The sequence below is a fragment of the Diadema antillarum genome, unplaced genomic scaffold (genome assembly GCF_040938485.1).
Source record: "Diadema antillarum isolate AM-2024a unplaced genomic scaffold, OU_Dant_1.0 scf00000110, whole genome shotgun sequence".
Taxonomy (NCBI): domain Eukaryota; kingdom Metazoa; phylum Echinodermata; class Echinoidea; order Diadematoida; family Diadematidae; genus Diadema; species Diadema antillarum.
The window spans coordinates 144,744-216,832 of NW_027270999.1; the positions used below are offsets into that span (position 1 = coordinate 144,744).

The window sequence follows — 72,089 nt, forward strand, 5'->3', positions numbered from 1 at the left end:
GAGCAGTATACAAAGTTTATACCTTAAGTCATCACCATCTGTATAATTCCTATTTCTTTTTAGATTTGTCACAAACACTGAAGTGACGTACAGGTCAGCGATAACTTTATCATGTTGAATACATTTGGAAGTCTACAGGGCACAAGGAATATAAAACATACGACACAAATAGATATTGCTTTTCTTAACCTACAGTACCTGGAGGTTTCTTGCAATGTCAAACTCTGCTCAGTTTATGAAGAAGTTCATTCCATACTATTATTCGACATTAACCCGTTGAGGACGAGTCCTTAGTATACTCTGGCAGGTGTCTATAATAATGGGAAATGCATGTTGTAGCAAAATCAAACCGTCCTCAATGGGTTAACTTATAGGATAGAGTAGAGTGATACAGGGATGAAATGAAGCAGGCAAAGAAACATCGGCATATCTTAATATAGTGCACAAAATAAAACTCATTATAAATGCATACATACAGGGTACACCCCAAACTCTAAACTTACACACAGTAATGTATATAGGGGCACCTACATGCCGGGTCTACATGCATGCAGTAATTCTCAAGAGGGGTGTAGCAAGTATTTGATATTCCCATGCTAAAACTTTGGTTCCATACCCTTAATCATGAAAGCTTGTCAATTCTCAGGATTTTACAGTACACTTGAAGAAGCATTGCTTTGGCCACACGGTGTAATCACATCTAAGAGACTTAGAGATATGAATATAAATACCTGAACATTAAAGCTATACTTACACAAATTTCAGCAAGATCAACAAATTGTAAATATTATTTCCCTTTCAACACAAATGACATAAACCTGACATTTCACATATTCCCAATGTTATCATATAAAACTTATTCTTAAAAATAAATGAATCATCGCTCCCATACCTAAAACAAAAGAATAGGAATGAATTCCACAGAACTCTTCTGTAAAGTTTTTGTTTGTTTGTTTATTTACTTGTTTGTTTGTTTGTTTGTTTATGAATGCAACTCTCCCGATCACATATAACTGTAAAACCTCAAATTGGTGGCAGTATGATTCAATTACTGTAACAATGTGGTGAAAATGCTTTGATGGTGTAGGGCACAAGCTCTATTTGATTGTACACGCAAAAGCATGGAGCACCATCTCCATCTCCAAACTACCATACATGTAGTTTTGTAGTTCTTAAAGGACAAGTCCACCTTCATATACATAGGGATTGAGAGAATGCAGCAATATTAGTAGAACACATCAGTGAAAGTTTGAGGAAAATTGGACAATCCGTTCAAAAGTTACGAATATTTTAAATATCTGCGCAGTCACTGCTGGAAGAGAAGACTACTACAGTGTATGATGTCATATGCGTACAACTATATAAGGAAAATAAAAAGAGAATTTCACAAAACTTGACTTTTTGAATAAAGTGCACATTTCTCCGACTTGCTACTGATGTATGTTACGGGAAATATTATTCCCCCTGCCTTCTGAAAGAGAGAAGTCGAGTGTTCTTTTGTTATGCAAGAAAAATGGAAATATGTTGAATTTTCTTTATTCTTTCTTTATATCGTTGTACTCATATGACATCACAAACTATAGTAGTCTTTTCATCATCCAGCCGTGACTGAGCAGAAACTTCAAAATTTCATAACTTTTTAATGGATTGTCCGATTTTGCTCAAACTCTCAGTTATGTGTTCTACTAATATTGCTGCATTCACTCAACCCACATGTCTATGAAGGTGAACTTGTCCTTTAAGTAAAGAAACAAATCATAAGCTCTGAAAAAAAAAAAATTGTATTGTGAAGAGACAATTTTTAAATCATGATAAAAAGGCAAAAATCATATGCAGTTACTGCATATAGGAATATGCTCTACCCATCCCTGCTGCATTATAGTGGAAGTGTACATGTGGACAACAGAAAGTGCTTGACCTCCAAGTGTTGCATGTGGGTGCTTAAGATCACCTCATTCATTGGCACGTAGCATAAGACCAGCGTAAGGACCTAACCTCTGGCGACAAAATGTTTACATTTATATGCAACGGGGAGAATTGAAGACATCTTCAGCTGTACACATTTTAGAATAATATCTAACATACAAATTAATACATTACACAGGAAACCAAATGAGATAGAATATGCATCATACTAGTATCACATTTTTTACACCACAACTATGGAAATGTGTTAAAAAATAAGTTGCCCCTAAAACAGTATAATTAAATACTTTTAATGATAAATGAAATAGCTCTATATCAAGATCTAAAGATGTAAAATAAATGTACCACAATGAGATAAAATAAAAAAAACAATGCCAAAACAACCACCCACTGCACAAAATGTAGTACTATAACCATGATAAATGTTGAAATAGCATTAAAAGGAAAACATACCAAACACATCTACTGTATAAACTGTCATTTTCACATACAGATATTTTCACGAATGAGGTCATGGACATTTTTGCAAAATGTTGTTTTCGTGAATTGACATGGAAGCTGTCCTAAGTGTACTATTACACCCAGCGCATGGTGATATTTTCGCATGTTGTTAAATTTGTGGACCAACAGTGATTCGTAGTTATCACGAAAATTAAACCCCCATGAAAAATTTACAGCTTTAATTCACGGTACCCACTCGGTACTCTATTCAAGAAGGAAGACATACGTGAATGACTTTTTATAAATGTAATACTGGTAATATTTCTATGGTTTAACAGTATTTCTAACTAGCTTATCTGTAGTACATCAAACTCCTGATTTCACCTGTATCACAAGTGTAATCAATCTAAATCGATAAACAGCAAAAGAATGGCAACATTGTCTTAAAAGAGATGTCATTCTAATAGGAAGACTTTCTTTGCATAAAGAAAACAGCTGCTGAAAATTCCTTACACTCACAGTAGTTTCTAGTATTAAGACAAATATACGTTTTATGAAACAGACAAACATTAAAAAAATTGTGTGCAGGACATTTTTGCTAAAGCACACACAAAATGAAATACATGTACAAACATTTGCAATATTATAGCACAAAATCAAAATGTGATATGCTAAAGTTGGCAAGTAATTTGGCAATTTATACCTGTGTAAGGCATCATCATTGCACAATATTTCAGCTTCTTAAATTTACATACACTCTTTGGAGTTGATAGAGTTAGACAGATATAGCATTCTTTTCATTATACACTCAGCACTTCTTCCAGTACATATTTTTCACACAGGATTTCGATGAAAACCATTGTCTCAAATACCATATTCAAGATTATCTAATTGGCTATCAACCTGGTAGGTTAATACAAAGAAAACCTTTATGCATGAGTGAACACATTCATTCTTGCACTCCTAAGGCACAAAAGTAAAAATTGCAGAAATTGACATTGCAATTGCCCTTAAAAGTAGCAATGATAACAAAAGACCAATTAAAAACAATGAGAGACATGAATGAATATCAAAATTAAAGTTTTCATTCCCTTATATCTTTTTATATCCTCAGACAAAAACAAAGAGGGAAACTTAAGTGGGAATATAAAAATTTTCTGTCAACTCAACTTCAAATTACGTCAGCAGTAAGCCGCAAAGGTGATGAAATGGACAGAATTCATGTTATTTAGTTCTTTCAATTTAGGAATTGAAGAATTAAGAATTAATAAGACAAATTCAAGAACTAAACATCATTTTCAAATTTCATAATCTGAAATATCATTTTAAATAGTTTTTTTTTATAACATTGCTTCTTCTCTAATGTCATTTGAATTTGGATTTGGCAGAAGACTTCATTTTCTTCCATTATTTTTTGCCTTTCTTTATCTTTGGGGGCTACAAAGACAATATAGAGATCATAGGTTGATTTTTGCAAGGTAAGTCATGTTTCGTATTGTGTTAAATTTGTCTTTTGTTCTCACTGTTATATGGAAGAACACATTCGCATGAATGACAACTTGTCCATTTTTGCAATTATTACTTTTGTGTCTTGGAAGAGAAAAACAAATGGGTTCAATCATGCGTAAAGTTTCCATTTTTATTGACCTACCATGTTCATAGCTAAGTAAGTTACTGTAAAAGTGAAAATTTTCACGGTGTTGAAATTTTCACGCATTTCGCGCAACCAGAAACTAGCGCGAAAATAAAAGCACACGAATATTTTTGCTTGCCGTGTGTTCCTGTGCGTGATGTCTTGATTCCGCGGAATTAAAAACACGCGAAACTCTTCTCACCCGACCAAGCGTGAAAAATTAGTTGCACGAAAATATCCACTTTTACAGTACCTTTAACATGGTATATGAAACACTAATATTCAGCCAAATATTCTATGAAAAATATGAACTTGAACAAATGCTTACTTTCTTTTCTTTTCTTTTTTTGCCAAGTGCACAAATCATGGACATGCTGAACAGGATTCATATTCAACATCACTTTGATAAAAGATGACATTTCATATAAAAACACAGCTGTTAATGCATAAAACATTATACAAGGGTCTCATAGCTAGAAACTTGACTTGCGATTACATACATGTACAAATTTTCTAGTAAAGGGGCCCTGGTGACACAATATAGAATGGGACACTGCCATTCAAGCCAAAATGTATTTTCATATAGCAGAACATTTATCCAGAAATATTGACATTAAGTAATAAGAACAAAAAACAAAACTATACTGAGCCCCTTTGCTGATACAAGCTGGTCTGATGGGAAGGAATATCATGGAATGTAATGCTAATGGATGTTGTATTCCCTTGTTTAAAAGGAAGATATCTACTCCACAGTTACAGAAATTCTATGTTATTTCCAATGTAAATCATCAACATTATAGATGGATTACAGTTATGGATGTGACGATACATATATCACCTTGGGACCAAATCTCCAATCCTCTCACAGAGCACTTGTGACTGTCTCAAAGATGGTTGCTAAAAACCCATCAAATTGTGTGACTACATGCTGTCAATCTATGACAGTAGCGCAGGTTTGATGATAGGCTTTGTATGATTATGTAACTGACATCCAGTGAAACGTACCTTGCTTTTACATGTACCGAGAGTGCAACATGATTGCAATGATGCTATCACTAGAATTGTGTTGCAAATTAAGCATTTTTGCTTGTGAATGCAAACAGGAATCGTGGCAGGTGATTAGAATCGTAATTCCAATCATGTTTCAAATGTTTCAACAGTACAAAAATACGCCTGTACTTATAGTGAAGAGGAAGAAGAAGAAGAGGGTCTGAAGGTGTTTTCTAATCACGTTTTGCCAAAATTAAGGAGCGAAACAGTCGTGTGAAAGCATTTGACCTCCAATCATGTTTTGGGGTTGGAGCTTATGTTGACCTTTTAACCACTTCCAAAGAATGACCATGCCCCTCAAATGCTTGCACTGCATTCAAAGCTCGCGCTACTAACGGCTCAAGAGTGATTGATGGGAACTTGGAAAGAAGCCACACCTCCACTCCTCGCTCTGAAATGCAAAACCGCAGAATCAGCAAAGCCTTCCTCGGTCGTGTGAATGAAGGGTGTTTTGAATTGTAACTGCAATCTCGTTTGTAATTCAGCATTTAAAGCACTTTTGGTACATGTGAAAGCAAGGATACACTCATTTGACAAAGTATAGCAGACTGACTATCAATCAGTATCTCTGATGGACAACAGAGCACTGTTGTCTGCAGATATTCCCCAAGTCTTTAAGCTGCTCTCTATTCTATATGAATCTAATGCATTTCTGATAGTTTGTGAATGTAGCTTGAGTTGGAAACAACAGCACCTCTGAGAGCTTTGGCATACTTTACATGGTCATCATAGAGACCTTGATAAAGAGCAATTGGATTTCGTCTCCTATCACTGAATGCTTGAGGTCTGGGGCAACTATAGTGCTCTGGTCTAGCAATATGTGAAGTACCAGAATGCCCAGCAGCCTTTGCCCTCATGTTTTCATGTAGTCTATTGCAAACAAGACACTCAAACCCATCTATGAAATTGATCTTCTTGAAATCATTCACTCCCCACTCTCGCTCCTCCATTCTCCTGACGAGTCGGGCATTCGTAGCTCCAGCTCTCTTAAAGTTGACATACTTTTCATATTCCTCCTGGTGGCTATCAACATACTTGATGTACTCTGCCAACTCTTTTGGTGACTTGAAGTCGTCGACAATGATGGCTGCGTGTTCGTCTGGAAGCCAATCCCTCACTGAAGGGGATCCCCTGTAAATGGGCACTGATCCCAACATGAGAGGGCGCCATAACTTTTCTGTAATGTAGTCCTCACATATAGCATTCTCAAAAGCAAGAGTAAACTTGTACTTTGCCATGATCCTATAGAAGTCTGCTTCTTCCATAGTCAAGGGATTAGTCAATTTTTTGGGAAGGTCTTTGTTGTGAACACATGCACCATATGAGTCTACAGATATGTGCTTCATAAGTTCACGGACGTAGCTATCCCTGTCTGATGGTGGGTCACAGTCACTGTGTACATACACCACTGGGGCCAATCCAGCGTTCTCTTTTTCTGCAAGAGGAATCATAAACCTCTGGCTCTCCAGTTCTTTGATGCTCTTCAAATACTGAGTGGTGAGTGGATAGTCTGAAACCCGCTTAAACGTGGCTGTGTGATTAAAGAGTGTAAGGCAGTCGGGATGTGACAGCATGTAGTTATTCTTTGGCGACTCTTCGTGGAATAGCCCCCACTCATGATGTTGTTTCCGTGGTAGTGGAAGATCCTCTGGTTTGAAGTCGGTGCCATAGAAGAGAAATGCACTGGTATTCTGATGGTGCTGGAAGTGGCGGTCCACGGTGAAGAAGCACTTGTCTGTACCACACTGCTTCACTTTGCCTCGTTCTCCGGTGAACGGCGTCCACCAGATAATGATGGGGTGTTTTATGTGAAGCTTGGCGGCATTCACATTCTTGACATCATGCTCGTCTCTTCCATCTGAAATAAACAATAGCAGAACAATATTATCATTTTGATTACAAACGAAACATCAGTTCAAGACGCTTGCAGTTTTGTGAAAACACACACACGCACACACACACACACACACATACAGCGCCAGTATTGTCTGATTAGTGTTAATTGTTGATGGTACATTATGTGGTGATTCATAGCGCCATCTGTGGCGAGTGTGTGGTTAATATAGTTATACCAATCAGTGTACGGGCTCCCTGGGTACTGTACTTGCACCAGTCGCCTCTTGGTCGGATCGAGCCTCGGCAAAATAAATGCATATGGTTGTTCTACCTAAATGGACCCCAACTAGTGTCTTCCTTTCTGTCGTGGTGGCAGCGTCGGAAACAGCCCTATCCATTGGAAATCTTTTCACCTGCCCAGGGAGACAATCTGAGCTAAGTATCGCTAGTTGACCAACTCTATCTTGTTGGTATAGGTTCATTTCTTTGTTTCGGTGTAGTCCCACCCATTCATTTTCACGATGGCCTCGGCCCCGAGAGCGCCCAAGCAATGGCGCCTAACTAAGCACGAAACAGTGAATTCTTTCGAGAATTGGAGACAGAACTTAGTCTACACTCTAACCCTCGATTCTAATTTTGCTCCTTTTCTCGCTGATGGTTGTTCTTGGGCTAAGAAAACAAAATCTGAGCCCCTTCGGGGCTTTACGGATGACCCATCTTCAGTCCCATCAGACTCGAGAAAAACAGCCCATCAGAAAGCTAGCATGCTAGAACTTATGCTGGGGCAGATTGCCAATTTCTGTCCAGTCATTTCTCGCAGTTCTATTGTGAAAAACTCCACTTCACTAAATGTCATTTGGGGCAAAATACGGCTACACTATGGCTTCCAAAGCACAGGCGCCCACTTTCTAGACTTCAGCGATATCAAGCTTGCGGCTGATGAGCGCCCGGAAGACCTCTACCAGAGGTTGGTTGCATTTGTTGAAGACAACTTGCTCACTGTCTCTAGTGGTATCTCGCACCATGGAGACCGTGTAAAGGAGGATGAAGAGCTAACCCCCACACTGGAGAATTTTGTCGTCCTCCACTGGCTCCAATTAATACACTCTGACCTCCCCCGTCTCGTGAAGCAGTGATACGGGACGGAGCTGCGCTCTAGGACATTAGCCTCATTAAAGCCTGAAATCTCACAGGCCCTAGATAGCCTGCTGGATGAAATTCACTCTTCAGAGAGTTCCCGTGCAATGCGCACCCTGACATCACCCCCACAACTTGCTCAGCGTCCTCGGCAGCGTTCTCCATGCCCTTCTGCGCTAGGCAAACGGCGTAATCCACAAACCCGCACCCGTGTTTCGCCGCGCACCAGCAGGTACTGCCCGCTTTGTCGAGAAGCTCACCGTCCAGACAACCACTACCTCAGCGAATGCGCATACCTTCCTGAGCATGATAGGCGCTTTATTGCTAAGGCACGCCAAGTTGCAAACATTTTTGATTGTGAAGATGATGTTGATGATGGTGATGGTGTTGATGATCTGTGTCAGGTAGAACAGGTGCACGTGTCAGAGACTGACCCGGTCACAGACAATCACAGTAACTCATCACTTGCTCTGCAAGTCCAGGTTCGCCAATCTCCGTACTTTGATGTATTTTGTGGTCATCAAGTCATTCGTGTCACAGTTGATAGTGGGGCCACGGGCAACATGATCAAGTCCTCTGTGGTTCAGTCCCTCCATGGGGTCATCACTCCTACGTCACAGTCTGCCCACCAAGCTGATGGGTCCTCCCCACTTGATGTTGTTGGTGAGGCTAAGCTTACCTTTACCCGTGAGGGTAAGGAGTTTGTTTTCGAGGGCCTCGTTATTGACAATCTCGATGTCGATGTCCTTGCCGGCACTCCGTTCATGGAACGCCGTTCATGGAACGAAATGACGTTTCGGTCCGCCCCGCTAAACGTCAGGTCCGCATCGGTGACGACATTGTCATTCCTTATGGGTCCCGCACGCCACTTGATACTCCATCTCATGCTGTGCATCGCGCTCATGTTCTACGAGCCCCTGCAAGATCCAGTCTTGTTCCCTGGTGATTTCGTTGAGGTCTCCCTCCCCGGTGAATTGTCGCCATACGAGACACTTGCCCTTGAGCCGCGCGTTGTAGAGCAGAAGGGTGCTACCTCTTCTGATCCAACATGGCCTAGTCCCTGTATGGTCTTGAGTGTCGCCGGCAAGGTACGTATTCCCAATCTCACCCCAGAGCCAAAGATCGTTCGTCGTAATGAACACTTCTGCCAGGTACGCCCCGTGTTCGTTCCATCCAAACTGCCATCCGACTCGGCCCCGCCCATCCCTAGTGGTACCCCTCCAAAGAACACCTCTCTTGATGGGCACAGTGCCTTTTCTGATGCTGTATCTGTGGATCCTAGTGGTACACTCCCTGACCATACTCGTCGTGAGTTCCAGTCCCTTCATGCTGAATTCGATGATGTGTTTGATCCTGCCTTCGGCGGATACAATGGTGCTGCTGGCCCATTCGAAGCTGTTGTCAACATGGGGCCTGTTCAACCGCCCCAGCGCAAAGGTCGGCTACCTCTGTACTCGCGCCGCTCCTTGGTTGATCTTCAAGAGAAATTTGATACACTTGAAAAACAGGGTGTGTTTGCTCGCCCCGAAGATGTGGGCATTTCTGTGGAGTACCTCAACCCATCCTTTCTGGTCAAGAAGGCCAAAGGGGGCTTCCGCCTCATTACCGCCTTCGCTGACGTTGGGCGGTATGCCAAGCTACAGCCCTCTCTCATGCCAGATGTCGATTCCACCCTTCGAAAAATCGGCCAGTGGAAACACATCATTGCCACAGATCTCACAAATGCATTTTACCAGATCCCCCTGTCAAGGAACTCAATGAAGTATTGCGGCGTCGCAACGCCCTACCGTGGGGTACGTGTATACACTCGCTGTGCTATGGGCATGCCTGGTTCAGAGACTGCCCTTGAAGAGCTCATGTGTCGTGTTCTTGGTGACTTGCTGCTTGAGGGCGTGGTCGTGAAACTCGCAGATGATTTATTCTTTGGTGGTGAGACCCCCGAGGACTTTCTGCAAAATTGGTCCCGTGTCCTACATGCCCTCCGCCAGTCTGGCTTGCATCTCTCTGCTGCTAAGACAGTCGTTTGTCCCCAATCCACAACGATCTTAGGCTGGATCTGGTCACAAGGGACACTGCGCGCTAGTCCTCATCGCATTGCTGCTCTCGCTTCATGTTCCCCTCCGACTACAGTCAAAGGCATGCGTTCCTTTATTGGGGCATACAAAATGCTTGCACGCGTTCTTCCGCAGTGCGCATCACTCCTCACTCCACTTGATGCTGTAGTGGCAGGCGGTCAGTCCAGTGATCGTATCACATGGACAGATGACCTCCATGCTGCGTTCAAAGCAGCGCAAGATGCATTGGCGTCTCCTCGTACCATTACGCTCCCCCGCCCTTCTGACCAGCTTTGGATCGTTACAGATGGTGCAGTCAAAAAACACGGTATCGGTGCTACGTTGTATGTCACCAGGCAGGGTAAACCTAAAGTCGCCGTTTTTTTCAGCTGCAAGCTCCGTGGTAGACAGGGTACATGGTTACCATGTGAAATTGCAGCCCTTTCGATTGCGGCTGCCTGCAGACACTTCGGCCCCTTCATCATCCAGTCACAACACCGCGCTTGCATCTTAACTGACAGCAAACCCTGCGTTCAAGCATTCGAAAAGCTTTGCCAGGGTGAATTCTCCGCCAACCCGCGCGTCTCAACATTCCTCTCCACGGTCAGTAGGTTCCAGTGCTCTATTCAACATCTTGCTGGCTCTGCTAATGTCCCTTCATATTTCGCTAGCAGAAATGCCCAAGAGTGCTCAGACCCCACATGCCAGATATGCCTCTTCACCCGCCAGACAGAGGTCTCTGTCGTACACCGTGTCACACCTCAGGATGTCCTCAGTGGTCAAAAGAAGCTGCCCTTCACTTCCAGACCTGCTTGGCTCAGCATCCAATCAGAGTGCCAGGATTTGAGACGCACCCATGCTTACCTCCATCAAGGTACACGACCCTCCAAGAAGCTCACTAACATCAGAGACGTCAAGAGGTATCTTCGTGTTGCGACCATTGCTAAGGATGGGCTCCTGGTTGTGCGACGCGAACAGGCGCTGTTATCGCCACGTGAGTGTATCGTTGTGCCTCGCGACATTTTGGACGGCCTACTCATATCGCTTCACTTACAGCTTGAGCACCCGTCTCGTCATCAACTTCGGGCAGTCGTCAATCGACATTTTTTTGCTCTGGACATGGACGCCGCCCTCACGCGTGTTACAAACGGTTGTCACCAGTGTACTTCTTTGCGCACTGCCCCACATACAGTTGACCCTCAGTCCACCGGGGATCCCCCAGCAGTTGTGGGAACTACTTTTGCTGCGGATGTCCTGAAACGTACCAAACAGCTGATCCTCATGCTCAGGTAGTGTGTAACTTCTTACATGGCCACATGCTTCCTTGACGATGAACGTCGGGATACTCTGCGTGATGCCCTCATTCGTCTATGTGTCAGTCTTCGTCCGCTGGATGGTCCACCAGCTGTCATACGCACTGATTCAGCCCCAGGGTTCACAGCACTCCACGATGATGCGCATCTCAGTCAGCTTCGGCTTTCTATTGAACTTGGCCATACCAAGAACCCAAACAAGAATCCGGTTGCGGAGAAGGCCATACGCGAACTGGAGGATGAGATTCTCCGCCATGAACCCTCAGGGGGTACGATCACGCCCTTGACCTCATCTCTCGTGACTGCTCGCCTGAACAGCCGCCTACGTTCTCGTGGTCTGTCTGCACGTGAGATGTGGACCCAGCGGGATCAATTTACGCACAGTCAGATCCCCCTGTCAGATGCCAATCTCATCTCTACCCAACATGAGCAGCGTCTTGCCAACCATCCCCACAGTGAACGTTCTAAAGCCCCCTCGGGTGTCCTCCCTGACGACGCCGACCTGCATGTTGGTGATCTTGTATACCTCAGGTCTGATCGTACCAAGCACACTGCTCGTCCCCGCTATCTCGTTTCATCTATTGATGGTAGCTGGTGCAATATCCGCAAATTCATCGGTGCACAGCTCAGGAAGTCTTCCTACCGCATCAATATGTCTCAGTGCCTCAAGGTACCCATCCCCCCTACCCCGCTGTCTCGGACTCCGCAGATTCCTGACGATGAGGAGCCTGACGTACATCCTGCTGCGCAGCCTGATGTACCCCATGAGCTGTCATCTCCTCCAGACTCAGAACCCCCCAACATCCCATTGCATGAGCCTCCTACTCCCCCATCTCAGTCTGTGGTTCCTAGTTCACCCCCACCCCTTCCCAGGGGGCCCCTTCCCCTCCTGGGCGGCCACAACGCTCCAGGCACCCCCCAGCCAGGTTCAAAGATTTTCTTATGTATTGAACATTTTATACATATGTGTTTTTTGTCAATGTTCTGTCAGATTTATAGACTCCAGTTATGATGTGAACATTTTACTACCTCATGTGCTTGAACACACATGTGGTTTATTTGTTACTTCGACGGAGCATTGCAGTATAGTTGGTCTCCCTGCCAATCTGTTGGGCCATGCTTGATATTCGTTATTAGATAACTGTTCCATTCCCTTTCTCATTCTACATCACTATGTTTCATTATATCTGATGCAGGCCCAGTGGTCACCTGGCATGCCTCTATATCACTCAGTGTTTTCTTTTTCTCTGTACAATAAATTCATATAGACTGTACATGTTTGCATAAATACCTGTCTCTTATATTCTTATATTTGTCTACTCATTGGTAATCATAAAGGATGCTCTTATTTTGCTTTATATGCCTTTATCGTAATCTGAATCTTGTTTTGATATTTTATTGATGCGATACATGTTTTCAATGATTTCCTGGCCTGTGCCTATAGCCTCATTAACAGTCATACTTGTATTTTGCCATTATATTGCCCCCGACTCCAGATCACTACAGTTTATTTCTTAGTCATTGCTACATTGTTCATACCATGTCAGTGTTATTGTAGTTACTTACTGCCAACACTTCCTTATAGTTATTTGTCAACCCTATGGTTATAGGGTGTAATCGCTTTATCTATTGTTTTATTTATGTCGCTTGACAGTATATCATGTTTGAATGGAGTTTTTTAGCCTATGTAGTTGTATCTGTGGTGGGAAATTTTTTGATGCTCAACTTGACCTGACTTGAGCATTTTCGTTTTATACAGTCCTTGTATTTTTATTTCCTTGATGGGAAAAGGACAAATAGGGACAAGCCAAACATGTTCATTTATGTTAGTGTTTTGAATCCATGCACAAAGTTAAAATGGTTTCTTTATGTACTCGGTTAATATTTAACTATGTACATATCTTAGGTATGGGAGAGTCCGCTCCTTTATCTTTTAGTTGGATTGGTAATTTTCTAAAATATGTTTAGGACTGAGAAATCATATTGTTTTGTTAGGATATGATGTTATTTTTAAATGAGAGTCTGGTGTAATAGTTCCAGGTCATATTGAGGACCCATAGTATTCATAAAGTGGACGATAGAGAGAAAAAAAAGAAAATTGATCACGCCAGTATTGTCTGATTAGTGTTAATTGTTGATGGTACATTATGTGGTGATTCATAGCGCCATCTGTGGCGAGTGTGTGGTTAATATAGTTATACCAATCAGTGTACGGGCTCCCCGGGTACTGTACTCGCACCAGTCGCCTCTTGGTCGGATCGAGCTTCGGCAAAATAAATGCATATGGTTGTTCTACCTAAATGGACCCCAACTAGTGTCTTCCTTTCTGTCGCAGGAACCTCCCCCAATCCTTGGATAAGTCTATCCTTATTAGCAGAGGAAAGAATTACTTTGGGTGGATCCTAGTGCCATTATGCAAGCTAAGCAGTAGTACATCCTGTTGCATCTCCTACACTGAATACTCACTTGCTGCAGTTTCTTTTTCTGCGAGTTTTCCTTAATGTCACAAGATTTCATCAGAACAGCTGTATTAAATCACTGGAATAGCAAATACGCCAGACTTCAAATGAATTCTGGCTTGATGCTTAAAGAAAATTACATGTCCATTTTAACCATTTTCATTGAAGTCTTAAATCCTTTTCAATGAAGAAGAAGAAAAAAACAGGGATCTTCCAGATTTCTACAATGGATTTATACATGTTCATTATGATTTGCAATGTTTGTGGTAAATAAAGATTCATCATCTCAGTCTACAAGTTTATTTCTGGTTGATATTTCTGAACTTCTTTGAGAAGAGGAACCACAACGTACCCAAATGATATGGGACAGCCTTCTCCTTAGTGTAGCACAACTATACCAGTGACCTACCAGCATTTGTTCTGCAATATGCTCACTTAAAACTTAAAACAACTCTGCAAATCAAATATAAACACACAAGGGAATTGCAACCTGGTTTAGAAGTAATCAATATGGCACTTAAGCCTGTCAACTCTCTTTCTCCTATTTTCTTTTTTAACTGTCATGATTTTATTTTGCCTCTTTACCAAGTAATTTCAATCATTTTTTCCTTGACACACAAAGGTGTGATACGCCACAGAAGGGTCACCCTTCAAATGTCCTGGGTCTGAAGGTCCTACATGGACATAACAGTTACTCAGCATTGTGTCTTTTTATTCTTACATACGATATCTTATCATGATATTTTTGGTGCCATCACAGGAGCTGAGGAGGGAGAGTAACCAAAGGGGAAAAAATCAAGAAGATCTGTCCAGAAGAAGGCTGAATGTGGCATCATCATCAGCAAGCAAAGATCAAAATTTGTCTTTCTACAGTCCAAATTTCAATAATATCTCCAGACATTTTCGAATAAGGAGACAACTACCCGAGAGCCAACCTCTTAGTCAGAGGCCATCGTACGCCCACATGGATTGCAGAGAGCTTTGGATACACTTTGTGTGATTGCGTTATTGAATTCCAGCAGGAGGAAAGGAGGGAAATTGAGACTGCTTCAGACAAAGGATGTATCATGGATACTGCATGGTCCCACCATGACACAACTTCCACCGAGTCTGTGACATTGTCAAACATTGGGGATATACAAAAAACAAACAAACAAACAAAACAAAACAATTAGACATTCTTGGGACAAGATGCCAGGTCGATATATATTTCACTCAATATTCCTTGTCACCTCTGAGAACAATGGAGGGTGGGCATTGCTCACCCATTATCCAGTGTGCAAATGAAATAGACCATTAGAGAGCTCTAGGTTGTCACTCTGCTCTGGACAGGAAGTGATATGGGATCTTCCATGTCCTACTCAGAAGCCTGATCATTTCCCTTTTGCACAGAGGGTACAGGCTGATAATCAGAGCTGCCAACCTTTGGAAGCACAAATTAGTACTCAGCACCTCAAAAATTCATATTTCTTCCTCCAAAATTTTTACTTTTTTTTTTTTCAATTGGACCTCTTTTCAACCATCTTAAAACCTAATTATTTCTTAAGATCTACTTCGTACGAGGGAGGGTACTAAACAATCATTACGACTTGCAATTGTACCGAGCAGGCCACCAGCATGATTGATCGTAAAATATGCACTATGTTTAGCATTGAGTCTTGTACTAGTAAATGTCATAGCTTACAGTACTACATGCAAATAAATCACTTTCCATTTGCAAGGGTCATCATTAAAATGCAAAAAAAAAAAAAAAATAAAAAAAAAAATAAAAATTAGATAAAAGTTAATCTTGTTATCAGTTACCACCAGTCTGCAATATACATTGTCATCAGGGCAAGTCCAAGATAAGGTCCCCTCAGACGGCAAAATTTCATCTTTGCTCAATATTGACATGTTTGGTATCACTTTGAAGCTTATGAGTTGAAGTTTTGATTTCCGTGGAGGAAAAAATGATGTTATGTAAATTCATGCAAATTTCAAGGGCTTTGCATAAATGTGAAACACAGCGTTACGTATATAAAAATTCATATTAATTCAAAGCAAAGCAAATGATATTTGATTAATATGTGGACATAAGAAGTTCATCACATAGTTTAACTTGGTATGAAAATTTAGGGATTATGCAAATGATTATGCAAATTAGCTCGTGTCCTATCATGAGATGTCCCATACGTAACAAAATGAGGTCATTTTTTTAGGTTTTTTCTGAAATTGCTAAAGTTATCTTAATGCCCTTTTGGAAAGTTCTAATTTATTGTTTAGAGAAATTAAATACCAGAGAAAAAAAGAAAAAAAAGTAAAAGAAATATCTTTTATCAGGCATTGAAATAATGTTACGTATGGGACAAATGCGTTACGTATGGGACATCCTCATACATATTGCATGTGAATGCATGTACCTAGCTGGGAAGGTCTCTCAGTACACAAATGGTCAATCATCCTGAAGAAAGCATCCAAACATTGTAGCTACTTTTTGAGTTACAGACACTTGAAACGATACATGAACTTGACTGAACAATTTTCAGAAAGGGGGAGGGGAAAATGGCAAAATACACAATGAAAAATCAACATTAAAGGGATAGTATAGTTTTTTTTGTAGAAATGGGGATTCAGTTTTCAACATTTAAAGAGATGAATGGAAACCAATTAAATATGAATTACTTGGTGGTGGTTGCGCGCGCCCGGTGGCTGCCCGCCAGCAGAGCTCTTAATTCTTCGCTTATTTCTCCTGTTGTAAGTTTTTCATTGAGTGTGTATTGTATTATATCTTTGAATGTTTGTCTTCAAGCACTTGCTGGACAAATTGTAGTGATTTCTGTACTGTTTTTGCGCATTTACAGTGGATTGATTTTTCAGTACAGCTACAGTGTATACAGTGCAGACAACCACAGCCATTTTATACCTGTTATAGCATAGGCTTCACTGCACTTGATTCTGTGTGGTTCACTCTCACTGACACAATGTTACCATTGGCATTGCATTCTTTTGTATTTGTTGCCCTTCTTTTGTGTAATAGCACTCAGCTATCACAGACCTATTGTCGTATGTGTGCTACCCAGCCTGGTATGTCCCATGGCTCTGCTGTACAACCAAAGGGCAAGTACATTGGGAGCCCCATACTGTACTACTCCAATACTGTATCAACTTATCGTGTAAAGTTGCTTATATGTGGGGACATTAACCCGAATCCAGGCCCTTCTGAAGATGTGTCTGATTCTATAACTTTTGGCACACGCAATTCTAGGGTTCGATATTCTAGTGAGCTTCTTCACTCATACAACTGTGGCAGTAAATCCCCAAAATGGCGTGAAGAAAACAAGGAAGTATGGAGGAGTATTCTGTCCCTGGGTATCGGTCGGAGGTCGAAGACACATCGAGGGAAAAGAGGAGGTTATGACAAATTTAGTGATCATCTTAGATTCTGTACAATCAATGCCCGATCCCTTTGTAATAAGTCAACAATTTTTCAAGATTTTGTTGTTGATAACAAGTTTGATGTAGTTGCAGTGACTGAGACTTGGCTGACTCCATTAGATGATGCAGCCATCACAGATCTCACTCCACCCGGTTTTGTATTTCTGCACCAGCCCCGAGCCTCCAGGCGTGGTGGAGGTGTTGGGTTCTTGTACAGGGACAATCTCTCTGTAGTTCTCAATCCATCAGATCACCATTTAAGTTTTGAATCTATGTCAGCCGTGGTCTCTAACAACACTACTAGTCTTGAGATTGTAGTTATGTACAGACCACCAGGATATCGTTCTTTTTCATCTTTTATTGATGAGTTCTCGGATTTGTTAGATGAAAAGTTGTATAAGTTATCTTCTCTCGTAATCACAGGAGATCTTAATATACACTTAGATAAGCTCTCATCCCAGTACACGCAGAAGTTCAACGACCTCGTCGATGGCCATGGACTCCGCCAGTTGGTGACTACACCTACACATGATCATGGCCATATTCTCGACGTCATCTTGATACGGCAATCTGACAGACTGCTATTTTCTAACACACGAGTTATTCCCGGCATCTCCGACCATTCCGCCGTAACCTGCTTGTTTCGTTTTAACAAGCCAGAGAGGAATGATGCTACGTTCTCATCTCGCAACATAAAAGGCATCAACAGGACTGATTTCGCCAACGACGTGTCTGACAGTAACATTTCGTCCTTGTCAACAGCCGACGTTGATGATGCTGTGAACCGCTACAATTCAGAACTTAGCAGGTTACTGGACATTCACGCACCAGCCAAGACTCGGAAAGTGAAGTCTCATCAGTACAGTCCCTGGTATGACTCTGGTATCTCTGAAGCAAAGAAAGAGCGGCGGCGACTTGAGAGGAGATGGCGCAACAATGGAAAGCTGCAGACAGACAGAAAGTTGTTCTGTGATCAGAGAGACCGAGTAAACTACCTTGTGTCCAGAGCCAAACGCATCTATCACACCAGACTCATCGAAAACTGCGGAGATGATCATAAGAAGCTTTTCAACGTCGCCAATCGACTTTTGAACCGCAAACAGTCATCTCCATTGCCTAAACATGTCGATGGCTGTGCCATGGCTGAAACTTTTTGTCAGTTTTTTCATTCGAAAGTTGAAAAAATCCGAGATAATTTTAATTGTAATGTTGTACTATCTGAATCTGAACCTGTTACCTCTTCCACACTGGAAACCTTCCAACATACAACTATTGATGAAATACTTCTCCTTCTTCGTAAATTGCCTCCTAAATCCTGTCCATTGGATCCGGTTCCAACCATTCTCTTAAAGGACTGCGCACCCACGTTTGCCCCGATTATTTCTCAAATTGTTAACCTCAGTATCGAGCAAGCTACCGTACCCTTATCTTTAAAGAAAGGTCTGATCCGTCCTTTGCTGAAAAAACCTTCATTGGATAAGGAATCATTGACAAGTTATCGTCCTGTATGCAATCTTTCATTTTTGTTCAAGATTTTAGAGAGAGTTGTGTTTTCGAGACTCTCAAACTATATGCTGGAACATGGTCTATTCGATCCTTTACAGTCGGCTTATCGCCCTCACCATAGTGTGGAGACCCTTTTGATAAATGTTTCTAGTTATATTTTAAGGGAAATGGATTCCGGATCCGTCACAGCAATGGTTTTGTTGGATCTGTCTTCGGCCTTCGACACTGTAGATCACAGAATTCTTGTCAATACACTTAGAAGTTTGGGTATCCAGGGACAAGCTCTCGAATGGTTTAAATCATACCTATCACACCATTCACAGTCTGTTCTTTTGAATGGTGTCACATCGTCTTCAAAGCCATTAGGCTGTGGTGTACCTCAAGGCTCTGTTGGCGGGCCCACCCTTTTTTCTATCTATTTGATCGGTCTGCGGAAAATATTTCAAAGGCATTCTGTTCGGTATCATCTATATGCAGACGACATACAAGTTTTTGTATCTTTTCCACCACATCAAATCCAAGCATCTCATGCACTGCGCTGTCTAGAAAATTGCATCATTGATATTGATGCTTGGATGAGGTCTAACTCATTGTTTCTAAACCACAGCAAGTGTGAATTTATCCTTTTTGGTTCTAAATCTCACTTGAATAAGTTGGATATTAATTGTATTTCGATTGTAGGTAATGATATTCCTCTGTCAAAGTCATGTCGCAATCTGGGTGTTATGTTTGACTCTCACATGGCTATGTCCGATCAAATCACCAACATTTCTAAATCAGTCCGTTATCAATTGCGCAATATTGGTTTTATTCGCAAGTATTTGACTCGCTCTGCCACGGAAAAACTTGTTCATGCACTTATTTCTTCACGCCTTGATTTCGGTAATGGTTTGTTTTTCAATCTACCAAACTCGCAAATTGCCCAATTACAAAAGCTACAAAATGCCGCTGCACGTATTGTTTCTTTGTCAAGTAAACGCAGTCATATCACACCTATCCTGAAGAGTCTTCATTGGTTGCCTGTACAGGAGCGTATTCAGTTTAAGATACTTCTTTTGGTTTATCATGTTATTGAGGGAACAGCTCCTGATTACAATGTTTGTTTGTTTCGTCAATACCAACCTTCACGAACTCTTCGATCCTCAACTTCAGGTCTCTTACATATTCCGTTTTCTAGGAAATCTTGGGGGGAACGAGCTTTCGCTCACGCTGGACCAACACTGTGGAATTCACTTCCTCGTGAGCTGAAAGACTCAAGCTCTATAACATCTTTCAGGAGTAATTTAAAATCCTATCTGTTTAGCAGTGCATTTTGAAGACCAGTGTCTTTTGAAGACAGACTTTCATGTCTTTTTTTTTTTTTCTGCTTCTTCATCTTCTTCTATTACTGTGATGTACTTGTATTTTCAATCTGTTTGCTTTGATGTACAATTGTAAAGCGCCTTGAGCATTTAATCAAAGTGGAGAACGGCGCTATAGAAATTGTATGTATTATTATTACAATGTAAGAGCATAAAATCCTAAGACTAGAGGAATTCAAAGTTTATGTGATGGAGTTCCAATTTGAAATGGTTGTGATATATATAGAACAAAAATAAAAAGCAAAATGATTTTTTTTTTTATTGCAAGTGATACACAAATTGTCCTTATTCAGTTTTCAGTAGTAGCTACAACAAAATTCATGGGTATACATACTGAGGTGTGACTCGAATCAATGACCTGACTGCTAGACAGACATCATCTACTCGATCACTGGGGTTCCACGCAGCAGGTACTGCTTATTTATTAAACTTAATATTTCTTGTGTCAAGTTGTTTTTTATTGAAACTAAATGGCAAACTGCCCTTCATCAATGGAAGTAAACACTTTAAACTATTCAATTTTTCAGTAGTAACTATCCTGATAAAAATAGGGCATACATACTCAGGTTGGACATAAAAATATAGAATATGATTGAATGGGATTATGATGGTAAATATCTGGGGAATATTGTTCCCTTGTCAATCTGGATCAGTATTTGAGTAATTTCAACTGATTCCACCTCAATAATTATGCAAAAATTTGTTTTTGGGTATTTTGCAAAATTATTTTGCAAAATACCCATAAACATGGTTTTCCACACACTTAACGAATGGGGGACAAAGGGCATGCATACCCAGGTTGGTCATAAAAATATAGAAATATGATTGAATATGATTATGATGGACAGGTGAATATTTGGGGAATATTGTTTCCTTGACAATCTGGATCAGTATTTGAGTAGTTTCAACTGATTTCACTTCAATAATTATGCAAAATACCCATAAACATGGTTCTTCACACACTAAATGAATGGGGGACAAACTGTCCCATAAGTAACTGTCCCATACGTAACACGTCATGTCTGTCTTTAATTAGAACCTGTAATTAGAGCTTTTTGCCTAATGACATGAAACTTACCTGTGATAATCTTGAGTGTTGTGACTTTCATCACAGTGAGTTACAAGTTGTAGAATGATATACTTTCAGAGAGTTTTGAGGTTGAAAAAAATTCTGGTCCCATACCTAACAGCACATATTTTCTCTTCTAGAATATAATTGTCAAGGTCATTTTTCTCAATTTTTTACATGATTATACTTCTTCTAGATATCAATCACCATGATGAAGTTCAATATGATCAAAGGCAATTAACACTATTTTTCAGGTCATAAAAGTCTCTGAATGTCCCATACGTAACGTGCGTGTTATCTTGGACTTGCCCATCAGTAATCCCTTTCTACATTATGAATAACATTGGCTCAGCTGGTCTCTCTGGGACTCAAATTACTAGAGAGTAGGGACCTCCTGTTTACTGAACAGACTCACTGGTGACTGTCATCACTAACCTGAGATTCAACTTCACCACTGGCATGAACCCTTCATATTTCTCATTATCATTATCTAAGCTATTGCCAGGAACAAAAATACAAGTAAGGCAAGTAATGTGCAGGTACATTGTATGTAACCCCTTCGGTGGTTTGACTTCTGCTGCAAAGCACTACACAAACAGCAACAACACCCCGACATTATAAGAACAAGCACAAGCATTACCCCATTGATCTACCACAAGCTGACTGACTTGACCTCCAAACATCTCTGATCCCATTTCAAATCCTTTTCAAACACATGAAAGGTAGAATGTGCTAGAATGAAAATTAAAGTAAAATTAAGTCTTTAGAAACATGTTTCTACTTTCAGATGGACTGTGACATTATTTCCCATTAGACATCATGTAAACAGTTTTCTATTGTTTTGATTTATGTCGATATGAGACTTTGAAATAGATACTGGGAAAATCACAAAGTCGTCCTGCAACTAAGTAATCTAATTGTGAAAGTAGTTTAAAAAAAAAACTTTCCTTCCTCTCCTGCTCAGAACTTCCTACTTCATGTTTTTTGTCGCCATGACAAAAAATCTTGTCTAGTATCTATCTCACTGTTTCTTGACATGAAATGAGGAAATGACAATGCCTTCCTGACTTGTGTGTCTGTGACTGTTTGAAGTAAGAAGGTGCAACGTGTATGTTAGAAAATGAAAAACCACGCAAACACTGTAGTACATTGCAATAACATATGTGTACCTTTACCATGGTTAGCCAGTTCTAATGACATGTTGTTGTTTTTTTATCCTCAGGTTTGATTTTAAAGAAATGGTGCAGGGCATACATATCCATCAATATTGTAGGTTTTGTAAAATAGTTTTCAATATGAACCCCCTAGTACATCTCCACTTACATGTCTATGAAAATTCTGTGACAATATGACCTTGCAGAGAAGCTTTGAAATGGAATGACAAAGCTTCAAACTGCGTACTCTGTTCTGCTCTGTTCTATGTGATACAACAAATTTGCAGTGCCACAAATAGGGGAAGGATGGGCAAGTGTTCAGATATCCCTTCCCTACACTCTGCCTTTCATGTTTAAAAGTTACCCATTGACCATTATACAGACAAGTAAAATGAGTGACTGGTAAACAAACCTTCTGCCACTTGCTTGCCTCCATAATCCACTTGTTCCTGCATCCAGTATGGCCCATCTCCTGTGTAGATTATTTCTTCATCCACACCAACATGCTGCAATGAGAAGCAATCATGCATTCACCATTCAACTGTCATCCAAGAGGCTCTTTCTTCCAGCATAACTTGTAATATAGTTTAGGAAATCCTCATCTACAAAGGTGGCAATAACATTCAAGTTTGGGCAAGGATTGCCATAGGATGCAATACATCGAAAGGGCATGCAATTACCAAGATACAGGATAACGTAGTCTTGACCCTTGACAGATACCTCATACAGCCATGATTGCATCTGAGTGAAAAGTCGTTGTTCTATGAAATGATCCAGGTAGCATGGTCCATATATGCACAAAATCTGGCCCCGATGCATTTAGGAAGCATGATACAAAATAAATAATATTTGCCCTTTGAACCTCTTGCACAGCGAAAATGGCGTCCGACCAAAGCGTCATTATTTTACAAAATGATCCATCTATCGAGGCCAATATGTGTGCAAAATATGGCGGTGATACCATATTCACCAATGATTTTACAGAATGAAGTATATTTGTCCTTTGACACCACTTTACACAGCCAAGATGGCATCTGAGCAAAAAGTTGTTATTTTGTGAAATGATTCTTGCAATATGGTCTCTACATGTGCAAAATGTGGGAAAGATAGGACATGTATTTACCAAGATACAGGATTAAACGCTTTTGACCTTTGACCTTAATTTCTCTACCCAAGATGGTGTCGGAGGAAGTAGTTGTTATTTTATGGAATGATGTTCGTGACATGAACTAAACATGTGCAAAATATGGGGTTGATAGGACTTGCTGTTCTTGATTTATTGCACAGAAAGTGGAAGAAAGAAAAATAAAGAAAAAGTTATGATATTGTAATATAGAAATTTGAAGGAGAAGAATAAAGAGATCAGAAAAGATAAAGTTAGGAAGGGAGAATAAGACTTACTGAAGAAGAAAAATACAAGGGTTTTAAAAAAATCAAAAGAATTGGCAGGGGCGAGCCTCCAACACAGGACCTTACGATTAAAAGTGTGATGCGCTATCCACTGACGTATTTCATCCTCCATAGGCTCTGTGTATTAGGCAAAATGACGCTACATCGAAGCCAAGTTCCCTGTTCAGTTCAGTTCAGTTTATTGAAACCAAATCAAACATAACAAAAAGTACAAGACATAACTGCAAAAATTCAGAATGATAGTGCCAATTTCAACCAAGTTTTTCAACATGATCCTGACATCCAATGAAAAAATGGAGGGCACATTACGATAGCCCAAAGTCTCCGCTACAACATATTAAAATTTGGAAGAAATTCACCGAAGAGTAAGTGAGCTAGTACTCGATAAAGACAGTCATGTCAATTTTTATTTCCAGAAAAACTGCACTCCCATAGAGATAACACGTAAACTGGTCAAATTTGACATGGTTACTTTCAATCCATTTTTACGAGGTGATGACATCATCCAATCAAAATTTTGATTAAAAAAATTACGCTACTGAAAGATCATTCAATAAGCTACAACATACTGAAATCTGGGTGAAAATCTGCAAAGGATAAGTGAGATACCCTCGAGTGAACTTGAAATTTGATGACATCATTTTAAAAATGTGCCTAACCCTTTTTTATTTCACTGAGGAATTTGACACCTTTTAATCATTTTTGTAGCATTGGGCACCCATGAAATGATATTTACAGTTCACCAGCTTTCAGAATATGTAAAGAAAATGGGGGGTCACCATCCATCCTGACGAGTAAAATCAGATTTAAAATTAGCAGTTTTTTTGGTATATATGCACTGTGTATCGTCATTGATGCGCGCGCGGAATTTCAACTTTGATGGGCCCGTGTGACGTCATATTGAGTCGGATTGACTTGAAACTTGGTAGAATTATTCCTTGACTTTTTACACATCCGATCCAAGTAAAAAAAAAAGAGGAATTTCTATTGCTTACGAGCTGCACGTGCGTATATGCGCGTGCGCGTATGTCGATTTTTTATCAAATGCTCCAAATGACCTGAAACGTGTGCAAAACCATTTTGAGGTCGATTGGAGAATGTTAAAATTTCACCGCGCTCGTTTATTATGAACATGATCAAATTCTATGAAATGAATCAATAGAGCTTGACTTGAACTATATGAGATGTAAATTTCATTGAGAAATTCCATTCCATTAATGAGATATGAATGTGAACGTGATTTCAGATGACGTCATGACGTCATGGATGACAGATCACAATCATATATTAGATCTGTCATCCCTAGGACAGGATACATGTAGGGTATAAGTTAAAGGTGATAGGAGGACTTTTTGAGTTAATCTCTGCATAAGATTTGAAGAGAGAGAAATGAAGAAGATTTCAACAAACATGAAAGAATCAGTATAGATACAGAAGGTGATCCGAGAGGATACTCGGATCACCTAATAATAATTAATACATATTGTCTAGCCCGACCAGACGCCGTGTCGCTATTTATACAGCGACTGGGCTGTGTACACTTGTATAGTTACATATTGTCAAAACTAATGGCATACTATAAAGAATGGACGATAAACAGTACTTCATGTCTGCATGATTCACATTTTTATCATCGATAAATCCAACTTTAAGAGTAAAAAAAATGATTTTTTGGTCATCATTCATATAAACAAAAAAAAAACAATAAAGTAAGAAATTTCTTTCTACAATCTTCTTAGTATAGCAAGTGCTTAAGTTATAGGCTCATTCTTTGAATCTGGTACGCTTTTATGTAAAGAACCCCCTAACCCTAACGCATAACGTTGTTGGACAGAAAAATATGTAAAACTTAAAATAATTCAGACTAAAGAGGAGTCTAGTCACATTTCTTGTTCTTTGACGGTTCTCCTTACTTTATGAAAGGGAATACCTGAGGCCAGATATTTTCTCCGTGGCACATATCCCGACGATACAGACTTATGAGTGATCCTCATGATCTTTCACTAGTTTCAGTCTGAATTTAACCTGGAATGGGGGAAGTGGCGCAACCAGGCCCAGCTCCCTACCCCTGGCTGCCCTGCCCTGTGTCTAGCGCACGGAGCGGGCATCGCCCATGGGCCACCTACTAACACGTTAGCTACTACCTGCTGCCTGCTACCGAGCGAACGAGGGAAATTTCCTCTTACCTGCATTTGCAATGAGAAGATAAGTGACAAACCGAAGAGTATGGCTACAACCATTACTAAAGTCCTTGTAATCCTTCCCTTCGAAACAGCCATGTTTACAATCACATAGCATCATTAATGGTGGATTCTGCGATTTCACAATGCAGTGGGCTGGCTCGGCTACAGCTACAGCTCCTGCAACAGATCAGAGAGTTGGCGCTCGTACAGAGGATGCCGGATGTCGCCTACAATATGTCCTGGGTTTTCGTGCGCGGGGACTTCCCCGTTGTTGTGAACTCCAGTGATTTGCCCCTGTCCCTTGTTGTATTGTGTACCCATGTCCAACGGATGCGTTGGATGTGCGTACGTTGCGATGTGTTGGCACGCATGGGATGGCGAGGATTCAACCATGGAGCTACTAACAGAGTAGCTCCATGATTCAACCACTCTGAACAGCTTTTTAGTTGTGTACATGTGAGTTGTCACAGCAGTAAAATACTAGAACTGAGTATATTATGTGCAAACGGAGAATGATTCCGCGTCGTTCCTTGTCACAGTCACTTCGTGAAGTCAAATCGATCGTAAAGTTGTCTTTTTGCTTCCTTTTGCCACAAAACTTTGGAATCATCTCTTCACAAATTCTTTGCAGATGCAATCGATTACTAGTGTAGTTTCAAGAAACTATATAATGAAATGAAAATGTACTAGATCAATTTATTATGTAGGCCTAATTATACCAAGACTTGAGAGGTGATGATTATAACCATTGCCTCCTTCACATGCAGATTTAGTATTCGCATTAATAGGGATATATTGCGGGTGCAACTTATTTCATTGTACATCATAACGTTTCGGGATTGTATTAAAAACTCAAATCACAGCGTTCCTATTTTAGGTCTACTTTTATGAAACCTCAATCATAATAATAGGCCTAGGCCTTTGTTATCGTCTTATATTTTTATAGCATTTGCATTGTATTCCCCTTTATTTTTTTTCTTTAAACCAAAGAAGTAAAAAGAAAAAAAACAATGAAAGGGGGCATAGCTAACGCCCCCTTTAATTTTCGATAGCAGTGGCACCATTTTTTTTTTCTGTTAGGCGATGAAACCCAGAAGTTGCACGAGAAACGGCACTGGAGCCTTATTTTGTTTTTGTTTTTGTTTTTGTTTTTGTTTTTGTTTTTTGTTTGTCAGCTGATTAAACCTGGAAGTGGCACCGCCATATCTTTTGCGACCGACACACCACGAGTCATATACAGCCCACGAGTCATTGGAGCTCACGAGTCATACAGCCCATGAGTTATATAGCTCACGAGTCATACACATGAGTTCGACACTAGGCCCACGAGACCTATCTGAAGAACTCGTGGGCTGTTTTTACCTTTAGCTTAGAGTGTCGAACTCATGGGCTTTATTTGCCTTAAGTGTCGAACTCGTGGGCTGTATGACTCGTGGGTGTCGGTCTTGTTGGATGACCACATCTCAATAGGCCTACAAGCGGACAGAAACAACAAAAAGCAAACACATAAACTTCAGGGGCCGCGGAACTGGGGGGGGGGGTGCTGGGGGCTGCAACCCTCCACACTAATTTTGGTTCGTGAAAAAAAAAAGACAGAAAAAAAAAGAGAAAAAATCGGGGGAAGAAAATCACAACTCCACGAATTTGAATTTCCAAAGATTCCGCCCTTACATACAACAAGGTCCCGTCTAAGCACCGGCGTAGCAAAGGGGGGAGGTGGGGGGGGGGGGGCGATGGGGACGGTCGCCCCCTTAAGATTCTGAATAATTCTGAGGGCACAAGACTTATCACTTACTTTCCGAAAAATCAATACTTCCCTCATGTACAAGGGGAATATCCCCTTTTAATCAACTCTTTCCTTTCTCAGTTCCCCATCATTTTTTTTTTATAATTTCCCAAATATTCCATCAAATATGCGTATACGAGATATCTCAACTTCAACTTTGACCCATTGAGGACGAGTCCCGAGAATAGTCGGGCATTTGTCTGTGGGAAATGCGTGTTAAAGCAAAATCAGTCCGTCCTAAACGGGTTATAAAAGGCAAAAGCTCCCTCGTATACGGGAAGGGTGGGGAAAGCACTCTCCCATGCACGCTTTCTCCCTGTTTACCCCCCCCCCCCCCTGCATACAAGTAGACTATGGCTACACTTTGAGTTTTCCAAATAATCATTATATGCCACACATGCACCAAAACGTTTAACTGCAATCAGAAAATACAGAATCTCCCTCATGTAGGAGGGAGAATAGGGCTTATCCCCTCCCATCATTCTGCTATGTCTCCTTCCACAGACTTGCACTTCTCTGATTGACAAAATTTCCAGATATTCCAACAGAAGTGTGCGCCAGATTGTTACATTTCAGTTCTAAAAGTAAAAATAAAAAAAAGCTCCCTCGAATATGGGAGGGGTATATCTTGCCACCCTCCCATTGATTAGTCCCCTCTATTACACTTTGGGGAATGACACTTTCCGAATTTCCCACAAAAGTGTGCTTCAGATCACTTCATTTTAATTTTAAAAACGCAAAAGCTCCGTCGAGCGGGAGGGGGCATCCCCCTCCCACACCCTCTCCTATACCTCATTAGACTATGTACATTATATACACACAGACTGATGGTGCACACGCGGAATAAAACATGCCTTTTTTGTTTGATTGCTTTAGACAGCGTTCATGAAATTTATTGTAAGAATTAATACAAGAAGTTTATTCAAAATGAATGCTACCACTTTATAGGCAAATTGTTTAATGATAATCCACATCAAAATATCCTGCTACCTTAAACAAGTGGGGCCGTTTCAAGTCGATAAAACACGCTAAAACAAGCATCAAATTGCACCATTTACAACATCAAAATGCAAAGAATTCTCACCGTGCGAGGGGGGACACCCCCCCCTCCCACACCCTCCCCCTCTCGCTCGCTCCGCTCGCTCGGGCTCGGTCGCTTCGCTCCTTCGCATAGTAACCGTCCCCAAGGCATATTCTGGCTACGCCGGTGCGTCTAAGCAAGGGGGGGGGGGGGGGGCCTTGACCTTGACAACCCCCTCCCGCAGCCCCCCCCCCCCCACACACACACACTGAAAAACGTTCCGCGGCCCCTGAACTAGCATTTAACTCCGACTATCCTTCACCGTGTTCAAGATCCAAGATCCTGATGTTATCACCAGATAGAGAGACATTATTGAAAAGCCAATCAAAACGAATAATATTAATAGATCGAAATCGCAATATTTGACACGAGATTGTATGTGTCTCTTTGTTTAGTATCCCCGCGAGTACAAATCAACTCATAAACAAACAAAAAAAGAAAAGAAAATGAGAGTCTATACGTCACAACCCAGCTAACATTTGGACGTTTTCTGAACGTTCTTAAAACGTTCCAAGTTCATTATTTGGACATTTTGCCAAAACGTTTTCAAAACGTCTTTTTGTGGAAGGTTTTCGACGTATCTAAAACGTTTGAAATGGACATTATAAAGACGTGTTTTTAAACGTTTACAAAACCAATAAAAACCTTTCGGAATTTTTTAGAACCTGCAGAAAACCTTTTGGACGTAATAGACGTCAGTAAAACCTTTCAAGAATATTCAAAACGTTCTGTGGACATTCTGCGGACGTCCAGAAAACCTTTGAAAACCGTCTAGAACGTTAAAAAAAAAAACGTTTTAAGTACGTCTGAAAAGTCTTATGACCCGTTCCAGAACGTTTAGAGAACCTTTCAAATCCGTCTAGAACGTCCGGAAAACTTTTAAGAACGTCTACTTTTTTTCATTGGGTATTTAAACAGAAATTATAGTTATGAGATTATACAGGCACAATCAGGGATTAATGTATACCCTATTATAATCCTAATCAATCCTATCCTAACCTGTCCCTAATGCCCTATACCACCTATACCTATACCTATACTACTTCCTATTCCCAATTGATGAATTTGTTGTTGTTGGTCGTTTTATTGGCGCTTTTCAATTAGTCTGATTATCTGCGCCACGTCTTCTCCATATACTAAGGGGAGTCATGAAAGAGTCTATAAGCTCAGTTCGGTTGATCACGTCACGCTCACTCTGCTCTATAGGTTTCGGCTTACCTGTCAAAGTGCCAATGTGCGAGATCAACATATTTCCCTCCACCGTTAATAGCGCAGCATGTGCAGTGCATCTATATACAAATACATATAAATATACTCTTTTTCCCCCATCTACTTAAAGGGATGGCTAGTACCTGATCCAGTGGGAATCAGGGGGAATGCTGGGGTGATTGTTCCAATCCTTGTGGAATTCATTTAAGAGTACATTATATTGTTGTGTGAAAATTATTTGCTTCAGAATGGTCTCATATTCAAGTAATGTGCAGTTTAATGTTTCCAGGTTAGCATGCCTGTATAGAGTGACGGGGCGATCGTTAACAGCCCGTTATTCATTGATACCATTCAACTGGAAAAATTGCTTTAATCCATACAATTGCAATAAACATTTATACATAATTTCAGGTAGCGATTGTACCATAATAGCATTAATACCATCTTTACCTGCCGCTGTATTTTTCATTTCTTTAAAAGCATTCTTTAACTCTCTCATTGTGAATTCCTCATTGAAAGGACTATCAACTTGCTCATATAAATTTGCTTTGATTACTTCATTCTCAATAATTATCCTTTTTTTTTCTTCTTCTTCTGAATTACATATTTCATCTGTTTCGATCAACTGAAACGCCTTAGCAATAAGATTTGCTTTTTGTGATGTATCTGTTACCGGTGCCATCTTATCCATCTCAAATAAATTACTACTGACATGAGTTTTCTCCTTACTTTTCTGTAATCCTTTCACTTGTTTCCAGACTTTACCCACATCCGTCGTTCGATTTAACGACTGGCAGTATTTGAGCCAGTATTTATACTTTTCTTCTCTTAAAACTTTCTGAGCATACGTTTTCTTTTCTTTATACTTTACCAAATCTTGTGTCTTATAATGCCTTCCTACTCTATTTCTATATCGATTTTTCTCCCTGATCACCTGTTCACATTTCTCTGTCCGCCATGGCGCTGGATCCTTTCCTTTTCTTCCACCTATTATACCTTTTTAATATTTTCTTCTGCTACCTCATTAATCAAACTTACAATCAAATTATATTTTTCTTGAATACTCATATCTTCTATCACTTGTAAATATATCGAGATGCAGACATTTATCAGCAATTCTTTTCTTACATAATTATATTGCAGTCAACATTTTCTAAATGACCACACCTTTTCATTGATTCCTGTTCTATTTTTTACGATCGAATATTTTCGAATCAATGAACATTTTAAAACCAAATGATCACTACCAAAATTATTTTCCAATACTTCCCAATTCAATTCATGCGCAAACTTTTGCGAAGCAATGGTCAGATCTAAACATGACCAAAGACCTGTATGCGGGTCCAGTCTAGTTGCCGATACGTCATTTAATAAAACCAAATTATACTTTTCTAAAAAAATTAACCACCACCTTTCCATTACTGTCCTCTTTCCTTCCACCCCACACTACACTGTGGGCATTGAAATCAACGAACAATATGAAATCGGTAAAACAATTTTTTTTATCATATCTTCCAATTTACATACATTTAATTTTTTTACATGGATTGTAATGATTTATAATCGAAACTGGTCTATTAAAAGAAAACGCATCTATTCGTTGATACTCCTCGGAAGAGGGGGTTTGCATCTCTTGAAAAATGATAGATTTATGAATATAAATCACCAAACCGCCTCTACCTCCTGAACCTCTGTTCTTAATAACAGAGTTGTAGTCAGGTATACTGAAAACATTATATTCTGTAAACCAGCTCTCTTGTACTTTAATATCTGGTATATTTTTCCATTCTTTACCTTCTATAAACTTTATGTAAAATTCTGTTCCACGAGCATTCATGCTCTGGGCATTCCATTGTAAAATATTAAATACATGATCTGTGCGACGGGAGGTATCCTGTTCGCTTTGAGTATTTTGAGACTGAGTATTTTGAGACTCATTGAAGACGTTCATGAATGAGTTCGGGTGACACATCTTGTATATCTTGGCATCGTTTGGCTGCTTCAACCACAAGTCTAATTCGATTCGAATGGGTTGTTTCTTTATCCAGATTATTGATGATGAAGGTAACAAATGACAGAAAGTCAACATTAACATTGAAAGATGACCTAGATGGTTGTTCTAGTTCCCCTATTGCTTCTTTTTTTCATCTACAAGTTCTCTTTTGTCCGTTTGGGTTTCTTGATGCACCATTATTATTCTCTGTTTCAGGGGTGGGCTTTTAACTCTATTTGATTGTGTGTTTGTACATTGGAGTGCCCTTTTTTTCTGGTTCTCTTGGGGTAAATTCTGCTGTTTTATTTCACCAGATTGTTGTGTTGTCTCTACTTGTTTTGAGGGTTGGATATTCGACATACTCTGTCGATTCATTCCAGTAGACTGTTGCGACCTATATTGTTTTGCAGCTTGTGCATACGACACCTTGTTCCCAAGTTTGAGCGTCTGTATCCCTTTAGCTTCTTTGTAGTAGATGAAACCTTGGTATGCTGCCGAGTGGTTTTCTTTGCATCTAAAACACTTTGGGTTGTCCTTTGTCTGACATTCTTCAAAGTGGTGGTTATCACCACATCTCACACATCTTATTTTCCCTCCTTACACTGGCTTTTTACGTGTCCGAATTGTTGGCATTGGAAACATCATGTGAGGGGAGCTACGTATTCATGAACTCTGTATGTTTGATATAGGAATGTGACAGATGAAGGCATTTGTTGCGAGTCAAAAAACAGTAGCACCGAAGGGGTGGGGCCTATATAGTATCAACGCAGAGCTGGAGCAGGCATGACACGTCCGTTCACTATACGAGAGTCAAAGATCGTATGTGTATCTGCATGAAGACATGGTTACTAGAATTAGATCACACACACCTTAATTAGGCCTATTAACAAATGAAACTACCTCTTCATAACACAATATGAAATTGTGAATAACTGAAAAACAACGTATAGTTAAGTTTATTTTTAACACAGAAAGTTTGAACCCAGCATAAATCTTTAGATTTCAATGTCTTTTATCTATTTCCACTAGTTTTCAAATCTTATATTTTCTTATTTGAATATTCATGGTAAAGAAACGAATGACAAACACGTAGCGGACCAAATAAAACGTTTTTTAAACGTTCATTAAAGATGAAGTCGACGAAGATAATCTGAGTACAGTATAGGCCTAAATGAGAAAGCATATACCCACACAACAATTGCATTGCAGGAGCGTCACCAGCTTTTTTCAAGGGGGGGGGGGGTGCGTTTATATTTCTGGTTCCACTTCCGGGTCTCATCAGCTAAGAAGCAAAAAAAAAAAAAAAAAAAAATACGCCTTCAGCGCAACTTTCTGATTCCCAGCAACGTACCCCCCCCCCCCCGTGACGCACATGAACTGAATTTGTTTTGTGTTTCTTATTCGCAATTTTGATAGATAACCAGCGTACCTCCTTACTTTTTTGATTGACAATAAACTGTAATGATATTTCACCGGAAGTTTGAACCAGATTATTGAAATTCAATGCTACAAATGTAAAGGCTTCTTGGGGGGGGGGGGGGGGGGGGGGGGCAACCACTCCAAACACACCCCCCCCCCCCGGGTCGCTGTGCGTATAGATGTTGCATTTTCATATTTTGCAGATATGGCTGAACGGGCAATTCCCCGATTCTTCATGCTATATACATATGCAATGTAGGCCCTATGTATGCAACTTGTGTATATATAATATGTATGTATATTTTTTTTTAATCTGAAGACGGAAATAAAAACAAACAACAAACAGCATTTTCAAGTGAGCTGAACAATATATGAGAAAATCTCACAACAGTTAAAGAATTGTTGATTTTATTTCTTTGCATTTAAACAATAACCCATCACTTTATAGGTTTTTTAATTGACAATTTTCCTAATATTTCTCCCATCCAGTTCTAAAAATGCAACACTCCCTTGTGTGGCACCTCTCTCTGTAACAAAAAAAAAAAAAAAAAAAAAATACGCGCGTCGATTAGAGAATACCGTTGTGATAGGGTTTTAGGTTAAGTTTGATGTGAGAATTAGGATTAGGGTTAGGGTTAGGTTTCTGGGTAGAATTTATGTTTGGCTTTATAGCGTGAAGATATTTCATGGGAGTCGAAGGAGCAAATGTCATGGAAGTTCCATGATGGAACCCTCTTGCTTGCGAAAGTTTGAACATAATCTATTCACACCGGGTGTACAGTCTCTAGCAGTTTTTGCAAGTTGACAGACGTTTCACAGACACCATACTGCTGTACACACCGATCACTTGATTGCTGAGGTGGCCCTGTCGTCGTCATCACTTCCTTTTCCAGTAGTTTTACAGTCAACACCATGTTTGAAGTTACTGATACACAAAGTAAGTAAGGTTCCATATACCTCATGGATGATTATAGAGTGATTTAGTTACCAAAATCTCGATAATGCGTGTTGTAGATGCAGATGGTAGTCTTCGCGGACGGGTGTGTATCTCTCAGTCCCAGCTGTCTATATTAACGTTGTGCTACACTAACTGTCCTGTGATTGAGTGTGAATGAACAGCATGCAGCAGCAGCAGGCCAGGACAGGGCATGGCAGGGAGCATGCTAACTATTCACAGCCCTCTGGCTATAATAATATTAAGTATAACCCGTTTAGATTCTACTACTACTGTAGCTCGTTCTGCAGTGGTTTTGAGAAAAAGGTTCAGACTCCAGATTTGTTGTTGAATGATGAAGAAGTTGTGGGATGTGTGTGGTTTGTTGATGTAATTTTAGACCCTATTATACTTTATAGTATTAAAATTAAATCAAATTAATTTACTATCGAATGTGGTTAATAATATTAAATTACTGTTGCCGTGCATGCCCGTGTTTGGTGTCTAGTGACTAGATGTAGAGAGTTCTGATTGCTTATTTTAACGGAGAGAGGACTTGTTGTAATAGACCTTATGCATTGACGTCATCACTCGCTTGACAACCTATCGCGACGCCATCTTAGAGGACAAGCAAAGTCCTTGACAATGCACGCGTGCAGCTAGCTTATATGCCTTTCTTACGTACGTTACCGGCGATCGCCTCACCCCCCGCCAGTCCCCAGGCCAGTGGCAGCTTTTTTACATTCAAACAAGTTTGACATGACATGACACATTATTTGGCAATATTTGGGGTAACTTTCTCACATTGTGCAATCGAAATACTCACAGTAACTAGAGTATTCCTAGGTTATATCGCAGAAATTTCCAATTGTATCCTTATCGCAACATCGCTGTTCGCTGGCTGTAAGTCGCCATTTTGAGTTCTGTTAGCCAATCACATACGAGGTATGTGTTTTAATAAAAAACACATAGAAATCTACCTCGCATGTGATTGGCTAACGGATTCATAGGTTCAAGAGCTGTTACGACCGCTGGTAGTTGCATCTTTTTTCATGAAAATTGTACCAAAATGTTGGATATATCATTCATCTGGTGAGTGCAATGCATACCTCAAATGTCGATTTTGCTCTACAAGCTTAAATTTGCCGATCTAGGGCTGTGGATTACATGCAATAGAAAAGACAGTAAAAGAAACACCGATGTTGTGTGTAAATGCACGTTGCCTCACGTGTAAAAGCACGCTCTAGCAACGCTTCGCTTGCCCTCTGAGGGAGGGCGCCCTTCAGTTGGTAAGACCGTGACGTCATATGCATAAGGTCTATACTGTAATCAGTATCTGGACTATTAATTATTAAAGCAATGAATGTCTCCTTGTGCTTGTGACTTGAACCATATCATGTCACTGTGTGAAACATAAGATACAATGTATACAATTACTGTGTCTAGCTCTTAAACCTGCTGCAGCTTCTCACAGGAAGCTATTTACTGCCCTGGGATGTACTATGGTAAATTTACACAATGACATCAAAAAGGACAATGGAAGGCGAGGTGTATTTTAACAGTTAGCAAATATCAAATTTACAGATATAATCAAAAGCAAGAATCTTCAGGAATGAAGGAGGCAGATTGAGAATAGGAAAAAGAAAGTTTCAATTCTACCTGTTTCTTTGGGAGATGCTGTAAATTATTGACAGGTTATTTCCACAATATGCCTCATACACAGCTGGAACTCTTGCACAATAGATGCTGTGTGGAGAAGCTGTGGGACTTTCCCGTGCTTGGTTGCTTCCCTCCCGTGGGTGACGTTGTTAACACGCTACAAAATCTCATGCCTATCTGCTATCTGACCTTAGCATATCTGGTCATACAAAATAATTGTGATCAATTGGGAAGTCATATTCATACCTCACATTTCATTTTTGAAGGGCAATGTCATTGAAGCTCCTTTTCAGTCCTAATCCTACATCATCTCTTTTACAAGCAATGTTAGATTATCATTTTTTTTCCCTTTAATAATCATTTTTCCTGCTTTGTTTATTTCAGAGATTGGCATTGGCCTTTCTGGCTTTGGTATTTTCTTTTTGTTCCTCGGCGTGGTATTCCTATTTGACAAAGGATTGCTGGCACTTGGAAATGTAAGTCGATTGCAATACTAATTACATGTATTTTAGCAAAATCCTGCACTATCACTGGTCAAAAGCTGTGTGTTGATTTTTTATTGGCCGCACGCTTCCTCACAGAGAACAGCCAATGTAGAGTGTAAACAAATTATTGGGGACTTTGAGCAAGAGTTCGCACACTTGTAGCAAAGGTTTGCGCAATCAGTAAGAGACGCCTATTGGCTAGCAAACCATACATCAGGCACTTTTGCCATGCATCCAGTAATTACTAGATGCATGTTTTGAATTTACTGGATGCATGGTTTTTGTCTATGGCAAGCCAAAAGGAAATGCATCTAGTAAACTTGCCATCAGGTTAAATGATCAAAAAATGGATTTCTGGCAAGAAAATTGTCCCCCATTCTATAAAGCAGATGACGCACATATATATCTTCTCATGTGTCATTAGGAATAGGGTGTATGCGGTAACTATGGAATAAAGTCTAAACCCACTCTGCTTCGCCTCATGGGTTAAGCATTCCATACCATTCCATATGCACACAATTCCAACTGACACACTCAGACTTGTGCGTCATTTGTGTACTGTATTTGTATGTTCCAATTTCACTGCTTTTTCAGGCATCTAAACTTCTTTTTGTGATGCTGTTGTTGTTTATTATTGCATATTATACGATGTATTATACAACATGTAGGTCATTTTCATTCTTTTTAAAAGCCTTTCGGTTGACAGCTTTTAGAGTCCATCTACCATATTGTATTTGGGCCTACACTGAAAATTTTGCCCCACATTTCTTGTGTGAGTAATTTTATTGATACTGCATGTATGCTTCACATGAGAAGGTTGCATGTATTTATTTAACATTAGGATAACCTTGTAACTACCACTTGCATGTGCAAAGGCTTTGTGAACTATCAATCCACAAAAATGGCTGTACTATCAACCTTCACCATGAAGTCATGCAATAAGGATAAGAATTGGGTTCCAGTTCAATACCTGTTGGAGAGAAGTACAGTAATTTGTATTAAAAAAAAAGAATCATTTTCACCAGAGTCATCATACTGTTTTTCACTTTATGATCATTATTGTTCTTGGTTCTATGTTCTTGTGACAGATTCTCTTTCTGGTTGGTTTGGCATTTGTCATCGGATTGGAGAGGACTTTCAGGTTTTTCTTCCAGCCGCACAAACTGAAAGGCACAGGATTTTTCCTTGGAGGAATTGTCATTGTTTTGATTGGCTGGCCTCTCATTGGCATGATCATTGAAACCTATGGATTTGTTGTCCTTTTTGGGTAGGTTTTAATAACTTGTAACTCACTTATTCTTTGACAGTTCTCATATATGTAACTCTATCTTGGATAGCAAATATGTAATACAGTGTATGCAAGTAAAAACTTTAAAAAAAAATCAAAACAAATTGAATGATGAAAAGAAAATGAGAATGCAATCTAACCTTAGTGAAAAATTTTAATTTCATGAATATTAACAGAATGCTTTTTGTTTATTTCAAATATGTTCAATACATTGAGTGTACCATTAACTTCTATGTTACCAGAAACTTGGCTGCTGCAAGTTATAATATTGAGTGTAAGCATCTGAATACAATATTTTACTGCATGCCATAGTGTACAATGTATTTCAGTCACTCTGAAGTTACCAACATTCACTGTGTGTCATGAGTTTCCTTACTTGATGAGAAAGTTTGGTTTTAACGTTGTTAAATCCTTATGTGACTAGTGTGTGAATATTACTTTTCTTGGGTCAGTCCCATTTTCACAGATTCTTGTCAGCTTGGCTCCATTCGATTTGATTAGAGACAATAGTGCACAGCTCATTCATGAATAGTAAATAAAGTGTTTTAATGTTTTTTCTTGCAGAGGATTTTTCCCAGTTGCAATCAACTTTCTGAGAAGAGTACCAGTCATTGGAACTATACTAAATTTACCAGGAATCAACTCTGTAAGTGAATATGATACTCAAAGATGAAATGGACTCATTACAACTACATGCAGTTTATTGTTTAAGAGAAGTTGATTTATATTTGTTAAGAGAAAGAAAATAACATTTTAAGCAATTTCTTGGATGGGCTGTTTTGACATGCAGAGGATTCATAGAATTTTCCTCCTTCCTTTGTGTGTGTGTGTGTGTGTGTGCCTGTCTATCTCGGTCATTGTGTCTGAAATTCAAGAATGTTGGATTCATAGTCTCTGTAATACAACGTCTGATTTTATTGCATAAGATAAGTGGAAAATGGCAGCAATAAGAACATGGGAACGAACAGCACATATCATGCAAACATTACCATGTGTGTCCATTGCAGTGGAATATTTTGAGAAGTATATTATGATAAACATGATTAACATAACCATGTCAAAATCTCGGAGCTTGGGTATTTGTTCCATGTTCATCGTGTCACTGCCGGCAACCAGGGACAGCCTGGTGGTAGTGTCGCTGCCCGGAAAGCAGTAGATGACAGGTTCGAGTCCCACTGGTTTCTTTTTTCCGACATGTTTGTAAATTTACAGATCAGCGGTTGCGATCTTGACAAATTTGATTTGTAGAGGGAGACAAACTGAAGAAACTCACACCTGAAAGTATATCATGGTTTGCTTTGCTTTGTTCTAATGGCAAGAAAAAGTTTTGTCAACGATCAGTATCACTGTCTTAAGTGCATATATATCATCATGCTACGTAACTGTGTGCACAGTTGTCTTTTTGTTTTGAAGAAATATTGTAATAAAGTAATTCCCCATTTCTTGTCATACTTCTCTTACAGTTTGTCAGTAGGTTTGAAGAGCACAACACCAATGTATAGGACTGGACTGGTGGCCTTTTGTATCTTGCTTGCTGTAAAGTTTGTCTTCAGCAAACAAAAGCTGAACTTTGGATGAACCATGGCTGCTGAAAAATGAAATCATCTCAAGGAATCATGTGACACTTTGCACCAGAAGAAAGGACTTTGGCAACAATGCCGCAAAGATGCCAAATTTTGGAGCATTTGCATTTATGTGCCAGGAGATTGATTTTCTTTTCTGTAAACTTTGTTTGGACCTGACATGACAGTCTTTTTGAAGTAAGCCAGAGATTGCAAGTTTCTCAACTGGCTAGGAGTGAATAAATGCAAGGGAGCAAGACAACTGAGGAAGGGGGATGGGGGGGGGGGGGGGGGGGGGGGGGGACATGGGAAGGGAAGAGGATGGTGTTGTTCCCCTCCCAAGATCTGGAGCTTCTTCATTTTGGGATTAAACAAATTACAGCTTGGTACACACCTATAATACAATTTTACTTGCATAATTCTCATCTATTTGTGATATTATGGAAGATGGTCATGAAAGCCATTATTTTTAGCATTTTTTTCCCCAAAAATATTGGTAAAAGGTAAATGAGTCTAGGTTTCTAGAGTGTACGACAGACAGGAGTCGGTAGATAGCACAATTTCTAGAGACCTCTATGAATTATTTATTTAGAATAGCAAATAGCTGTAATTTGTAAGATACAGCCAAGTGGACATCGTCTAGCCAACAGAAAGAGTATAAGGAAAAAGTTTACCATACTTGGTTCTGCAGTGGCAGGCTTCCTGTCTGATACACTCGTATTTATTATTGGTCTACTTGCGGATATACATATATATATATATATATATATATATATATATATATATATATATATATATATATATATATATATATATATATATATATATATATATATATATATATATATATATATATATATATATATATATATATATATATATATATATATATATATATATTTTTTTTTTTTTTTTTTTTTTTTTTTTTCCTGGGAGACATGAATAAATGATCACTGGGTGGGTGGGTGGGTGTGAGACTCACACAATCACACTCAGAATCTCTTTATCAAAAGAGTGCCACATACTGGTACATCAGCTACATTCAGGTTCCTGCTCCATGGAGAATTACCTTCAATTTGGCTTTCATTGCCACCTTTATTAGTACATTTAACTGAAAAATATTGCAATTTAGATGTGGTCTATCCATTTCTCAAACCACTATAAGACATATTGTATTTAGACATGATCAATGAATGAATAGATATAACATCAGTTAGTTACATGATAGTATAAGTAGATAGATAACCGAATTGATAAAGAAATATGATAAACCATTGGCACATTTATACATGAACATGCGTACATATAGGTTCGGAAATCATTGAGTAGATAGAGTAATGACATATAGTAAGAGAAAGTCTAACTCTATAGTTAGTCTCATCTCTTCTTGACACTCCTCTTTCCTTCTCAATTTATTCCTCCTTTCGTCATTCTGATTCCACGCTCCATAGTCCTCATCGTTCACCAGCTGCGTTTCTCTTCCTTAGTTTTGTGAAACTCGCTTCTCTCTCTTATCTCCATGATTTTTCACCCTTCAACTTCCTCCTCTCCCTCTTTTCTTTTTCATATTTCTCCTCTCAATGATTTCCGAACCTTTACCCAATTTTCACTCTATTCTTTCTTACGACTCTGTCTATCCCCTTTTCTCCTGTCTCCACTAGTGCAACTTTGACTTTCGGCTCACCGCTGCCCCCTGATTGTCACTATTTGCCTTCCTTACACTCTCCCTATGTCACTTCCCTCCTCAACTCTCCTCTTCGTAGGCTCTTCTTCTGCCAAGCAACAGTCCCTGCAAGGACACATCCGGTTTTACCGCAAACCTTTTTCCCTCTTACTGAAATGTCATCCTGCAAACAGCTTTTTGCCTCCATGGTCTTAAGGGTCAGTAACAACAGATGCACTTTAACTTTTGCCTCTTGCATTTGTTTGCTTGTTGTTTTCGTTTCCATTTTATGAAGCTTTACTTGCCTTGGTTTGAAAGATACCCGAGTTTGCATAGAGTGTGACCATGAAACACTAAAAATTGCAGCTCTGGCATTAATTACTTTGCTTAGAATTCAGGATATAAAGATTACATGTAGTGTGCATGCATTTTTGCGTAAGTATGTGTGTGTTTGTGTATTGGTGAATGAGAAGCAGAAAGACTTGTCAATAGTGTGTGTTTGAAAGAAAACTGAGTAATGATAAAGCATGTACTTAGGCTCAAAAAGCCATTGTGACTTCATTTTAATATCAAAGCAGTGATGATTCAACAGTGATAATGTGTACTTCCATGTTGTACATTTTAATATTCCATGTGACTCTGTTTGCCTATAGCACTGCCACAGGTGATTTATTCCCATGGATGGATGCTTATCTAAACACAAGTACCTATCGAAATCCATTGGGAGGTGACATTTGATAATGAATAGCATGTATCAAATTACAGGGCCCCCATCTCATAAAAGATGTTAAGATAGCAACTCTATGCTAGAATATCAACTTCCTGTAGCAACATCCAACCAGGAACCTGGATTCTTGCCGTAAACATACCATCACAATTGTCATTCCATCAAGAGTTGCTATCATAGCAACTTTTTTACGAAATGGGGCACAGGGCATGTATGCACCACACCAGGTGAAGAAGTGAAAAGAGAAACTAACCAAATTTCCTTATTCTATTTTGCTTGTTTTTGTTTTGATTCTTGTTTGTTTGTTTTTGTTTTTTTTCTGCTTGAGCATTGTGGTCGAGTTCAAATTTAACTTTACTCTTGACCTTGGCCTCCAAACAGAACCCAACACTTTTCATTCCAACTGAGAATATCCTATGTGGTTGTAAGAAGTTGTCCTGCCTCAGACCATACATCAGGGTTCGAGTGGAACCAAAGGTACATACTTTTGTATAGCTTTTGGTGGTTTTGATGTTATGTTCATAAAAGTGACAAAAGAAAGTGAGTAAAGATATGTGTTGTATAAATGACTGAAAAAAGTATACTCCCTGATATACATTGTACAATGTATAATTTGTACAAAGACTGCTGCAACAAACTTTTGCAGTCCAAAATTTTGAATGTTCTGTATTTAAACTACAACTTTTTCAAGCATGTTAAAGTACATATACAGACCATGTTAAAGGGACTGTACAGTACTGGCTGAGGTTGGGATTCAGGTTTATATCATTCCTAAGTGAAATAATGAGAAATCTCTTATGAAATATGAAAGAGCATGTAAGAAGGATTCCACGTTTATTTGATGAAAATTGGTTTTCAAATGGCTGAGATATCCCAAAAAGTGATAACAATTAAAGGCGACAGGCCACGCCTTTTATTAGGATCTCTTTGTTTCACTTTGTTTTTGGATATCTCAGCCATTTCAAAACTGATTTTCATCAAATAAACTTTTGATACCCCTTAGAATTGCATGCTCTTTGACATCTCATAGAGTGGTTTCTGAATATCTTGCAAAATGTTAAAAGCTAAATCCTCACCTCAACCAGAACTGTACACACCCTTTAATCTTTGGGGCTTTAAATTTCATGCTGTACAAAGTATGCAGCCGACCATGCAGGAAAAGTGTTTATGAATTCATTTTTTAATGTCTATGTGGACGGATATTGTTTAATTTGCAGTAGCTTGTCCAGAAAGTTACTATAGCAAGTTGTCATTTCCCTGACTCACTCAAACAGATCTGTCGTAAATAGTACAAAAATGTAGTACAACTATGTGCATCTTACTATTGTTTTTTTGTCACACATACAATGCATATATTTTTGGAGTATGGCATTTTGCAAATTTGGACTTTCAAGACATTTTGGCAAATGGTTTTACACATACATGTACAGCTATTTGCAATAAAGAACCAGTGATGGAACGAGATACATGTATAAGTAGTGTACCTGGTTCATTGTCTTATTCGTCTTCAGGGGAAAAGTTGGTGATTTGCTGCCTTGGAGGCAAAATATAGCACGTTTGTGTTGTGGGAAGTAATGTTTTGGGGAGTTTATCTCAAGAATACAGAGCACTTCAGGTATAACGAAAATGGTTATTACAAAATTCTCATTACAACAAAGTAAGAGTTATGGTCCCAAAATGGTCATCTATATATCTTTACATACTTTTCTGTTCGGCTATAAAGAAAGTTTGATGTAACAAAACAGAGAGAGAGAGAGAGAGGGGGGGGGGGGGGGGAGAGCGAGGGGGAGAGAGGGAGGGAGAGGGGGGAGAGATGGGGGAGGGAGAAGGGGAGAGCAAAATGGAATGACAATAGTTCCGGTCACTACAGTACAGGCATGCTCTGTCTGCATACGCTGAATGTCTACACTCACACACACACACGTACACACACACACACGCACCATGGAGCTACATGGCCCATGCCAAAACCAAAAAATCTCCTCCTCTCGCGGTGCGCCCCCCCCCCCCCCCCCCCCCCCCCCCCTCCTGTGGCGCTGTGGCGATGACTGATGCTTAGATTAGGCCAGGGTCAAGAAACAGGTGTTTTATATCTTTGACTTTAAGTCATTGATTGCCAAGATATGCACTCGCATTATTTACTGGGGTGTAGCCTCTTCAAACGAGAGATTTGCGTCATGAAAACCGCCTGTCCCGACGACTTCCTTTCCTTATAAAAGGAGTGCACTGTATCAGTTAACTCCCCAAATTCATGAAATTAAATCACCGTGAAACATACTGTGTATACAGTATGTAGCATGCATGTTGTACAACAGAAAGAAAAGTAATGAGGAACTTCCAAGAAGGTAATGTGGATGGTATATCGGAATTTGCAGCACTTTCTAATACCAGTGCAAACGGACATACAGCTAGTTGTAGGAGCTTCCTCTCTCTCTTTCTAAGTTCTGTTTTGGTACAGAATTCACTTTCATGTACATGTAAAATAAAACAGAGATTTGAATAACTGCCTTTTCTTTGAAAATGTCTTTGTTCACCTATAGCAATGACCTAAAACCCACAAGATTAACTCATGCAAAGAGAACACCGTGATACAGTGTGTGTGTGTGTGTGTGTGTGTGTGTGTGTGTGTGTGTGTGTGTGTGTGTGTGCACTCATGGTTTCATGAAGTGTAAGAAGCCAAACCCTCCCCCCCCCCAAAAAAAAAAAAAAAAAAAAAAAAATGCCTCGTGGTTAGGTACATCAAAACCAGACTTTTTTTAATCGCTGTGACTGCAATGCCACTCCATGTTCAGTTGACTGCAATTAATAACGGTAGAAGCAATCAAATAAACAGATTGGTAGCCATTTATCAAAATCTGACATCTGGCATGAAATTTGATGAAACTGCTACTATGTGGGTTTACTATTAACCATGGCTCGACACTAACTTTTTTGTTTGGTGGCCCGATGGGGCCACCAAAATCCTAAATTTCAATTTTTTGGTGGCCCGAGAGAAAAATTTGGTGTCCTGAAAAAAAACCCAATAAAAAACATTAAAAGTCCTGTTTTTTTAATGAGTCAAATATTTAAGTTTTATGGTAGTAAGAATTAGAAGTTGGACATATCTACTTATAAATTAAACTTCAACAAACTTGCAACACTCACTGACAGGCACTCATTCAGTCCTTTTCATCCATCCTTTAAACAAATTTAACTGCTAATTTCCGGCGCAAAAAGTTACGAATTTATTGACATACTTTTCAAAAAATTGTGGTGACCCGAGGCGGGCCACCAAATTTGCCCTTTTTAAAATTTGGTGGCCCGACTTTCATTTTGGTGGCCCCGGGCCACCGGGCCACCGTTAGTGTCAAGCCCTGTATCAACACTGTATGTATTTCTAGTATTCACTTGGAAAACACTAGACTTAAAATCAAAGAGAATAAAAGATTCTGTCCTTATTTCTTTATTCCATATCTTGAATCAAGCAATCTTGCAAAAAACGCATGCCTTATGAATTTCAGGAGGATGTGCAACTGATGGCAGCTGGAGATGAGCAGAATGTAGGAGTATGCAATGAACTAAGATATCGGTTGATAACTTACCTTTAAATATTGCTTTTGCTTGCTACTTCTCTGAAATAGACTTTAGTTGCAATATTGATTGTCACAGAGGGTTGAAATAGACAACACTGGTCTACCCAGTACTGTACATCTGTGGAGAATGCTTATGACCTTAATTTTGGACTGTGAAGAAAACTATGGCACTTAACTTTGTAACTGTGACTATTTTTCTAACATGGAGATCACATGTAAATATCACTGAGATAATTGACTAGCATGACTGCTTGAGGTTAAGGAAATCTGATACGTGTACAGCTACATTGTATAACCATACAGTATCTTTGTCAAAGTACGTACACCTGCAGTACCCTTGCTCCAACAGTGGATGACACGGATCATCACTCGTGTTTGGACAAGGGCATTTTACAACTTGGTGACCCTGAATTCTGTCACAATGACTTCACCCTTTCTGTACCAGGGACTTTGCAGAGGGCATACAACATTACAGCTTTTCTATACAAGTTGGCACTCAAAGCACATGAAGAGTTGATTACACTTCCCAAAGGTCAACTGCAATTGCTGGTGATATCAAAACCACATCATTCAAATGGACTCTTCACATTACAAATTTTAATATCACAAAAAAATCTCATTTTATTTAAGGAAGGAGCTAAGAGCATTATCATAAAGCATATTTGACTAAAAAGTAGACACAGAAATTTTTAGGACAGGTGAAAAAGTATTTACATGTATGTAAAGCATAAATCTATATTTGTCACTAAGACCAATGCCCATATTCAAAATAACACGACAACAAAGGAGGAATCTAACTTAAAACTTTAATTTCAAGAATAATATCTTTGTTCAAAGAGATTAGCACATACATGTATTTGTTTGAATATACAATGTACAGAAAAATTCTACTTTCCTGACATAATTGTGAATCCATAGCAAAAATCAACCGCTAAAAAATGGCAATCTCAGTACATTTGAATCCAACAACTGGACAGAAATTAACAGAAAATGTCTAAAGATACAAGAAATGACTTCTACTGTCCTTTATCTCTTTGTTTAATGTTCAACAGATTTTGATGAAAATATAGATTTAGAAACCAGACTTCATAATACTGATTGGAAGAGTTGCCTTTAGTTCTGAAATTGAATGTAACATCAATATGTACTGATTTGTAAATTGGCATCAGTCTTACCAGTAATAACAAATATCACATGGCATATTTACTGACATGATTGTAGAAAATACATACAGTGTACTACATGTAGTATTGTCTGATCAGCTGATACCTGGAAACTCTAACCTAAACCATGTTTAAAAACAAATCAGCAGTATAGAGTCTATTTATGTGCAATGTCATTACTTGCACTAATGTGGATACACTTCTCCTATAGCGGTTGATCAATACCCAAAACCATTATTCATAGTATCACTTACATTTTCACATCTGTATCTCTGACAATGTTACAGTATATGTACAAATGTATTCTGAAAATGCAACATTGCATTCTTGGAATGAAACAAATTGGCGCTGTGAGTGACTAGTCACGCTCACTCTGGCAAATTAATCTGAAGAGACATCAAAATACTTCAAGATTGACATCATACCCTGTGTATGGGGACAGCCCTGAAGATCTGTTTGGTCTGATATTGATAGAATATGAATGTGAAATCATCATACCGGTACTGTAAGCTGAAGGATTGCTGATACATGCTGAAGAATTAAAGGACTGTGCATTACTGAATTCTCATGGCTGAAAAGCAAATTCAGAGTCACAAGTCAGGGTATATCTATACAACTACTGGATATGCCATATATTTTGTGAGGTTTTTATTTTTTGCAAATTCCGCTAGTCAGGTGCAATTTGCAAATTTCTCAACCTGCAAAATTATTAACTCTGATCTTGTCATGAATGTCACATGCACAAATACATTTTCTTAGTTCATTTCTGAACTCAATCGCAAATTTAACCGCCACTTGTGAAATTGTTGGGAAGTCCCGATTTGCGAAAAATTAGACTCCTTAAATAATATGCGTATACAGTATACATTTATATGCAATAAGATTCCAGGTCAGTGTCATAGGCAAACTTGTGCATGCTTTGACACTGAGACTAAATCTTTCACTTTTCATTTCTTTTCAAAAATGAAGTGAAAAACATGTAAGGCAGGTACTTAAACTTGACAGAACAATCTCATTTTAGTATCAGTGAATAGTTTGCATTTACCATCCAGTATATTTGTGATAAATACACCGTAGTTTATTGTACATTGAGCATATGCAATGCATCACCGAAGTAGTCACTCATCTGTGAAACATAGCAAACTGTCTTCTAACAAAAATTGGCCGACTTCATAGGCTACCATAAGCCCATATTACATGTTAGAGATCTCTTGCACTATATCACATAGTTGTGAAGTTGCTCCTAACAGCACTGCTGTGATGGCACTGAAGTCTCTCAGACAAGGAGATGTTGCTGAGTCAAGGGAAAGTGAGAGATGTGGTAAGAATTCAAACTTGAGTTCCCTCCTCCTCCATTCTCCTCTTCCAGTCATCCATCTCCTCTTTGTATGTCTCTAACAGCTGGTTGGCTTCCTCATTGTATCTCTACAAACACACACATGCAAACAGAGGCTCAATGTAATCTCTCTCTGAACGATAACAGTGACTGAACTATTTTTAGAACATTTAGAACAATCCAGGTTTTCTTCTTCTCAAGTGCCATCAAAGTTACATTGTCATATAAGCCATTTCAAGTTGCTGACAGGTTGAGGAGAAATTCTCATAATTTGTCTAATTTTCTAAATTCACAGCAAGTAAAACAAAAAAAGTTCCACATCGTTAACTTAACGTTACATGATATTGAATATGAGACTTGAAACATATAAATTGGGGTAAAGTAACAGGAAATAACCATTGTGCATATTTTGCTTACTTCTTTCCAATATTAGGATTCCCAACCACATCTATTGAAACCTGACATATTACTTCCATCCAAGTCTTTTCAATACTTTCCATACACCCAATGCATTTTCTTGTCATTTGAGAGAAATGTAATCTATTTTGTCTCCAACTGGATGCACTCTTGCTCCCAGAGGAACAGTAAGAGCATATAATGTACTGGCATTCTCTGTGTGACTTGGGAACATCATGGAGCAAGCACAGACTCATACTCTGGATGAGGTAGCCTGATGCCAACTCTCCTTATCACATATAAATGTAAGCATTTCGTTGAGCAACAATCAGAGGTCTTGTGGGGTCACCCTTTGGTGTCCACTTGTTCACTTTAAGTGATGCAGACTTACCATGCAGCAGGCACAGGCAGAGTGTATATGTGGTATTAAATTGCATGTCATTTCCCCCTTTTTATGTGACGAAAACATTGTCACTTCATAATAGAAATGCATTATCAGAGCTTATGACTATTTCCTTTCCCAACACTTAAGAATTGCTGAGAAAATCTATAAAACTGTGGTAGTTGGGACATTGAGAAAGAGCTCCATGTTTTTCATACACAATTGTACAATCACATAGAGCTCACACTGTGCAACGACACAGCATTGTCAACATATTGTTATGGAAATTACATAGTGCTACCGCAGTTTGAGTTTTTACAGGTACAACTGTATATGTGATAGGGACAGTTGGATCAGTTTTGCTCAGCTCTGCAAGCCCATGGGTATTTCTGTCCGTCTTGCCTTGTGGCAAGATGTCTATTACACTTTCATCTCTCTTCCTATTGTTATATAGCTTCCTCCAATTTGTTGCTAAGTAGGTCAGGCAACGTATAAACATATATGACTGTGCATCCTAAAAACCAACAAAAAGTTGCACCCCTTGATTTTACACGAGGACTAAAAAAGGTGAAACAGGTCAGCCAAGTCAATTTTGAGTTTCCATATTTTCTGAAAGAGCTTTTCCTCTTGTACATTAGTTTTAAGTTTGGTGTCATAAAATGAATGGGAAATGAAATGGTTTTCAGTGATTTTTCTACAACCATTGTTTGGTAGAGGAGTGCGATCAGGTATGTCTTAGAGCCAAGGCCCTTTTACATTTCTTGAAAATCCTTTGCACACTCTTCACTTTCAACTACAATAACTTTTGAATGGATAATGCCACTGCTTTGAAGGTTGGCATTAATCATGGACAGAAAGTGCTGATAGAGCATGCTCAACTTCAGCTTGATCTGATAATCCCTTCACTGTTGTTGCTACAGTGGTTTACATCCTGGTTTTTTTTTTTTCCTATTCACCGCGCAGCTAACACAGCTTGGTATAAAAGATTGAATAGACCCTATACTTCAGAGCCTCTTTTCTCAGTTCCTACTTTTCCAGAGTGTGTGCTTTCTTTCCAATATTTAGATAGGTTACACGAGTCCAATTGAACTAAGTTATACATCAGTTTAAAGCTTAGAGTCTGCTCTTTCAGAATCTGCCCTTAACTAAAAATCCATGTCTGGCGACTTTTCGTTGGTTTTGTGGTGCAGGGTCACATTATGAGTTATAGGTTGTCATAACTGATATTGACAAAGCAAACAAGAGACTAGAATTCATACAAAGAATTGTTTATTGTCCCTACGGTCACATTAGTTCCACACACTTTATTTTCTTAGTATATGTGGTGTATATTGTTATTTCATTTTAAATCTCATTTCATTATCACTATAATGAAGATGTTTTCCTCTACCTCGGCCTTTGGCAAAAGCGCCTAGTTCATTTTACTTTCTGTCATCACACTTACCTGTTTTTCATAATCTGGAATGGCATTCCAAGCTTCTGCTGCATCTTTAAACATGGCCTGGAGTAAAAGCAATGCACAAAATTTGACAACTTGGTTTACAGGGATTTTTCAAAAGAATGCAGAGGGACTTTTATGATAAAGAGCCACAATAAAGTGAAGCATCACTTATGAGGCAACTGTCAAGATTCCATGAAGTTGTTCCTATTATAAGAGACCCAATCAAATATCAGGTTCTATGACAAGGTGACTATATAAACTTGTTGCTTGCCACAATGGCCATTTCAAGTTGTTAAGAGATGTCCTGTACCATGTACTGTCATTCAGATGACCAAAGCTTTCTGTTTAGTTGATCAATATAGGAAATGCTGTTAAAATCAGGCAGATCATGCTAATTTACCTTGTTATATCTGGACCCTCGTTGTGTGGGGAGTTAGAACACACCTAAAAATGTATACTATATGAACATGTTCTGGTATGACAGGATAGCATACAAACCATAATTTGACACAATATATACTGATGATCTGGAAAACATAGAATGCTACAGAAAAGTCCTTAGAGCAGTTTTTTTTTTTTTTTTTTTTTTTGGGGGGGGGGGGGGGTAGGGGGAATTGTTTTTATTCTGGATGTTTCTTGTCAATAGCTTTAGATTTGAGAACAATCATGTCACAGTCGCAGACAGGACCTGTCTTTCATTATCTTCTTGAATGCACTAGGCAAATCAGAGCTCAGAAAATTCAGCATGCATACATAGGTGGCTCTTCTCACTGGGGGTGGTCACTGACTGCATGCACGTAACCACAATGGAAGCAATTAGAGAGAGTAATATTCAATCGTAGTTTGCCAGTTTGACATGGCACACGACTTTGCCAACTACATAATGTATTTGGTTTGGGACCAAAAATGTCCTAGTTATATGTGCTCAAAGTCTTCCTAATGTTCATTCCACAATGAATTCATCCTGCAATAAAATGATTCTGGAATTCCATAGATGATTTGGTAATGAATACCATTAGTTAAGACTTGACGATTTACATCTATGAAAGTGGATTCTTTTCTTATCTGACCTCTCTATAATAATGCTCACCTGTCACACAGCTACTCTATTGTCACTGCCTAAGTTCAAGACAATACATGTGCCAGGTGCCAGGTAATGGTGGTGACTACAACGTTATTAACTGACAGTGAGCAGCAGACAACAACACTACCTGTTTCTCCTCTGTGGTCTTTGTTCCCCCAGGTCGTAGGGTTGAGCTAAGATGTTCTTTAACAAAGAGTGAGTAGCCGGAGGGAGGGCGTTTTGGCTTATTCAGCTTTCTCAGTTCCTGCAAAAAGAGAAGAGCAAAAAAGGAGAGTATTGCTACTCTAGTGCTACTGTGTAATACATGTGATATGTAGAGAGGACTACAAAAGCAATCAATCTTGCAGGAGACGGTGTCACACTTAATGCAGGTGTAAAACATTTTAGGAATTCAATTTGGGACTTAACAATTTGCACACTTGTAGATATAGGTTTTTCTTTTCTCATACAACATATCAATGCTGATAATTCTAAGGGTACAATATGTAACAACTTCCTCACTGTTTCTTTACATGTTGCTCACCATAAAATTCAGTTTATATTTTAATTGTAAATAGTGTAGAGCAACATCTAAACAATTTCTCTTACTATACAGGATGATAAAGATCTATAACAAACTCAATAATAAAAAGCTAAAATACAGTTCTTTATTTCAAATGTCCTAGGAATTGTCACAAGACTGCATGTGGGAAAGGTAATAAGCATCAGAACACTATCAAATGGTATGTTGTTTTATTACTTTCTACATTTTTGTTCCAATCGACAATTTTTGACGTATACTTCTTTTTGAAAGCATTTGATTTACTTTTAAACAAAATGGTCTGTTACCTGCAAAGCAGTACATTGAAGCAAAATCAGAATCAGGTGTGATTAGCCTAGTTCTCCTATCAACTCCCTAATATTTTTGCTGGTTTTGGGCTGCACCTTAGCACAGTGCTACATCATAGAATTATTGACAAGCTATGGTTTCCATGAGAAAAAGAAATCATATCTCAGAAAGAAAGCTAGCCTTGACTTACAGCTCTGTGCCTCCGCTTTGATCTCATTTCTCTCTTCTTCCTGCTTATCTCCATCAAGGTGTCTAGTTGCTCATCAGTCAGGCGAGATCTGAAGTCCTCCATTTCTTCCTGGAACTTGATTCTCTGAGACTCGAATTCTTGCCTGTAAACCTGAGGACATGGATTTGAAAGATTCAGCACCATCTATAAACATCAGATAAGATATTGATGCACACACGGCTGTCATTACTGGTGGAATATCTCATGATTAAATACTGTTCAAGAATGAGAATCTATTCAGGAGAAAGATTTGTGTAACTAATTCAACTCACTTCACTAAGATGCCAGTGTATTGATTTACATTTTGTCAAAAAAAAAAAAAATCCAGTGATACTTTCCCTGATAAAAGAAAAAAAATTATATGGATAGGATAGGGTGACACTTAAAATTAAAGGCATAATTTACCATCTGCAGATGAAACAAAAACCCAGTTTTAGTGCTTTAAAATAATTCTAAAATATGAATTAGGGATAAAAACAACTACTGTAAAAATGTGAATAAGTAAAGTCAATGTTAAGTATTGTTAAATATACAAAATGTGAACAACAGTTATAATAAAAATGCTTCCAGACTAAACCGTCTACAGTTACGGTTTATTGAGAAAATACTGTCATCTCGTTATTTTTAGGCTTTATTGTAAAAATTTTATATGGGAAGATGTTTTGTAGTACAACAGACATACACATATGCATCAAATGTGATACAATGAAACCCCGTTATAACGAGTTCGGTTATAATGAGGAACTGCTTATAACGAGGTGATCGCGTCGGTCCCGTTTTCCTTTGCGTGTCAACCTATGGCAGAACGAATCGGTTATAACGAGTTCGGTTATAACGAAATTCTGGTTATAATGAGGACATTTTCGGTGCATCATGATAAAGAAAAACATAGCAATTTGATCGGATACAACAAGGTTCCATTTCTTGACCTGCCGCTTTCAAACACATGACGAACGAAACATTGAAAAGCGAATTAACACTATCCCCGTTTTACATAGTGTGTGCAGAACGCAGTAACACACTGCACAAGTGCCCGTCCCACCTCGATTTCTACATGTACTGTCTGAAGCGGGAAGACTCGGAAACAGACATATTTCAGTCCCGCCGTTATCTTTCTTTACCACCCATTATCAGTGACGAATAACCGAGTACCGTTCCTTTCATGTTTCTTCTAAACCACATAACATAATCATAATCATTCCATTTTCTTTTTTGCGAGGTTCCATTTCTTGACTTGACACTTTCAAACATGCAACAAACGGAACATTGAAAACCAAATTCACGCTATCCACTTCTCTTTCCCGTTTTGCAGAGTAGGACCCCGTTTACAGTGTGGGGCTGGGCCGAGCCGCGGCCGAGCCCAGCCTCAATTGCGGGGCCGAGCCCCGCAATTTTGTCCGTGTACAATGCCGGGCTCGGCCGCGCTTTTAATTCAAAACCTGTCAATATTTTGTCGCAGTGGCGCTCTGCTTGTAAAAAAACGCAATTTGGTATAGTCTGGTTTTCAGACCCTTTGCCAACTGGATTCCGTCGGGCAAAGGCCTTTGCCGAAGGAAAAATCCTTTGCAGGACAAAACCACCTTAAACTATACTAGTTTTCGACGTTGAGGGGGTTAATATCCTGAATAACGAAATAGTACGGGCAGAGGGTTTGGAAGCTAGACTAAAATTGGCCGCGCATTTGGCCCAGTTTGCGTTTACACTGAGAAAAGGCTGGGCTCGGCCGCAGCTCGGCCGCGGCCGAGACCACCTCCAGAGCGTGGCCAAATGCGCGGCCAATTTTGGCCCCACATTTGGCCATTTGCGCATTTGCACTGATATGGAGGCGGGCTCGGCCGCGGCCTCGCCTCGCAATGTGAACGGGGTCAAATTCATGTTTTCTTCCAAACCACGCGATAAGACACAGAAATACCTTCCGTTATTCCTACTAAGTTATTGAATAAAATCATTCGATATTGTTTTTCGCGAGATACGCGTGCGTGATATTAGGTCAGACCACAGCGCAACGAGAGAAAAAAAAATATAACGCATTCAAAAACTTTTCATGTAGCAATAAGGGTGGCCAAAATGGACAATAATATTGGAATGCATGTGCAACTCATCATTATATCCTTTAAATTTTTAGTTCCGACTTCCAGTTGTTTTGCTGGCTAGTAACTATGAGTGTATATGATTAAAGCCCAAATAATTAATGAAATCATAGCGATCCCACCGGGTGACAGTAGCGTAAAAAATAGTTGAATAACGCATGTTAATCTACTTGAGTCGATGTTTAGAAAAAGAAACAAATGCATTTAATAGTTTGAGTAGATCTGGGATTGTTCATTATCATGTAACAAATGATAATCTGAATATGAGTGTGTATGATTAAAGCCGAAATAATTAATGAAATCATCGCGATCCCGCCAGGTGACAGTAGCGTAAAAATAATGAATAGCGCATGTTAATCTACTTAATTGAGTTTGGTGTTCATAAAAAGAAACAAACGCATTTAACAGTTTGAATCAATCTGGGTTTGTTCATTATCATTTAACACTGCATTTCACAATGAAGATTTTTCTTTCTTTCAGAATGGTCTATGAGGTACAGATTTGCGTAAAAAGGATCACAACCTTCCAAATTCAACATTCCAAATTCAACACCGTCGCATATTTTTCAAGAACGTGTGTACAAAACGCGAAGAGATTTTCGGAAGGAAATAAAGAACGCATTTTTAAATCCCATCGGGCGCAATGATCATACATTGTACAGGATTACAGCCGAAATGATTCATGAAATCATCACATTCCCGCTGGGCACCAACAGCATAACATACCTCGCAAGTTACGATAAACAACGCATGTATGTTACTCTATTTGCACTGGTGTTTAGAAAAACTTAACAAACGCATTTTATACAATCACAAACGAAGAAACGTTCTTGCAGAATGGTTCGATACTAGAGGAAGAGATAGGTGTAGAAAGAATCACGAATATGATCCTGCCGTGAAGGCCTACTTCTCAAGAACATAATGTGCAACTATTATGCGAAGAGATTTTTGAAGAAAAATAAAGAATTAACGCATTTCAACCCCTACTTTTTTCTGTCTTTTTTACGTATCAATTCACAAATAATTTCCCTTCATTGTCTCAATAATAACGATCCATACTTGTGTAATAACAACGCAAAGGATGTTCTTGAGTTTGATTGACGGGCATGACGTCATGCTTATGTTTTTCTTTGTTTTTTATGCGTACGGTCATAACGAGGTACCGGTTATAAAGAGGTAATATCGCCGGTCCCATGGACCTCGTTATAATGGGGTTTCACTGTATATTGAACATTTTTTAAATCACTACTCCAAAAGGTAAACAGGACCTTTATTATTAAGTAAGGTGACTTATGGATTTCATATATGCACAAATCTTCTCAGTTTTCCTCCAAATCACAATGGCCTTACCTCTTTTTCAGAGTCTGACATTTCCTTCCACATGGCAGCTATTCTTTTGACAACTTCTGTGTTACGAAGATCTAGAGAGAGAAAGAGTGTGTTTGTTGAACTGGCTGTCATAAGTGACAAGATAAAATTTCAGTAAGATATGTAAAGTTGCCTTTGTGATGAAAATGCACCATGTGACAGACAAATATGAATATACAAATATAAGCCAAGTGAAAGAAACATATTCACATTCATTTGCACATAAGATAAATATATAAAAAACTTCTTTGACAAGTCACTCACTGGACAGCAGGATTACAACAGTTTTTGTTTTGTGTAGAGTTTCAACATACCTGGCTCTTCGGCTAATATCTTGGGCCTCTGCTCCACAACAAACAGAAAGAAGCTTGACAATGGTCGTTTGGGTTTTGGTGGGATGTCATCAGAAATCGTTTGGTAGTGTTGAATCCTGGGACAGCTCTGGATCTGGAGGCATGTGCCAGAGCCCAGCAAACCTTGCCTTGCACTGCATATGAAGTCATTGTTGTCAAAAACTTTTTATAAGGGAGATCATGCATCATCACGTTGTGATAATGTAGTGAATCATAATGACTTATAGGACAGACACACTAAGATTAAAGAAGCACACATGACCAGCAGAGATGCCAAGTTCAAAAAACTTTTATGAGTGAGATTTTTATGACTCGGCGTCTCGGCGCTCGCGCACATGCGCACGCGAAAGAGGAGGGTGTCCCCCTCCCATGGTAGGGAGCTTTTTTTAATTAGCTCTTAATGATGCTATCTGGTGCATACTTAAGTGACTATTGTTTACTAATTTTGAAAGGCAAAAGGGAAATATACCTTCAATTGCAACTATCACTTTAATCCTTTGAGCTATGCTCCTTATTTTTGGCCCAAATTGCAGACTTCACCAGATGCGTGAGAAAAATGGGTGCCATGCGTGAGATCGTGAGACAGACCTTTAAATGCTCGAGTCTCACGCAGAATGCGTGAGACTTGGTAGCTCTGGACCAGACACGTCAAATCACAATAGATTCTCATGCACATCACAAACCAACATTACTGCGACCAGCACTGCAACAGCCCCATTACGCATTACGCTATGCGCATGGCCATGGGGCTGTTGGTCGCAGTTAAAACCAACGTAACAGCAACACAGCTGTTTAGTGTGTCTCTAAAAATTAAGTAAATTTACTAAGCTAAAGTAGCTCTGCTACGTAAACATAAATAAAATGTAAACCTTCGGGAACATAAAAACGGCTACCACAAACCATTTTTATCTACCTTAACTGAAAGAACAATTGACGGTTTGTAATGCAAGCAGGACTAGACTATATATATCTCTAGTTTAAGTTGACAATGTAAGCAACAACTTAACTAACAAATTATTGGATACACGGGACTGGATACTAGTCGGGAGCAATGATTGATATGTGAACATGTTTGATGGTAAGTGTAGCTTTTACTTCCTGCAGTACAGTAATTATCAATAAACGATATTGTCAGTTCACAAAGATGCTTACCTCACGTGCACTATTCTACATTTTTGAGAAAATGCACGAAACAGGACTCCCATTGATATCGCCATTTTCTGTAGTTCTAGCCAGCATCAGCAGTCTTCTTCGGTATTCAAAAACTGCGCGCCATTTGACCAATCTTCGTCGGACGGCTGGATTGAAGACTATGTGCATTTGCATTCTATACTCTGGGATGTGCTAGTCACCGCATTGCTTATTTTTACTACATACCAATAGAACAGTCACTAATTTTTAAGAACTAAAAAAGAAGAAGAAGAAGAAGTGGGGGCTGAAGTGACTGTCTGGTAGACTTCCTGTCAGGAATTATAATCTGGTAATGGACCTTTTCCCTTCCCATTTCTTGGGGTTGCTCTGCTCTGCAGAAAGTCTAGTGGCACTTTTAGGTGTGATGAAATATTCCACATAACACTGTATGAACGCCGGGGAATACTATACACGTATGTTTCAATAGAAGAGTATCAGAGAACAAATAGTGTTGTATGACTGTGACAACTATTAAAAACAAACAAAAAAACAAAACAAAAAACTCAACATCCTATTTGCAATGTATTAAATACAGAAAATGTCATTTCCAGAGATGCCAAGTTCAAAAAACTTTTATGAGTGAGATTTTTATAACTCGGTGTCTTGGCGCTCGCGCGCATGCGCACACGAACGAGGAGGGTGTCCCCCTCCCATGGTAGGGAGCTTTTTAAATTATTTGCTGTTAATGATGCGATCTGGTGCATACTTAAGTGACTATTTTTTACTAATTTTGAGAGGCAAAAGGGAAATATACCTTCAATTGCAACTATCACTCTAATCCTTTGAGCTATGCTCCTTATTTTTTGGCCCAAATTGCAGACTTAATCAGATGCGTGAGAAAAATGGGTGCCATGCGTGAGATCGTGAGACAGACCCTAAATGCTTGAGTCTCGCGCAGAATGCGTGAGACTTGGTAGCTCTGCATTTCAACAAGCAAGCAGTCAGTAAAACCAAAACAAAAGCAAAAACAAAAAGGTACGGAGTAAAATGTACATGAAGCAAGACATCACACATAAAATATGAAATCATTTTGGTCTAAATGGAGGCTGATTTTGCAGATTTCAGTAATATCATACCTCATTTATTGAGCACACTGCATTGATGCTGGAATACTTATTCGAAACAACTTAATTTCGGTAGCTGATATATCTTTTGCAGGGCTGTCAACACTGGAAACTAGTTGAGAGTGAGACTCCCATAGGCCAATGCTATAATTTAGGAGTCAAAATGAGTGAGATCAATAGAAATGTGTGCAAATGAAATAAAGTTTTAGAGTGAGAAAGGACCAAAATGAGTGAGTCTCACGCTCAATGTGTGAGAGTTGGTAGCCCTGCTTTTGTTTGGAAACACCTGATTTCATCTGTTCTATTTTGTTGATTTTGTAATTTGTGTTTCTGAAGATTTCGATACCCATCTTTCATCCTACGCATCAATTTGATAAATGCACCATTGATGTTGTCTCACTATTCAAGCTCCAGGAAACCAAGGTAGGCCTATATCTTTACTGATGCTACAGTTTTAGTTCTATTTTATTGATTTTTTACTCCAAAATATTCTTAAATACTAAGACTGTATGAATTTGAATGAAATAAATTCATGAAGAAATAAGGTCTAGATGGGTAATTTTAGTCATGAAAGAATAATTTCATCTCATCAAGGCTTGCACAGTCTTCAAGTCTTGCAATGTATTCATTATCATCATGATATGAGAAGAAAGAAGTCTTGGTTTGCTTTTGTTTTTGTCTTTTATTTTGCTTTGCTGGCTGTTAGTAGGTGGGGCTTCATAAAAAATAAAAACAAAATCTTTAGTGAGGTTTTGGAAAAATAATGTTAGTAAAACAATTAATTGTGATGCACCATATGTACATAATGTGAGAAGGATTTTCCTCTTGAACCTTTGTAATGTACAAATATTACAAAGGGCAAGAACATCACATTTCAGGTGTAACCATGCATACATTTCTATGCACAGCAAAACTTCCCCTTTAACTAATTCAAACCTTGTGTTTCTTGAGTGAATGCACTCTTATTCTTTCTGTAAGCTCCTTGAAAAGTACAAATCTTTATCCTTATCTTATCAATGCTTCAGACCTCATTCTACGAAATGGTAGAGGATAATCTCTGTAGATTTTCTCACCATTCTCAGTCTAGATACGTTCCTTGCAACCTTCTCTTCTTACCCAGAAAACAACAGCATTCTCACATCCTACTTCCTCTTTATCATGAACTGGATCACTCCAAAGTCTCACTCAAGACTCACATTTTACACCAGACATTCAACTGCTAACTCTCTTGGAAGAGTCTGCGCCTTTGAATGTTTCTACAAGATATATGGCGCTATACGTAATGTTGTGGATCATCATTGTTATCATGTCCTCCTATCCCACTTGCATCAACCAATCCAAATTTTAACCCGTTGAGGAGTCGTTCCGAGTATACTCCGGCAGGTGTCTGTGGGAAATGCATGTTGTAGCAAAATCAAACCGTCCTCAATGGGTTAATAGATGGGTACAAATGTCTCTTACAGAACATACCAGCATTGTCTCATCACTTTTTTCTTACCCATCTGTCCCCCTCCCTCTCTCTCTCCCCTCCCCGCCACCCTAGATTCTCATTCTCTCTTTACGCAATCAAAATTTCCCTACTCTTGTACCACTGCACATGTCTGTATGAGAGCTCTTGCTACCAATGACTCAACTTTGACACTTGGAGGAAGAGAAAGACTGCACAATTTGATATACTACATTTACTGTCTTCCTCTATTGATTTCTACAAATGCTATTGATAAGACATAGTATGTCCTTTAGACTCATTTCATGACAACCCACAATTCTGCTTATTGTTACAGTTGCATGGCTGTCATTAATACTGCTGTGTTTTCTGGGTAGTTACCTTGTACTGAATGGCTGACATGGTATATCCAAAGTAAGCTGATTATGTCAAGCATTGTGGTGCCTGGGAGCATACAATACAACATATTTTGGGTTGCCCCACCCTAAGACTGCTGGAAGACCCAGGGGCAAGGACTAGCAGGAAAGTAGTGAACCACCCTCAACACCCTCAGTGTGCTGATCAACCTACTGTATACTGGTGTATGGCATGTGAAAGAAGAAGACATATCAAACGCTACAACGAGTAATGGGTATCCTGGTGATCAAGTCTTCACAGACTAAATACAAGGCACGGAGCTCAATTAAGTTGAGGTGTTGTATAATTACAGCATGTATATTTATAAGACTCATAGGTCAATACAAATTGTTTGACTCATAAAAACAAGACATCATGTACACAGCAAACAATAACAAATGAGTAATGACAGCAACATAAAATGTACTACAACAAAATCATGAAAGGACAGTATTGACCTTCTACAAAGTAAATGTAGTTGTCTGCTATTCATATGCACACTATAAATAACATACTAGTACACATACACTGCTTAGCTGATAATGTATTGAATGGCAAAAGAATGCTGACATGTAGTACTGTTTACTTAAATAGAAATAATCTAAAGAGTACTATAAAGATTTAAAGGGATGGTATAGTTTTTGGTTGTGATGGGGGGATTCAAATCATAACTTTTTGAGAGATAATGAGAAATCACCTATGAAATATTGAAGAGTACACAATTCTTTGAGAGGAATTCAAAGTTTTGATGAAATTGGTTTTGAAGTGGCTGAGATACAGAAAAGTAAGACAAAGTGGTCCTAACTAGAATTATCACTGAAGGTGATTAATACCCCCACCCCTAGTGTCGCTTTATAGGATGTGATGTCATGAGGGCAATGACGTTAAGACCAAGTTTGTGCACTTGTTGAATTGGAAACATAATAATTTTAGTTTACTGTACAATTACAGATTTGACACTGAGTTCCACAAGGTTTGGGTAAAAAGTGTGGTTACCATGGCAATGCATTGTCTGATACAAACAAAAGGGACATTTTGCATAACTACACTTAAAGACCATCATACACACCAAATCTGACCTTCATAGCTTGAATGGTTTATTTTGATACAAAAATGAGTGGCTACCATGGCAACACATTTTCCTTAAACTAGCACATTGGTGTCTTGCAAAACTAAACTTCTAGATCATGATACATACTAAATTTGACTTTAATTGCTTGAATGATGGAAAAGTTATTCCGATCTGCAAGGTTCTGGTAAAATTGTGGTTACCATGGCAACTGTTTGTGTGACAAACACAAAAATTATGTGTTCCACATCTATACCTCAGGGCCATAATGCCTACCAAATTTGGTTTCAATTGCTTCAAAACTGTGAAAATTGTTCACTCCACAGGATTTTAAAAAAAAACATGCGGTTACCATGGCAATGCATTGTCCGATACAAATACAAAGGACATTTCGCAAAACTACACTTAAAGAGCATCATACACGCCAAATTTCACCTTCATAGATTAAATGGTTCAATTTGATACAGAAAATGAGTGGTTACCATGGCAACACATTTTTCTTATAACACATTGGTGTCTGGCATAACTACACCTCCCGATCATCATACATACTAAATTTGACCTTGATTGCTTGAATGATGTGGAAGTTATTCAATCCACAAGGTTTTGGTAAAATTACGGTTACCATGGCAACGCTTTGTCCGACAAACACAAAAATCATGTGTTCTACATCTATGCCTCAAGGCCATAATGCCTACCAAATTTGATTTCAATTGCTTCAAAACTGTGGAAGTTGTTTACTCCACAAGATTTCGAAGAAAACATGCTGTTACCATGGCAACGCTTTGTCAAGTACAAACACAAAGAGTGTCTTGCATAACTACACCTACAGACCATCATAGATACCAATTTTGAAATTGATTGCTTAAATACTATGGAGGTTATTCAATCCATAAGGTTTTGGTAAAATTATGGTTACCATGGCAACGCATTGTCTGAAAAACACTAAAAACATGTCTTGCACATCTATACCTCAATATCATCATTTACCCTAAGTTTCATTTAAATTGCTTCAAAACTGTAGGAGGAGTTCGCGACGCAAGATTTTGCAACAGACCGACCGACCGCCCGACCACCCGCCCGCCCAACCAACATCGCGGTGATTCCTATATACCCCCGTCACCCTACGTGTGGCGGGGGTATGATAAAAGGTGAGTCCCACCTTTTATTGTGAACTCTTAGTTTTTAAATATCTCAGCCCTTTCAATACAAATTTTCATCAAATAAACTCTGAATTCCTCTTGGAATTGCATGCTTAAGCGGTTTCTCATTATCTCTCAGAGTTAAAATCTGATCCTCCCATCTCAACCAAAACTAAACTATCCCTTTAGCTTTGGCTGATGAGATCATTCTATACTTTACATCATACCATAACTTGTCCTCAAGCAAGAGAACCTATGATTGTCCCTTAATGATGTAATTATGGAGAACTATTCATCAAAATGAGTATAGTGTATGTATGAGGGACTATCATAGAGTGGTACATGTACAAACAAAAGCTACCATAAAATAATCATAAAACCACTGAACACACACTGACAAGAAACTACTAGTAATGTTATACATTAAGAAATAGAAAACACCACACGTTGACAACTGTTTGTCACAGCTAAAGATTAGTATGTTAAATTAAATTTGAACTAAAAACAAATTACAGGACACACACTCATTGCAAAATTGCACCATGTCATGTCTAAAACTTGCATTTGAATTGCACTGCTGCTCAGTATGTCCAATCACATCTATGCAAATATCAATCCCACATTTTGACATCAACATAGTCTAGAGAATAATGAAGAAACCAAGAAAAATTCATTCACGTCAGCAATGGAAAAGTAACTGAATACTGTAAAACATGATATTTTCATGGCATGAAATTTTTGCGAATTTGGAGCCAACGCCCTTTTCCGCGGCATGAAATTTTTGCGAGTTGCTGCTAACAGTCAATGTGTATAGTGCAGACAAGAACTTACACGTGCATTTTAATTTCGCGAATCTTGGCACTCGTGAAATTCATGAAATTAAACTAGAAATGTCGCTTTGGCGACTGGTATGCCTCCGCCATAATGCATGATTTTCCCAATAGGTCTAGATAGTATATGTGGACAATGTGTGATTACATTTTCACAAAATTGGCAAAATATTGAAATGACAAGTTTGTCACAAATGTGTTGAATGTTCACCTTCCTTGACCTAGGTTTAATTGGATGAATAGGAGAGCATGTATCTAGGGATTTAAGGACTTTAACTTGACTTTGACCCATTCATACATTTAGGCATTGAGTAATTTTCAAGGTACAGGTGTGGAGAAAAAGTGCAATTTCTGAATTGAATAGTAAATTGTTACCATTTTCATCTGGTCCTTGACCCTAAAATTCATAAGATAATCACTTTCAGGTAGAACATGCATAATATGTACTAAGTTTCAATATAACTTGAGTCACTTCCGAGATATGGAGGAAAAAGTTAGTTCAGCACTTTCACTTGATCTTTGACCTTTTGGCCTTTGAGGCAAAAAAAGAAGAAAAAAAAACTTTCCAGAGAATTTCTATTAGGTTACACATGCATACACCAAGTGTAAAGAAAAAATAACCCTGCTGGCATTGCATAAATATGAGGGAAATAGTAAAATTTTGAAGTATTGCACTTGACCTTTGACTCCTGACCTTTGACCCCATGAACCCTAAATTCTCTAGATAATCACTTCCAGTCAGTACATGTATATACTATGTTCCATGAAGATACCTTGAACAATTTTCCAAGGTACGGAGAAAAAAAAGAAGTTTTAATATTTTTACTTGACCTTTTGACCTTTGACCTCATGACCCAAACTTTCACCAGAGAATCTTAATTGGGTAATACATGTATACACTAAGTTTCAAGAAAATATCTTCAGGATTCAATAGATATGGTGGAAATAGTGAAATTTTATGTATTTGACCCTGACCTTTTGACCTTTGACCTCATGACCCAAACTTTCACCAGAGAATCTTAATTGGGTAATACATGTATACACTAAGTTTCAAGAAAATATCTTCAGGCATTCAATAGATATGGTGGAAATAGTGAAATTTTATGTATTTGACCTTGACCTTTTGACCTTTGACCTTGAGCATGTGCCTCCAAAAGTTGATAGGCACAACTTCACCCCCTAATACACATACATGCCAAGTTTCATTAGGATACCTCAACAGGTTTTGATAGTTACCTTGTCCACAAAATTCATTACGGACGGACGGACGGAAGGACGGACGGACGGACGGACGGACGGACGGACGGACAGCCCGAAAACATAATGCCTCCGGCACCACTTCGTGGCGGAGGCATAAAAATGCACACGAACATTCCTCATTTTACAGGAAGCATGCCTTTACCAGGTGTCCTCTGTCTTTTACACAAACAAATTCTGTGGCTTTTCCATGACTTGAAAATTATAACAATTCAAATTTACGGTATCTTACTCTATTAGAAGCAATGTCATACAGACTTGAAAGAGTAGCATTAGAAAATGGACAATCTTTCATTACAATGGAAATACAGTGGACCCCCGTTATAACGAAGTCCTCGGGACAGGCAGTTTTTTTTTTTATATATATAATTGAAATTTCGTTATAACTGAACAAATAAACAATAAAAATACAAAGAGAGGAAAATGTTGAGGTATGAATTTTTACTTCATTGTAAACATAATTTTGTTACAACTGTGTTTGTTATAACGGGAGTGCACTGTATGTCAAATAAGACGAAATGGGGATCACCAATTGGCATCATTTCAGTAAAGTCTGTGTTCACAGGTTTCCTGGTTCTCTCATGACAGTGGATCATGCTATCATTATGGTGCATTCAAACCTCAACAGTTTTGAAAAATCAAGATAGAAAATATTGCAACCCTTCCTTTTTTTACTCCTTTATTAGGAGACAGAAGTATGACAGACTTGTGGAACTACTTTTTAGCCAGGAAATTATTTCAGGACAAGAGCTTTCACAAAAGAATAATTGATACATGAATTACTACAGCCATACTCTCTGGTATGTGGTCTTTGGTGAGCTATTAAGCTTGCCTCTCAGTGCATTCAAATTATGCTAGACTTACTACACTGCACAATGATCCATTCTGAATACAACCTCGCTATTTGCCTAGAAATACCATATGTACACTAAACCAGAGTTTAAATAAAATCTCTCCAGAATTTCTCTTCAAATTCTTTATATTATGATTTGCATCATGATGGTCAACATTTGCTTGAAGTTGTTACTGTTGTACAAGTGAAAAGTACACTGGTTGAGCATCGGGTATTTACAAAGTCAAACACATTTGTCAACTAAATGTGCTGTGAGGTACATTTACCATAAGTTACTTTCATACAATGCCTTGATTAATACTGCCTAACAATCAAACACTGAGCGGGTTCCTATATCTCTACGTCCCATCTCCTTCATAAGCCTGTGAATCTCTGAAGTAACAAAAAATAAAATAGAAGTGACTGAAAGACACACAATAGACATCAGTTCAAGAATTATATTCTGCTTTTCAAGAAAAGCAATAGAATACAGAGTTGTAGAAATCACAAATTACTAATTCTACAAGGCATGAAAAATGCCTCAAATACATGTAGCTATCAGGCTAACAATCACAAGAACTTCAACAAGTATGCAACTTACATGGGATATATAGAAAAGACATCATTGAGCATTAAATGAGTTCTCTTACAAATATTTTTTACATACTCGCAAAGGAAGATGAGCACAGCTTTAATGAGTCTGGAGTCAACTTGAGTCAACTTTAGGATAATTTATATTTAAAAAAAAAAAGAATTTGAATAAAAGCTGTTGCATACAATGTAACTGCTTTACATTTGAAAAAAAAAATTGCAAAGTTAGGCTCATGGTATCACTGTGACTATCTAACAATCAGTAACATGTCATGGGATGTCCAATAAGAATGTCAAATGAATCATATACTGTAAAAGTGGAAATTTCGCGGTGTTCAAATTTTCGCGCATTTCGCGCAACCAGAAACTAGCGCGAAAATAAAAGCACACGACTATTTTTGCTTGCCATATGTGCCTGTGCGTGATGTCTTGATTCCGTGGAATTAAAAACACGCGAAACTCTTCCGACCCGGCCAAGCGCGAAAAATTAGTCATGCGAAATATCCACTTTTACAATAACTTTAGTAGCCGTGATATACCATGCATCCTGACTCTCTCATTTTGTCAAAAGAAAAAAAAAAAAAAATAATACAGAATGAACAAATCATAAGGGAAATAGAAAAAGTGATCATCATTTTTGTTCGTCAAAGGGAATCACTTTCTCTGCTTCAATAAATATGTTAAGAACGAGGTTTAACTTCACTTTCTAGAATCTTGAGCAGAGTTAAGAAAAAAGTGACAATAAATATTTGCTGAGAAAACACATATTTGTGATGTCTCACAGAGTGTTAAAACTGAATTTGAAAATGACACGAAAACACTAAAAACCTTTGTCTGCTTCCCATCCTTTACACCAATACTCAATGTATCTGCGATTTATGCATACAGATTCAAAACAGCTGTCCTGGAACTACTGTGGTTCTACAGGTGCCATACGATTGAATGTCAGATCAAAATCTATATATTGAAGCAAGCAGTATGCCTCATTTGCATCATATCTGACATATTGTGTCCATAACTTAATCAGGATATATTATCATGGAACTATTGATACCATAATTATTCAACGTATTTGATAGGGCAGGCCTGGCACTTACATGTAATGCATTTTAAGCCTTTGTGAAGAGCCTTTGTAAATGGTTGGTAATCCTTAGGTATTGTAGTTAGTTATTACCCAAAGTACCACATGGTAAAAATACAGCAAATGAAGTTCTCTTTGTGTGGCACTTCACCAAGGGGACAGATTACCATTTCATGTAACACAATTTTATCCTAGACAGTTTACCCAAAACTTGATGATGATAACATCCTTGATATATTTGTCTGTGTCTGAAGTGGCAAACATTGGCTTGACTCTGTCACTTTTGTACTAGTGCTTTTACTGAACTTTCTCTTCATGGTAAACTGTGCCTATCGACCTGCTTTTGGTCCCAACTCTTTTACATACATGTACTAGTCGTAGGAGATCATTATTTTCACTTTTTAACAAAACTCCTACAAAGGTACCTTTAACAGCACCATATTTCTATAGCACTCTTGTATTAGCACCACATTTTGTTCTGAACTAAAGAACTGTTTCACTGTACCTTTTTATAGCACTCTTGTATTAGAATCACATTTTGATATGAACTAAAGGAATTATTTCACTGTGACCTGTGATGTACAATACATATCATATCATGCACTATGCAGATTATTAAATTATCTTGTGAGAAATCATGCATAATTTAGAGACGATATAAATGTAATGACTAAGGATCAAAATTCAAAATGCAAAAGCCTATCCTTTCTTAGCCTTTCTCTTTTTTTAAAGCAATAACAATGCTGCACACTGGCACTGGTCCAACGGTCCAGGATCAGTAAAAATCACTGTCGGACCAGTAACTTTTTGAGGAATAGAGCAGTAAAAATTGGAAAAAACTGGGTACCTACTGGTCTGGCCTGTCTGTCACACCAGTAGAAAAAAATGGGTTAGTGTGCAGCCCTGGCAATAACATACATTTCTGGCCAATGTTTGCAATTTGTTAAATACATGTACATACAACATGAGGCACAACACTGAATACAGACATCATCCAGTATACAAATGACGCACAGGTCTGAGTGCGTCAGTCGGAATTGTGTGCATAAGGTAACTATGGAATGCTTAACCCACGAGGCGAAGCCGAGTGGGTTTAGGCTAAATTCCATAGTTACCGCATGCACACTATATTCCGACTGACGCACGAAAAGACATGTGCGTCATCTGATTTATAGAATGGGTAATTTTCTTGTCAAAAACCCATTTTTCTATGTGTTACCCGATGACAAAATTACTGGATGCATTTCCTTTTGGCTTGCCGTAAACAAGCATGCATCAGTTTTTACTGGACGCACGGCCAGCCATGCATCAGTATTTACTGGACGCATGGCCAACCTGAGTGCGCGAACGCTTGCTTAGTGCGCAAACCTTTGTTACAAGTACGCGTACTCTTGCTACAAGTGCGCGATAACATGTTTACCACGGTGACTCAGCGTACGTAGCGTGCGGCCAGTAAAAATCAACACATAGCTCTCGACCAATCAGATAGCAGGATTCTCGCTACCCATTCTATAATACATCCTGGACATGATATCAAGCATACATTCAGTACTGACTAATATCAGTACATTCAGGAACAGCTTTTGAAGTACTGGAGGGGCAATTCATACCTGTGGTGTAACCACAGTTAACAGATCAGGCCTACCTGAGTAGCCCAATCTACATCTGTCTATGATAATCAGCATGTAATGAATACAAGCAAAGCCAGCATACAAAGAGGTTTACCTATCTCATCGTATGAAATTGCTCAGAAATTGATGTATCATTCAATGAGAGAAATAACAGCCAACTACGTAACACATTTACAGAAAGAAAGGCATTTCATACCCAAACATAAGGAAATCAGGCTCATAAACTTTATATAATTCTTTCAGCAATTTAGGATTAACCTCAGAATAGTACTGACGAATGAGCTCCTTATCTGTATTTTTCCTAGGTGGCCCCTTGCCATAATCAGTAACATTCCACAATCCAGTTTTCTTCAAGACATAGGGGATGTCATCGCTAGCCTCTTCTAGCTTGCCTATGATGTCGTAGTCAATTGTGCAGGGCATATTTTGAGCAAAGATTGGCTTCCAATGCGGATTTACCCTGTGTTCCCCCGAGTCAATGAGGTAGCTGATGAACTCAGAGAAGGTCACGTTGGAACCAGAGCTGTCATCAGCCATATTACTGCGATACTGTCTGATGATCTGCCTTGCCAGCTTGGAGAAGACAGCATTGTGATGGTCAACAAATTTGTCCCTATACCCAGACAAGATTCTTGAAAGCGGGTTTCGCACAAAGATAAACTTGGTGTACTGCTCCAGGTAATATTTAACCTCTTTCTCTTCAAACTTGGGCATCCACTGCAGTGCTTTATGTGAAAACAACTTCTGATTCGGCACATTCTGGAAGCCTTCAATGTCCTGAACTATGACTCGTTCCCAGTTGGTAGAGCCCACTTTGTACACAATGCTATAGATGAAACGGTGCTTCTTGTTAACAATCAGGGGACGGAGTCTGCTTTTATGTGATGCCAGGTAACTGGAGTCTTTTATTGTCTCATTGTAGAGGTAGTGGCACACTTTCCTTAATCGAGATTTCCTCTCCTCCTGCCTGGCCAACATCTGCTTCCACCATTCTCCCTGATCAAATAAGAATAGTATAATAAAATGATGTTCATGGTATTGAAACAGCACGGTTGTTCAAAACACATGTGAAGCCTGTTTCTTCTACATCTTGTTGAATCACCTAAGTATGCATTGTAGAGCTAGCAAACTGCAGAAAAAATCTTTGATATGAAAATGTATCATACATATGAAACTGGCATACTATTTACATTATCTGAAATAAGGAAAAACAGGTTAAGGAACAAAATAATACACTTACATCAATAATTTGGGGAAAATAAGGAATCAGTCACTGACAATATATTTGTGCTTTGAATAAAGGGCAAAAATGACCCAGTTCAGACAGGCTCAATATCATTTCATGATTGTATCTCTAGACTGTTACCCATTGAGGACAGTTTGATTTTGCTAAAACATGCATTTCCCATAGACACCTGCCCGAGTATACTTGGGACTCGTCCTCAATGGGTTAAGTTTTACCTCCTGCTGTGCTGATTGGCACAGATGTCTGCAAATGAACAATAAATGAATAGGGATAAACCGCGTGTCAGCATGACTTTCCTATCATACTGAGCCACACTACTACACCTGAGTGGGCTTGCTAACTCACAACTAAGTCAAATTTAGATGCACACATTACTGAATGCTGTTGAAAAAGCTTAGCAATTTAAGCTCTATATGTGCCAAAAAGTTCAACACTAGCAGTAGGACATGGGTGTGTTTCTGGGTTTTCACTAACTTGTTTCAAGACATTCAGTGATCTCATAGAAGAAGAAAAAAAAAAAAACACTTCTACCAAAACTGTACACCTACACTTTCACAGAGGGTACAGCCCATAATTTTCATGTCTGATGATTTCAGCTGGAATGCTACATTCCAGTACAAAGATTGTGAGGGATTTTTCACATGAAACAGTGCAGGAACCTTCATTTTGAGTTACCTTCCCAAGGTCAGCTTACCGTAAATAGCGCCACCTCTTGGTCAACATTATCAGTAGTTTGCCTGAAGGGCTCTTCTTCGATCTCCCTCTTTGGTTCTGCGATGACAATGCTCTGAGTGTCTTCATTAGCTGTGAATATCATCAATATTTACAATGTAGGTACCTTAGATAAATGGTGTAACATGGATATTTAATGAACACATTCATCTACATAAACAATGCATGTATACAAGTTTGAAAAATTCAGAAGGTTCAATGTTGAGGCACATACAAATTTGTAGTAATTGTGTGTTTTAGCATATTGAAGACAGGTTACATCACTTCTAAACCTCCCTAAAGAACTTTACAGAACTATACACTGCTTGCCAGAAAATTAATTGAAGTTTTCTTTTTTTATTCCTTATGAACTCTCCACTGCTATTTGTCATCACTATGAACAAAGCAACAACAAAAAGATATTGTAATTGCTATATGATAAAAACTAGAAATGTCGCTATGGCGACTGATGCCTCCACCATAATGAATGATTCTCCCAATAGGTGCATAGTACAATGTCTTCACAATGTGTGATGACAGGTTTCACATAACTGGCAAAATATTGAAATGACAGGTTTGTCAGAAATATCTTGAATGTTCACTATCCTTGAACTGGGTTTGCTATAAATGTCTAAGAGTGCAGGTACACATATTTGGGGAATTATAGATTTTTACTTGACTTCTCACCGACCCTTTAATAATTTTATGCAATGAGTAATTCTCAAGGTATGAAGAAAGAGTGTAATTACAGTACAAAGCAGATTTTTTCTTTGCATTTAAACCTGGCCTTTGACCCTTAACCTTTGACCTTTGATCTTCTGGCTGGAAATTTCTCAGCGAATCTCCATTAGGTAATACATGTATGTTTTAAAACTAATAATGCAAGCATTGCATACACTAGTATATGAGGGAAATAGTAAAATTTTGAGGAGTTGACATTGACCTTTGACCCTCCTGACTATTGACCCATGACCCCTAAGTTCCCTAGATAATCCCTGCCAGTCAGTACATGCATATGTACCAAGTCCCATGAAAATACATTGAACCATTTGCGAGAAAAGTGAAATTGTAACATTTTCACCTAACCTTTGACCTTTTGACCTTTGACCTTATGACATGAAACTCTCTCTGGAGAATCTTTACGCAGTAGTACATGTCTACACTTAGTTTCAAGAAAATACCTTCGGGCATTGCATAGATATGGGGGAAATAGCATCATTTTAAGCATTTGACCTTTGACCTTTTGACCTTTGACCTCTTGCCAATGTCACTAAAATCTACTCAACTAATTGCCCCATCATACATCATCCTTGGACCAAGTTTGGTGAAAGCTGCTTCATCCAGTTTTGAGTTACTAGTATCACGTAAACAGATAAATTTTAGGATTTGACCTTGACCTTTAACCTTTGACATCTGTTCGATTTCTCTAAAAAACTAATCAAGTAATTGTCCCATCATACATCATTCTCGGACAAAGTCTGGTGAAATTTGCTCATTCAGTCTTGAGTTATCGCGTAAACAAATACAATTTCATGATATGACCTTGACCTTTGACCTTTGGCCGATTTCACCCAAAATCTATTCAAGTAATTGCCCTATCATACTTT

General features: G+C 38.8%; 4 protein-coding genes across 4 annotated transcripts in view; 1 reads left to right on the forward strand and 3 right to left on the reverse strand.

Moving 5' to 3' along the window:
• Positions 1-4,654: 4,654 nt before the first annotated feature.
• Positions 4,655-26,072, reverse strand: LOC139719385 (alpha-(1,3)-fucosyltransferase 10-like). Its single transcript, XM_071630803.1, has 3 exons — positions 25,950-26,072; positions 22,766-22,859; positions 4,655-6,908 (listed from the first exon to the last, which is right to left on the reverse strand). Exons 1-3 carry the CDS (start codon positions 26,040-26,042, stop codon positions 5,692-5,694), a joined length of 1,404 nt encoding a protein of 467 aa, XP_071486904.1. The 5' UTR covers positions 26,043-26,072; the 3' UTR covers positions 4,655-5,691.
• Positions 26,073-34,271: 8,199 nt separating this feature from the next.
• LOC139719386 (vesicle transport protein GOT1B-like) lies at positions 34,272-39,610 on the forward strand. The gene is made up of 5 exons (XM_071630804.1): positions 34,272-34,371; positions 36,412-36,503; positions 37,601-37,779; positions 38,365-38,446; positions 39,264-39,610. The coding sequence occupies exons 1-5, from the start codon at positions 34,347-34,349 to the stop codon at positions 39,300-39,302; spliced, it is 417 nt and encodes a 138-aa protein (XP_071486905.1). The 5' UTR covers positions 34,272-34,346; the 3' UTR covers positions 39,303-39,610.
• Positions 39,611-47,640: 8,030 nt separating this feature from the next.
• Positions 47,641-57,259, reverse strand: LOC139719388 (transcription factor A, mitochondrial-like). Its single transcript, XM_071630805.1, has 7 exons — positions 57,147-57,259; positions 55,956-56,128; positions 55,624-55,694; positions 52,146-52,295; positions 51,254-51,370; positions 50,046-50,102; positions 47,641-47,912 (listed from the first exon to the last, which is right to left on the reverse strand). The coding sequence occupies exons 1-7, from the start codon at positions 57,209-57,211 to the stop codon at positions 47,817-47,819; spliced, it is 729 nt and encodes a 242-aa protein (XP_071486906.1). The 5' UTR covers positions 57,212-57,259; the 3' UTR covers positions 47,641-47,816.
• Positions 57,260-68,696: 11,437 nt separating this feature from the next.
• Positions 68,697-72,089, reverse strand: part of LOC139719389 (carbohydrate sulfotransferase 14-like) — a 7,811-nt gene continuing 4,418 nt past the window's right edge. Inside the window, exons 3-4 of the mRNA XM_071630806.1 lie at positions 70,466-70,575; positions 68,697-69,521 (exon numbers count right to left, since the gene is read on the reverse strand). Coding sequence (XP_071486907.1) covers positions 68,697-69,521; positions 70,466-70,575 — 935 coding nt within the window. The remainder of the gene's footprint in view (positions 69,522-70,465; positions 70,576-72,089) is intronic.

Excerpts from the sequence above, each read along its gene's own strand:
- LOC139719385 (XM_071630803.1), bottom strand. The coding sequence starts at position 26,042 with ATGGCTGTTTCGAAGGGAAGGATTACAAGGACTTTAGTAATGGTTGTA. Across the intron at positions 22,860-25,949 it reads TCTTCTCATTGCAAATGCAG|CATGTTGGTGTGGATGAAGA; the intron begins GTAAGAGGAAAT and ends TTCTCATTGCAG. Across the intron at positions 6,909-22,765 it reads AGGCAAGCAAGTGGCAGAAG|ATGGAAGAGACGAGCATGAT; the intron begins GTTTGTTTACCA and ends TGTTTATTTCAG.
- LOC139719386 (XM_071630804.1), top strand. The coding sequence starts at position 34,347 with ATGTTTGAAGTTACTGATACACAAA. Across the intron at positions 37,780-38,364 it reads GGATTTGTTGTCCTTTTTGG|AGGATTTTTCCCAGTTGCAA; the intron begins GTAGGTTTTAAT and ends TTTTTCTTGCAG. Across the intron at positions 38,447-39,263 it reads ATTTACCAGGAATCAACTCT|TTTGTCAGTAGGTTTGAAGA; the intron begins GTAAGTGAATAT and ends CTTCTCTTACAG.
- LOC139719388 (XM_071630805.1), bottom strand. The coding sequence starts at position 57,211 with ATGGCGATATCAATGGGAGTCCTGTTTCGTGCATTTTCTCAAAAATGT. Across the intron at positions 56,129-57,146 it reads TGTAGAATAGTGCACGTGAG|TGCAAGGCAAGGTTTGCTGG; the intron begins GTAAGCATCTTT and ends CTTCATATGCAG. Across the intron at positions 50,103-51,253 it reads AGACCACAGAGGAGAAACAG|GCCATGTTTAAAGATGCAGC; the intron begins GTAGTGTTGTTG and ends CTTTTACTCCAG.